Source organism: Papaver somniferum, chromosome 7 (genome assembly GCF_003573695.1).
Source record: "Papaver somniferum cultivar HN1 chromosome 7, ASM357369v1, whole genome shotgun sequence".
Taxonomy (NCBI): Eukaryota; Viridiplantae; Streptophyta; class Magnoliopsida; order Ranunculales; family Papaveraceae; genus Papaver; species Papaver somniferum.
In genome coordinates, this window is record NC_039364.1 from 218430840 (window position 1) to 218502928 (window position 72089).

At 38.5% G+C, this 72089-nt stretch overlaps 2 protein-coding genes and 1 pseudogene across 3 annotated transcripts in view; 2 read left to right on the top strand and 1 right to left on the bottom strand.

Annotated features, from left to right (window-relative positions):
* Positions 1-27301: 27301 nt before the first annotated feature.
* Positions 27302-35481, top strand: LOC113295955 (annotated as a pseudogene).
* On the top strand, positions 29321-31775 carry LOC113293364 (pentatricopeptide repeat-containing protein At4g21065-like). 2 transcript variants are annotated; one of them, XM_026542021.1, is made up of 2 exons: positions 29753-29862; positions 29984-31775. In XM_026542021.1, the coding sequence occupies exon 2, from the start codon at positions 30016-30018 to the stop codon at positions 31204-31206; it is 1191 nt and encodes a 396-aa protein (XP_026397806.1). In that variant the 5' UTR covers positions 29753-29862; positions 29984-30015; the 3' UTR covers positions 31207-31775. The 2 variants fall into 2 exon arrangements, with proteins under 2 accessions (XP_026397805.1, XP_026397806.1); XM_026542020.1 differs by having other exon boundaries at positions 29321-31775.
* A 35698-nt stretch (positions 35482-71179) lies between the features above and the next one.
* Positions 71180-72089, bottom strand: part of LOC113299586 (thioredoxin X, chloroplastic-like) — a 2068-nt gene continuing 1158 nt past the window's right edge. The window contains exon 2 of the mRNA XM_026548635.1: positions 71180-71621. Coding sequence (XP_026404420.1) covers positions 71415-71621 — 207 coding nt within the window. The 3' untranslated portion in view covers positions 71180-71414. The remainder of the gene's footprint in view (positions 71622-72089) is intronic.

The window sequence follows — 72089 nt, forward strand, 5'->3', positions numbered from 1 at the left end:
TGGATCAATGAAGATCAATACCGTGGATAACATACAAGGATATATTCTATTTTCCATCACTATTTGCATAACGACATAATAGACTTTATCCTTGTCAAACAAAATATTTCATCCTATTTTCCATCAAATAAATGACTGCATAGGCATAACTTTTGTAATTGTCAAAAGTCCATTCGTCCTTTCATCAATACGCATATTAGTTTATGAACGACTTTACTTTTGACACAATATGGGACCTTCAAATTCACGAACGCAAACAATACATATCCCATAAAAATATTGCAATACTTCAAAACAGATTAATACTGCAATAATATCATCCTCCAAATATTTTAGAATTTAAAAACCAATAAACCTAAAAAATAACATAAGAAGATGAAAACAAAAATAGCTATGTGTAGTCACAATCGTCGCTATTAAAAACGGTAGTTATTCTTCCAACTAATCCAAAAAGAAGACATACTAGGCAACAATTCCTTTGAGAAATTCTATCATTCCCGAACTCCTTGTTATCGACAACCATCGAGACATAAGGTTCACGGAGATAAGTGTCAATATCCACGAACTGTCTTGGATGAAGAGGTCGAATTAGGGTCCTCTGAATTCCCAAAGATTTAGACACGAATGTCTTTATTTCATAAATCTCCCTTCTTATTTCCTTTAACTCATCAAGAACATCGGAAAACTTCTGAGAGTTAGAAGGAACAACCCTGGGTTTTCTTGTATTCCTTCTTTTTCTTTTCAGGGACTTAGAAACATGAGATTTCTCTTTTTCCTTGATTGAAGAATTAACAATCATGTTGACATCCTTTCCATCTGACGACATAGTACTTTGAGAACAGTTATGAACAACTGGATTTGTGTAATGGAATCACTTAACTCAACAAGCAGTCTTATAAAGGATGTCAAAAGGAAAAAAGGAATGTAGGGTTCGAAACCTATTGACAGGTTCGTATACCCCCAACTCTAAAACCCTATAAAGAGTAGAATTATCGATAATAACCCTTTCTTTTATTTGATAGACAAAAAAATTACGAATCTAAGAAAAGAAGGAAAAACTTTTCTGAAGCTTGGATCAACACTCAATCTTGACTCTTTTCGAACAGGCACATGAGACAAGATTTTCCCAACAACACAATCAAGTTGTATTGCGATGAACAATGATTTTTCCATCTTTTTCCTCATGGGAGGAATCCTCTGATATCTGTCTATCAAAACGATTTGACCATATTTTCTTTTCAAGTGGTCTTATTCTATCCTTGGAAACCAACTTCTTAGACGAAGATAAGATCCTACATACCTCGGCGGTCTTCTAAGCAAGTTTCATCTTCCTTGCTAATCGATCATCTCTTTGTTGAAGTTTGCTGGCGTGCCTTATTTGGTGCTTGTATTTGTAACACCTTGATAGTTCGTGTCCCTTCATCGAACAAAACGAGCACGTCAATCTTGGATAGTATTCAGGCATCTGAGATGTGCAAGTAGCTAGACATACATTTGATCCTGAAACATCACTGATAGGGTTTCCAGTTATCAGATTCAGTGAATCTTCCAGCTTGATTGGGTTTCCCTCTTCTCCAAACCCATTGAGGTTGATATATGTATTGCTACAAGTATCAAAATCAATGTTTTCACAAAGAAGCCCTACACTTGATTTCCTATCTTCATCGGAATCATAAGTTTCAGACATTTCATCAAGTGTTACAGCTAGGCCTTTGTTCCCAGTGTATTTTCTACGATTTGGGCATTCGTTAGCAAAATGGCCAAAAACCTTACAGTTAAAGAACTGAGGCATGTCCTCGTCATCAGCCTCGTCATCATCCCTGTTTTTAGGAAGTACGCGACCGTGAGGTTTGTCTGATGACTTAGGTTTGTCTCTTGAAAACCGTTTACTTCTCTTCAATAGAAGATCCCTAAACTGTCTTGTGATCAAGGAGACTGATTTGTCAAGATCTTCATCCGAAAAATCATCCTCAGACTGATCATCCTCAGAGACATGAACACTCTTACCTTTGACAAGTAATTTAGTGTTCTTTTGTGCTTTGAAGGCAACATCCTTACCGACTTTGGATGTATTCTCATGGTCAAAGATATAAAGATTTCCAACCAAGGTGTTTCTGGAAAGATTATCGAGGTTATTCCCCTCGACGATGTCATGCTTCTTAGACTCGTATCTAGATGGCAGCGATCTGAGAATTTTCATCACAATGTCCTTTTCAGGAATAATCTTACCCAATGCAAAAGATGCATTAACAATTTCAGACACTTTGTGATTAAACTCATCAAATGTTTCTTCATCTGCCATATGAAGGTTCTCCCAATCGGAATTAAGGTTTTGAAGCTTAGCATCCTTTTCACTGGAGTTGCCTTCAAATGCGGTTTCTAAGATATCCCAAGCATCTTTAGATCTAGTGCAGTTTGTCACATGATGATGAAGATTTGGGGTAATGACATGTATGATAACATTCAAACCGTTAGAGTTTTTCTTTGCAACAGTTACCTCAACAACGGTGTATTCACCAATAGGTTTGGGAACGTTTACATCATCAACTGCCACAACGGGAACGTCATAGCCATTAACCACATATACCCATGATTGAAAATCACGCGATTGAAGAAAAGCTTGCATAGAAATTTTCCACCATAAGTAATTGGATCCATCGGAGACTGGTGGTACGTTAATAGAGATAGCACCTCTGTCCATAGAGTCAGATCGCTACAAACACGAACTTGTTAGGTCTTAAACGTGTTTGCCTGCTCTGATACCAATTGAAAAAGTGGGGGTCTAACAACACCACCCAATATTTCGCTTAACAATCTGTATGGACTAACTCCGAAATACTTTGCTAAAGAATCAACTAGACAGTCAGACTCAATCTAGATTAAAGTATCTCAAGGAGTCAATATCTCTCACTTGTTTTGATTTACTCAAGATAAAACAATAGCGAGTCTTTAATCAAACACAAGGAATAACTTGGATGGTACCAAAGACCAATATCCAAGGATCAATCAATATCAATCAACAACCAAAGGTTGGATTTCCAATTGATGATCTTAACGCACAACCTGTATTATTTCAATTATATAAAATATAATGCGGAAAAGAAATAACACAGACACCAGAAGTTTTGTTAACGAGGAAACCGCAAATGCAGAAAAACCCCGGGACCTAGTCCAGATTGAATACACACTGTATTAAGCCGCTACATACACTAGCCTACTCCAAGATAACTTCGGACTGGACTATAGTTGAACCCCAATCAGTCTCCCACCGATTCAAGGTACAGTTGTACTCCTACGACTCTGATCCCAGCAGGATACTGCACACTTGATTCCCTTAGCTGATCTCACCCACAACTAAGAGTTGCTGCATCCCAAAATCGCAGACTTGATAATAAACAAATCTGTCTCACACAAAAAAGTCTATCAAAGGATAAATTTGTCTCCCACAAAAAAACCCTAGGTTTTGTTCCATATTAAGATATAAAATCAATGTGAACAGGAACCAATTGATAATCCGGTCTTATATTCCCGAAGAACAACCTAGATTAATCAATCAATTCTCAACAATCCTTCTTGACTACACAAGCGGTTTATCGAAGAATCACAAACAGTGAGACGAAGATGTTTGTGACTTCTTTATCTTGCCTATCGGAAAATCTCGGCAAAGAGACTTCCGCCAGTTCTCGGACTAGGTTCGCGGACTGATTTCGCAGACTAAACACGCAAACGAATTTTTGGAAAATCCCAGCAGAAATTCTCGGCAAGAGAACTTCCGTCAGTTCGCGGACTTGGCAAAGCCAATTCCTCCGGTTTCTCTCAACCAACAAAGTTAGAAAACTTCGGATTAAGGAATATATGGTTATTTAATCTAAACTCTCATTCCAATCATTGACACATTCTCAGAGGACGTTATATAGCCGTTATTCACAGACCGTTTCACGTCAGAGCAATTCTCAAAGTAATTGAAACTTTTCATGACTTTCGTCACTAGGTGAAGATAAACTTGATCAAAACGAAACGCTTTACCAACACACGATTTCGAGAAAAAGATAAGTAGTGAATACTCAACTCGAAATGTCAAGTGTGTATGATCCAGTCTATATAGCATACGACTTTTTGTCTCATAAGAAGTAGGAAATGGAATAGATATACTTTTTAGTGATAGATAAGTTCAAGTCTCCACATACCTTTTTGTTGATGAAGTTCCACGATTCCTTGAGTAGATCTTCGTCGTTGTATGATGAATCACCATGAAGTCCTTGAGCTCAACTACAATTTTCTATCCTAATACGAGACTTAGCTATGTAGACTAGAAATAAAGACTCATAGTTTTGATCACTAACATTGACAAACATGCTTGATATAGAAACGCATGCGAGGTCGACCGAGCTATGCTCTAACACTAGGTATTAAGAAAATAGTTGTCTAAAGGGTTTTGTGAAATTACTTCTCAATGGCCCTTTTTGTTTTTCAGTGATATCCTCAGATAAAGATTTTTTTTAAAGGGAGAGCAAAAAATGATTTGAGGAGTGCGAGAATTGGATTTTACTCGGTAACTACGCCGATTCAGTGTATCTTTTCTAACTCGGACAAATATATCCCCACAATTGACCACAAATTACACACGCATTACCTAAAAAATTTCACTACTATCATTAGTTTCGTATGTAAATTAGGGTTTAAACTCCATGACCACGATCCTGCTGCACCAGTGGAGCACTATGCATCTTCCTACTTTGTGCGTCATGTAGAAAAAAATCCACGTATTTCCTACTTTGTGCGCCATGTAGAACATAGATTATTATTTAGGAGGAGGCTAGGACTTCACCCTTATCCGAGTATGTTGGAATCAATTCATGGTGGAGAGCCATATATAACAAACCCTCCTCCCCTGGTGAAGGCATTTTCAGTTACCTTATCATTATCAAATTTGATCCAAATCAAAACCTTGTTATGGGAATTATCTCAATTGAAAAGAACCAAGAGAAAAAGCACGGCGTATCATCTTGTTCTCGTTTAAATTTTCTAAGTAATTAAAATCTCACCATAATTTGGAGATGCAAAAAAAAAATCTTATCTCATGCATTTTGCAGCGAGAAGTGCTTAGAGGATCATTAATGGTGGTGGTGAAGTTGGAGATTGAGTGTGAGCTTTTGTGGTTAGTGGGCAACTTTGGTAAGGTAAATTTTTCGAGTTAGAAAAATGTACTGAATCGTTCCTAGTTGACGAGTCAACTACGTTTTTTGCACTTCTCAGATCCATTTTTGCTCTCCCTCTAAAAAAATTCCAAATAAAAGGTATAGGTCTCAAACAAGGGAGCAGGGCAGTAAAGTACCCAATACATATTAAATCAAATAATTAACATAATGTTAAATTAAAAACTGATGTAAGAAAAATCAACGTGTCAAAATTCTAATTTGTTAATTTGTAAGTTTGTTCTAATAGAAACTGAAAAGCCGATAAAAACAGGGTCAATGCAAAGATATTCTGACGATTTTGTCATACTAATATACTCCCTCCGTCCCTAATAAGATGACCTACTTGGTTTTAAACTTTGTCCCATAAATAGATGACATATTTCACTAATCAAGGGATATTTCTAAAACTATCCTTTTAATTGATTATTTTTTCTATAAGAAAGATGTATAATTTGATAGTCATGTTTATATTCGTTGCGTAGGTGTTTTAAAATGCTTTTCAACGGTATAAAGTTTATAAAAAATCGTGGTATAGTTTAAGAGATAAATCGTTTCTAAATTTTACTAATTATTGCCCATAAGAATATAATTGTAAATAATAGTTAAATATACTTGTGTGTACATATTTCATCATCGAACACGTGTATATAGGAAGATACGTGGAGAGCATGCAGGCAAAGTCATCAAAACACGATGACACACGCCCATAGCCAAGAAGCCTATCCCGGCGATGTCGGATCTTTGCCCGAACAAATCTAAGGGCAGAAGTTAAAAGATGCACCAAAAACATGATGTACTGCGGAGCACCAAATAACTCCCGAAGAGTTACTTTATCTCATCCCCAAAAGAAGCTAAGATCAACGGTGAAGAGAAATTTAACTGACATGGACGTGACAGGGGAAGAAGACACTTGTCTGACACGAGCAGGCGCCTCAACTACCCGCATTAAACACTCTGAGCAGTATACGTGTCGATCAACCCGTGGAACGAATGAGGATGGCTCTGCGTGATCAAGTAATGAACGAAGACCTCCGCGTGATGGACACAAAACACAAGAAGATAAGGTTCCAACGGCCCTCAGAAATGGGTCCCACACTCTAACCCTATAAATACCCCCTCTCCACCAAGAGTGAGGGGATCGGAAAAATCAGGGAGAGAATGAGAGAGAAAGATTGTGAGTGTAAGTTAGTCCTTTACAATATACAGACCTATGTAAACTCCAAAGTCACTCGACTATCCCTGTAACCTTCAAGTATATAGTGAAACAACAACCCCGTGGATGTAGGCCTTAGTGCTGAACCACGTAAATCCCAGTCTTATTTACATTTCAGCACTTTATATTCGCCTAACGCTCCTTGAGTTTTACTTTTATACTTCGTTTTCTTTATCTTCCCCTGCGTAAACGCCCCTCGCGATGTTATTAGATGAGGCTATGATAAACCCGAGGGTTTTGAGCCAAGGAATCAATGCAATCGTATTATCAGTGCGAGACGGTACCTAGAGTGCGAACATTGTTTGTGAACATATAGATGCCCTCGTGATTTACGTGTTCACAATTTGGCGCTAGAAACAAGGACTTCGTCCCGGTAAAAGATTTATCTTATCCTGTGATTTCATATTAAATTAGCATATGATTGCTCTACTTCAAGAAAGAAAACGACAGCACGATTGAAAAGATGCAGGAAGCAGGAAAATCCAAAGCCTCGTCAAAGGAAGCACCAAGGACAACCCCGATCATCACCCGGAGCAAGCAGAAAGGAGACAAAGCCAAAATAACTAATCAGAGACAGGACACTGCGGAAATCACTTCACCTATGAACGCTAACTCCGTTGCAGCCGCGGCCCTCAGAGCAGCGGCAGCGAAGTACAGTACGGCAGCGGCAGCCCCAAAAGCTGCGAAAGCCAGCAAAACTCTTGTTACGAATCAATGTCACCAACCAAAAGAAAGGGTGGATGAATCCAGAACACATCAACCCGCGCACCCGCCAACCTTCGGAATGCCATCAACAAACGAACAAAATCAAACTGTGCCGGTGGGCACTCCGCCCGATTTGGAAATGCCAACAATTGAAGCTGAACCTCCACCACCTTTAGTACAAACCATAGAAGAAGGCGGCACCATGGCCGTAGTAGCACGAGCGGGGAATCCCAATCAGGGGTCAAACCAATCACATCGACTGATGGCTGAGCTTGAAGAATTGAAGAAGAGCCAGCAGGTTTACGCAGATGCTGTAGTTCTGCTGGCCAGAAAAAACCAAGATTTAAAAGACCGGATTGCCCTAAGCACGAAGACCAGCCAGCAACTTGATGAGGAAAATTCAAAGGCACCAGAACTAAATCGAGACCGAAGAGTCATCATAGCAGCCAATGAAGACACGGCTAGGGGAAGTAGCGCATCTGACCCATATTACAATGACGGAGAGTCAGACTATCACGAGCAGAAGAGCGTAGGGCATCACCGCGCGATGGAAGAGCTACGTGATGAAATGATGGCCGAGATCAGGAAATTAAAAAGTAGACAATGCGGGGAAGGTTAGAAGAGGTCATGAGAGAGGCTAACTCCACGCCCCTAACTCATCGCCTGGCCAACACCCCTATTCCGCTGAAATGCCCTGTCCCGACGTTCGAATGCTATGACGGATCCAGTGATCCCGCTGCACATATTCGGTATTATAACCGTGTCTTAGATAGATGGAGTCAGAACGACGCCGTACTCTGTAGATACTTCCCGTCAAGCCTGAAGGGATCAGCATTGTCTTGGTTTGATAATCTGCCGCCAGACTCCATCCACTCCTACGAACAACTCGCAGAAAAGTTCTTAAGAACTTATATGTACAACAAGACTGTTAACACCGGAATGGATAAGCTCTTTTCACTGGCAATTGGATACAAGGAAACCATGAGGGAATACACTAACAGATGGCACAAGATCTGCCAAGCCATATGAAGTGTGGACCCAGTGGTGAGTATCAACTGCTACAAGTGGGGATTAGACCGAATGAGTCCACTATTTGTTGAGATTCATGGAAGCGTCCCTAAGACGGAGGGAGATCTTCGAATAATTATTGAAAAGCACGCTCGTCTTGAAGAAATCCAGCATGAAAACCCGAGGGCGTACACGCAGAGGTCTCACCGTACCAATTCTGCAGAACAAACCAATGGGGCCAAAAGGAATTGCTCAGTGGAGCGGCCTCACGAAGACAAGAAGGAACGAAGGGATGAACGACGAACAGGCGACCGAAAATTCGAAGATCAAGTTTACACGAAGCTCAACGCTAGATATGCTCGGATCCTGCGAGAGATCAAAGGAAGGGAAAACCTGGAGTGGCCATGGTCTAAGGGAAAACATCCCCCGAGAACCGAGAAGTCTAAAGATTACTGTGAATATCACTGCTTCAACGGACACCAGACCGAAAAATGTAAAAACCTCAAAATAATGATCCAAAAATTAATTGATGCTGGCGAGCTCAAACATTACGTACGAAAGGATGTCTCCGAGGATAGATCCAAACGAACCAAGCCAGTCCAACTTCCAGAAGGAAACCGCATAATCAACATCATCTCGTGTTCTGAAGCCGCAGGGCCCTTACTTACAGCACAGATAGGAAAGAGGCAGTTCGAAGACCGCTGCGAAATGTATAAGATCGATGGGATAGAGGTGGACGAGCACGAAGAGTGGATGGACTCACCTATTATCTTCGATGATGAATATATCGAAGAAGATATGGAAGACCATAACGACCCCCTGGTCCTCACACTACCAGTGGCTGGATGTAACCTTAAAAAAATCCTCATAGACGGGGGAAGCTCAGTGAACGTTCTATTCTAAGACGCATTCAAACGAATGAAGCTCCATGAAGAACATCTAATGACCTCTTATTACACCATCTACGGATTCAATGGAGCACCCACAAAGCCATTGGGAGACATCGTGTTGCAAGTTGACGCTGGACCCATGAAATTAGAAACACGATTCAGCGTAGTGGACGCCCCATCCCCCTACAACGCCATTATTAGACGAAAATGGTTACATAAACTCAAGGGAGTGGCGGCAAACTACTACCAATATCTCAGATTCCCAACACCTGAGGGAGTAATGGAAATCAAGGGAGATCGGGTCTCTGCAAGAGAGTGCCAATCCACTCAGGATCGTATCAACAACGAACAAGAAGAGCAGCGAAAAACCCGAAGAATTAAAAATAAAGAAGCCGCGAAAGAGAAGGCCATAGACCTGTTCCTCAACGAAACTACAGGAAAGGGCTTGACAAAAGATGATAATGTACTAAGCACAGAGACAAGTACTTCAGCAGCCAACGAAGGACAGAAACATACCAAATAACAATCAAAGAACGTCCCAGTCCTCGGGGACCCGAAGCCAGTGTTCACGCCAGTAGAGCCCGTAAAAGAAATCAACATAGGAACGGAAGAAAATCCGAAGATGATCAAAGTAGGGACCATAATGGACGAAAGAAGAGAAGATTCTCTAACCAAATTACTTAAAGAATACTCGGATGTATTCGCCTGGAAGCTAGGAGATATGCCGGGGATTGACCCGAAAGTAATCCAACACGAGCTACGCATCATACCAGGCACACCCCCGTTCAGGCAGAAAATTAGAAAAGTTGCACCAGAGTATCATAAGGCAGTGGAAAAAGAACTTTGGAAACTACTAGACGCAGGATTTATCAAGGAAGTCAAGTACCCTACATGGATCTCTAACATGGTCGTCGTTCCTAAGAAAAATGGAGGGGTTAGAATATGCATCGATTTTACTAACCTCAACAAGGCATGTCCAAAGGACAGCTATCCCCTGCCAAGCATAGATCAGCTGGTAGAAGCAGTAGAAGGATATGAAGAACTGTCATTCATGGATGGACATTCTGGATACAACCAAGTAGCCCTGGCAGAAGAAGATCAGCCACACACAGCGTTCTACACCCCACATGGCCTTTATTGCTACACTAGAATTCCCTTCGGACTTCGAAACGCAGGGGCAACATACCAAAGAATGATCGATGCTATCTTCAGGCCATGGATTGGTAGTACCTTAGAAGTCTACGTTGACGATATGCTCGTCAAAAGTAAGTTGCGCAAAGATCACCACCAGGATCTGAGAGATATCTTCGAAGCAATGAGAAAACATCACATGAAAGTGAATCCAGAGAAATGTACTTTCGGCGTCACCTCGGGAAATTCCTCGGGTATCTGGTAACAAAAAGGGGCATTGAGGTAGACCCAGTGAAGATTCAGGCCATAGTAGAAATGCCATCCCCGAAGAATTTAAAAGAAGTGCAGAAACTTAATGGGTCCATAGCAGCCTTGGGCAGATTTATTGCCCGATCCTCGGACAAATGCAAACATTTCTTCAATATTCTCAAAAAAGGGAGCAAGTTTGAATGGACCGCAGAATGCGAAGAAGCCTTCCAAAAAATCAAAGAACACATAGCTTCAATTCCGATCCTGCAGAAGCCGGATCCTGATGAGGTTTTGGCATTATACATAACAGCAACAGAAGACGCAGTCAGCGCAGTGTTGGTCAAAACCAATACGAAGATAGAACAGCCTATCTATTACGTCAGTAAGACCCTCAATTCTACGGAAAGGAACTACACAAAGATCGAACAGCTTATCCTAGCATTGGTATGGGCTACTCAAAAGCTGAGAACCTACTTCCTAACTCACTTCGTCCGGGTCCCATGCAAAGCACCACTGGAAGCAGTCCTCAAAAGCGCGGGAAAAGTGGGTAGAATAGCCAAGTGGAACACCCACCTGGACCAATTCAACATCATTCATGAAATTCAACATTCTCGAAAATCCCAAGTTTTGGCGGATTTCTTAGCAGACCTCCCCCTGGACAACGACGAAGAGATTAAGGGAATACCAGTAGCCGAGGAAGAAAGAAAGGATCCAATGGATATCCTCGAACCCGCGAGTCAAAGACAATGAGAAGTCTTCGTCGACGGTTCCAAAAATAAGGAAGGAGCAGGAATAGGCATTGTCATCACCATCCCAACCGGAGAAAGGATTGTACAGGCACTCAGGTTAGAATTCAAAGAGCATACCAACAACATCGTCGAATACGAGGCAGTCGTACATGCCCTCCGTGTAATAATAGAAATGGGGGTAACCGATGTAAGACTGACAAGTGATTCGCAGCTTGTCATACGGCAAATAGGGCCGAGTACAATGTGTACGATGACACCCTCTCAGCTTACATGGCCTTGGTCCAAACATTGGCATCACAAATTCCGAACATCAAGTTCCGGCACTTATGCAGAAGGGATCTCAAGCACGCGGATTCCCTAGCATATATGTCATCCATGCTGAAGGATAAAAGGGTCGAAGCTATTAAAATAACAAGGGTATACGAGCCTTCGATTGCATCTCAATTCTCTTTCGCTACCAATCAAGATACAGTGGAAGAAAATATCGAAGACCGGGTAGGAGAAGACATCCATAACGATTTTGACGAAGAAGATATCCTGTCAAGAGAAAATCAAGACGAAGACTTCAGCAACGAAGATGATTGGAGAATAGTGATCCATGCGTTTCTCGAAAAGGGAAGCTTACCCGCGGATCATAAACAAGCTAGGAAAAACTCTCCAAAGTAGGAAGATATGATCTCCGGGATGGGGTCCTGTACAAGAAATCCTTCCTCGGACCGTTACTACGTTGCTTATCCCGAAAAGAGGGGCATCGAATTCTAAACGACATCCATTATGGTGACGCACGGAATCATAGCGGCATGAGATCACTAGCCGACAAAGCAAAAACGCAAGGATATTACTGGCCCACAATGATACAGGATGCCGCAAGGATGTCCCGACGATGTGAAGAATGTCAGCGCTTCGCCAAAAAGATACACGCGCCGACAACAATGTTAAATTCTGTAGATAGCCCGTGGCCATTTGCAAAATGGGGCATAGATATCGTCGGGCCTTTCATCGAAGGGTCAGGGAAAAGAAGATTTTTGATAGTAGCCACGGACTACTTCAGTAAATGGGTGGAAGCTAAAGCCTTAGCCAGGATCAGAGACGTGGATGTGTTTACTTTCATATTCCAGAACATCATTTGCAGGTTCGGCATACCAGCAGAAATCGTGTCCGATAATGGTAAGAAATTACAGGGGAAAAACATAGACATGCTCTTCGATACTTTCAAAATAAGGAAGAACAAATCCACCCCCATATACCCTCAAATAAATGGACAGGCGGAAGCCACTAACAAGACCCTCGCCCTTATCCTCAAAAAACAATTAGACGAACATAAGGGGCAATGGTGTGATCAGTTGCATAATGTGTTATGGGCATACAGAACAACAAGAAGATCTGCCACTGGGGAATCCCGGTTTCTCCTCACTTATGGAGCTGAAGAAGTCATCCCAACAGAGATCCTCATGCCAACCACAAAGACCGAAGCATGGGAGAAAAATCTCACAACAGACATGATGTTAGAGAGATTGGACGATCTAGAAGGAAGAAGGGAAGCAACATTGCAGAAGATGGAAAATTATCAACGAAGACTAGCAAGGGAGTACAACAAAAAGGTAAAGCTTCAAAATTTTGTAGAGGGGCAGTATGTGTTGAGAACAATCCCACAGTATCAACGAGAAAAGAGATGGGGAAAGTTAGCACCTACGTGGGGAGGACCTTTTATAATACACGACATTGCGGGAAACTGTTCCTACTACCTTCGCAATCTGAAAGGCGAGGTCCTCCGGCATCCTTGGAATGCTAAGTGGCTTAAACCATATTACCCATAGGAGAAACGCAGCTTTGCACCTGCGTGAAGAAGACCAGAAGAAGAAGGCAGCGTGACCGCTCTACATGTTTCTATCTCTGGACGAGGAATTGCAGGCCTCAACCTATCAATCAAACAAGCTTTCTAAAATTCAAGTAAACAAAACCTATCAACAATATTGGGGAAAGTAGTTAATCTACAATCTCTCAGGGCTCCCCCATCAATGTCCATAAGTGTAAGACCAGGGGGGAAGGCACCCAGCAGAAAGAGATACCCAACCAATCTTAAGGCAACGGGTCGATGGAATGGGTGTATGTAAATATTTTAACCCCATATCCTAGAACGTTGCCTCGGCCCCCACCGTCTAGGAATCCTCTGTCCAAAGGTTCGCCAGCGGGGTGACAGGTCTCAAGACGATCACGAAGGTACCTCCCTTCGGTATCGCACCCAAACACTTAAAAAACTCTTCTTTTGTTTTTAGTGTCCTTCCTCACAATGCTTAAAATAAACAACAAACTGATATTGCAGGTATATCAAAAAAATGATCCATTTCATAAAGGTTGGTTACAAAAAGCGGCAAGGCCAATATAAGGAATACACATCAAAAATATTCTTTTTACAAAATACTAGCAAAATCTAACGGAAGGATAATGATGCCGCGGTCTCTACTTAGATGATGCCGCCCCATCAACAGGGTTGTTCCGAAGAGTTGAAGGGACGCTCCCACCAGATGAGGGTCCCGAGGAGCCAGGCAAGGAGGCAGGTACTGGACGACGCGGATAGCTCTTCACGAGGCCATGCTCGGTCTTAAGGACAAGCTCAATCTTCTCCAGCATCTTGTTTGTCTCCTCAGCCAATTGACACCGAGCCTTATGCATAATAACTGTCGTCCGCTGTTGGGCTTGGGATAACAACAAAGATAGACGATTCACTTCTTTAGAAGCAGCACCAACGGCCTCCTCGCGGGATGCCGCCAAACTCTTAAAATGATTAGTCTGTTCTTCCTGCTGCGCTAAGGAAGATTGAGCCTTTTCAAATTTTTCATTTGCAACGCGGAGTTGTCCCTCGAGCTATGAAAAAGACAACACCAGGGAGTTAGCACAGAAAAGACACAATCACACTCGATGAAATAGGGTTATACCTTCGACACAAGCCGAAGCCTCTTCATACTCATTAACAACCGCATCTCGCGCTTCATCAAGATGGTCATATTCCGCGGATAATTTCTTATAATCTAGTTGAAGGTTGGTGAGAGTAAATTGATTGGAATCTAATTCTACCTGCTTCATCGAATCCATGTGACGAAGGTGGTTGACTTCGTTGTTTATCTCTGATACCCCTTTGCTAAGTCTGTACATACATACTTCAAGATTTCTCTCAGACTCATCCTGGCGAGCTATTTCAGCGCGAGACGCAGCAAGGGCTTTGCTTAGAGCCCCAACTTCGGCTCTAGCATCGTCCCTTTCTCTGGTAAGACACAGCATGCTCTCCTTAACTCCCGGAAAAGGAAGGGAGCGAGCCTTTCGTAATTTCTCTTCCATAAGATGTATCCTAAACTCCAACAATGAAGTGCGCTCACGGGATTCCCGCAGATTCTCACGTGTCCACAGCAGCGTACCATTAAACAAAGTACGGTCATGGTTATACAGATTCTGCATATCAACCATTTGAACATGCCTTGCGCGCCATCCCTCAGCCCGAGCGTCCCACTTTTTGGCTTCACTCTTAATTTTCTCGACCAGCTCTTTGATACGATATTTTTGCCGTGCCCTTTCGTTTCGAAGCCATATCAGCTCGGAGACACCACCCACTGGAGATAGGGTGGGGAGACTCAGACAGAACAACTAAGTAGTATAGAGGAATTACGACGAACTGCGAGGGTAAAAGAGGAAAAAGAACCAAACCTGTGAAAGCTGAAACTTGGCCGCGAGTTTTCTCTAACTCAGCGCGAACGGCAGCAAGCTCTGAACGAAGACCAGCCTCCGCTTCACCCAGCCTTTCTTTCTCTTTAAGGCTTTTCTTCAGTTCTTCTATTTCCACCTCAGCCGCAGATAATTCCTTTTCTCTGTGACGAAGCTTAGCCTCCAACTTCAAAGATTTCGCTTTAAAGAATTGATACAACACATGGTTACAATGCTCACTCCTCATCATCTACACATCAAAACGGCAAACATTATTACACCGAAGGATTCAATCTTCACGAAGAGATATGTACGAAGACTTACCTCCAAGACACGCTGCTGAGGAAAACCATATTGGTACCCATCGGCTATGGCCATCATATCCGCGACAGAAGTAGGAGGCTCCGATACGAGGGTAGCTTCGGGAACACTCAAGATTTTCCCCCACATCTCAGATACCCGCGCCTTGGAAGATAGTTCCATCATCCGACGGGTATAAGCATCGGAATCCTTTTCACCAGCAACCATCGGGGCAGGATGAGGGACAAACAGCAGACCCTTTTTCTTGAGCCAATCCATTATGGCGTCCTCACCCTCAAACGTCAGAGAATGAGGGAAATCCTCGGAAGGCGAGTCAACCACGGACTTCCCCTTTGCTGATATTGCCCCATCAGCACAAGTTTCAGCATCAACATGCGCATCATGATCATCCGCGCCCCCATCCTGAACAGCAGCGTCTTCCTTACCAGAACCCCCGAGCACATCCCAATCATCATTGGGGGAAAGCAGAGAGAAGTCTTCAGGAAAATCGAGAGCATCGTCAAAGAGTTCCCCTGCGGAATAAATCCTGTCAAAAGAGAACTCTTGAGAAATGGTGGGGAGAGTTTCCGCAGCATCACCAGCAGGAACAGACATATCAGCGATAACACTGCCGTCAGCTACCGCGGCATTATTTCTCCCCTCATCACCATCACAACCCGCACCAATCTCCTCCTCGACATTGAGAGGGGAAGTATCAGTGCGTTCTTCCCCATCAGAAATCTCCTCATCCTCGGCAAACTCTTCGTTTACCGGACTGGTAACTTCTTCATGAACCTTAGCCTCACCCGTCACAATGCTAGAAGACTGCTTCGGCCCAATCTTTTTCTTTTTCGACACCTGAAAACCAACACGTTCCACAAAAAGAGTTTTTTTTTTCCTCGAACAGTTTGATTTAAAAAAAAAAAAAAAAAAAAAGGAGGAGAGGCGCGGCCAGAATCTGCAATAACCATACCTTGGCAGTAATGACACTCTTCAGTGGAAGTATAGCACCAGAACCTTCCTCCTCGTTGATGAGTGCCAAATATTGTATATATTTATCCCTTTTTGTTGGCATTTTAACTCATCTTTTGTGCATTAATTCTACATTTTATCCCATATTCTGTATTTTCATCGTTTTCAAGAATAAATATTTTTCTTACTTAATTTTGCATTTTTAGGTAATAAATAAAGATTGGATGAGTTGCGGAGCAAAAAGAGCAGAAAAGTGGTGAAAAGCCGGGAGAAATTACGCAAGGAAGCCGCAAAGAATGGAGCGCACGTCCAAAAAGCTGGAAATGGGCTCAAGAAGAAGAAAGTTGTTCTTAAAGAAGAAGTGGGCTCAAGATTTCCCAAACCCATCTTCTATACCCAAAAGCCTAAAACCCAAATCCATACCCGCTTGCGTCTTCAGCCGTCAGATCAGTTCTCAGAAGCATCCGACGGTCGCTCCCTTGCTGTGCATCGAAGTTTGATATCTCCGCCTTACACTACAGCACCTAACTCCATCTTGAGCCGTCAGTTTCGTTGTATTTTGCATCCAACGGTCGCTCACGATCTGTCTCAATTTCTCCGTTAGATCCGTTTCAGAAGTTATCATCCTACGCCTTTCATCACCGAACATCAAGGTTCGATGATCCCGCTCAACACTCAAACACCTAAGTCTATATCCCACAAACCAAACAACCCCTAGCCAGAACCTAATCGAGCTCACCCCGTCTGCAACCACCATACCCTGCCGCACCACCATCACCACCACCTTCTTCCCTGTCGTCACCAACCCTCCTGCAACAGCCACCAAACCACCACCATACCACTCTGTACAACATCACCCCATCTCCCTAGAACCTAATTGTTCCACCTAACCCCCAACTGTATCTCACTGACCTAGATTAGGGTTTGTTGGAACAACTAGGTTTAGGGCATGAGAAGCACGGAGAGGAGCAGGAGGCGAAGTACAAGCATGGGTCGAAGTGAAGGAGCAGTTATCAGAGAAATTAGGTAAAAAAATTGTGTAACCCTAATTTTACTGTTTTGGGGATTTTTTGGGGAAGAACATATGGAACCCTAATTCATATTTTTGGGTATAAATAGAGGGGGTGTTGTATGTGTAGGGGTTGTTCTTGGGTTAGCCAAGTTAACCCCCAATTTGGGTCTGAGTAGGTTTAATTTTAATTTTAATTTCAGTTTCAATTTCTATTTCAATTTCAAATTACTCTTTCTGTTTACTATGTTTTAATTCATCACTACCATGTTTTAGTTCATCACTAGGAAGTAGATGAAGCCTCTATGCCACAGTGAAGTAAATGATCAGTTTTGTTCTTGATGAGCTTGAATTAGAACCATGGAGAATTGATTACTCAGTGATGATAGTAACCTGTGATTGGTGGTGCTGTAAGAAGACCACCAATGCTAGGGGTGAACAGGATTAACTAGGTGAGCAATTTTCTTTAGATATAGGATAGTTAGTCAATTAGTGACCAAGTCCATCTGTGATTGATGGTGCTGTAAGAAGACCATCAATGCTAGGGGTGCATTAGTGAACTAAGTGAATAGCTTATCCTAGATGAAAACCCAGAACACAAGGCAGGCCTGAACCTTCACCTTGTTTACTAAGGCCAAGAGCAAGACTTGCACTGGACATGATATAGCTGAGGATTTAGGTGGATTCAATATCCTAGTTTTCCCCAATTCCCTGTTTAGGTAGATTTTACTTAGAAAACAACCATAGATCCCTCCAAGTCCCTGTGGACAAACCTTTTCTTCCCATCACTAGCTACAACTGACCCTGTGCACTTGCAGGTCAATTTGTAGGTTCTTTCAAAACCTTACCAAGTTTTTGGCGCCGCTGCCGGGGACTCGGTTAGCGGCGCTGTTGTTGTTTCTTTTTTGAATTTTGGTTTTTTCTTTGTTCTACCTTAGTTTGCTTGTTTTCTGCTTGTTTCCTGTTTTCTGTCTTGTTTTTGCTTCACTACCTTGCACTGCTGCAAGTGCTTGTTTGCTGCTGTTGGTGTGCAAGTGCTTGTTTGCTGCTGCTTGTTTTCTGCTGTTGGTGTGCACTACCTTGCACTGCTGCAAGTGCAAGTGCTGCTGCTGTGCTGCTGCAAGTGTTGCTGAAGCTGCTGTGAAGCTGCTGCTGTGAAGCTGCAGTTTCTGCTGGTGCTGTTGCTGTGCAGCTGCTGCCAAAGCCAAAGCCAAAGCCTGCTTTCTCTGCTGCTGGGCTTGTGCCAACTCTCTGCTGCTGGACTTGTGCCAACTCTCTGCTGCTGGGCTCTGAACCAATTAAGCTGGGCTTGAACCAACTGAGCTGGGCTTCGCTGCAGATTCTGCTGGGCTCTGCTCCACCTTTGCTGCTGGGCTTGAACCAACTGAGCTGCTTAGGACGATCCTAAAGCCCAACTGGGCCTGTGCAACTAAAAAGGGATAAAAAGCCCAAATTTGGGCTCCCTCCAAAATCAAGTAAGCCTAACCCATGAGCTAACCCAACTGGGCCTCATTAAATTTATCTGGGCTTGTATTTAAGTGTTTATATTTGGGCCTGTAATAATTTTATTTTTCTTTTTCTTTATTTTCTATTTGGGCTTGTAATAATTTTTATTTTTCTTTTTCTTTTTCTTTTATATGCTTGTAATTATTTGTTTGTTATTTTTCTTTTCTTTTGTGGGCTTGCATTTTATTTTGGACTATAGGTTTATACCCCAATCATTGGGCTCCTAACCTTACAAAAAAAAAAAAAAAATTTACTTGCTCCCAGATTTTAAAACCAAATTTTATTCTGCTCCCACATTAAAAACCAAAATTTTTCTTTTTCCCATTAAAACCAAATGTCTCCCGCCAAAACCAAATTTTTCCCAACAAAACCAAATTTTTCCAAAAAGTCCAATCCCTTAAAAACCAAATTTTGAGCTTTGTAAACTCTTTACTTAGCCTTTGAGCCCAGTCATGTCTAGATCTTGGTCTACAGTTGGGGAATACAACAAATCCCTTAGAGAACTTGCGCGTGGACAAACTTCACGTTATGAACCTCCCACAGACCATGATGTCAATAGTTATAGGAATTATTATGGACATTTTCAAAGTCCCGAGCCTCAATACATGAACCCTAATGACTATTCACACATGCATCATTCGCCACAACGTGAAAATGAACATTTTGCTAGTGCCTCACTCACACAATCATCTCTTGTGGATCAATTAGAAGCTCGAATCGCAGCTTTAGAAATGCAATCACATGAGGAATCTGTCACATCTAATTTTCTTAGGCAACCTAAAATCTATGCATGTCCCGCATGTGGTAGTTTAGACCACCCTGTTGAGAATTGTCATATTTTGCATAATTTTAGGCAATCTAGAGAAAATCCAAGGTATGAAATGCCCATAAATTGTGAGAATGGTAGTCATTGGGAACATAATCAATCCTTTGAGGGTTGCGATCAATCTTTTATAAACCCTAATGACCATGCACACCTGTACCAATCACCACAATTTGAACATGAAGAATTTTGTACTCCCATGAATTTAGACTCCACCACAGAAGCTTTCAGACTCAGTGAGCAAAACTTCGATAGATCTACATCACGAATTCAGGCATATTTAGATCAGATTTTGCTTCACCTACAAAAGGAGGAAATTCATGAGGAAATGTATGTTGTCCCTAATGAAGTGTCTAGTCCCATTCATGAAAATGATGTTGAATATGAACCTAATTTAGTGGAACATGAATCGACTAACGACACCACCACTTTTAATGAGGACCAATATGCATGCTACCATGATGATGATTATGATGATTATGATGATGTGTTAGAAGAACATGAAAATATTGTGGAACCTGTTGGTTCAATAACATATGGCTTCTCGCCTTCGACCTTCATGAATGTTGTTTTTTCTAATACTCATTGTAATTCATATGATTTTGATATTGACATGGGATTCGTACAATTATTCTGTGAAGATGAACATGACATAGGAATAGTTGAATCTTCTGTAGACACTAATATGCATGAAAATATATTTGATGTGTCTGATTCTCTACCTAGGTCACATTGTGATATTTCTCCTGATTTGCCAATGCATGAGAATGAATCTGTTGATGATGTTGATGACTCTGATTGTGATCTTGCCAATTTGTTTGATGATTGTGAGCATGTTGTGACACTTGTAGAAGACTTAGGAGATGTTGATGTGATTAGTAATGATGTGCCTATCCTCCTACATGAGTCACAATCTGTTGGCCTTCCACCCAACCTAGATTTGGTTTGTACCAATATTGTAAAACCAATTTTTCTGAAAATTCCCAACCTAGGTTTGGAACTGTGTGCTTCCCAAGTCCTCTTGGACTATTTTGCTTCTAAGTATAATACATCTGAGGAACCACAGTTGGAATTAGCATGTTTGCCCGTCCCTAGCACAGTTCATTTCGAGCTAGACCTTTTGCATGATGAACCCCCGAAACTGCGCGATTTTGTTTTCAAAATTATATCTTCTGTAAAATCCAGGTTTGGGGGTAGCTCATTTGGTTTCACAGTTTCACTTGCGTTTCTTTCCTATTATTATTTGAAGCTGTTGAAACCTCTACACTTTGTCTTTTGGGTTGATCCTCAACTCTTTAGACTTTTGGTGTATGGTGAATTTTTTGTATATAATCCAGTAGATAAAATTTCTTAAAAACCCTTTTGTTCATTTTGTATATATTTTGCTAATCCAATATGATCTCGGCTGAAATATGTTGGATTTTTGCCTTGAATAACGGAGTTTTAATCGAGCTACCGCCGAAATCGGGTATTCTCTCTCCTTTTACTCTACTCAGCATGTCCCTTTCCATATGTTGCATTTTAATTCTTTCCATATTTTGAAACATTGAGGACAATGTTTAGTTTAGGTTTGGGGGTATAGAGTAGATGCCACGATAATATGCTATAATTAAAAACGAACTCCTTCTTCTTTTTGAAAAAATTGAAAAATTCCAAAAAAAAATTAAAAAAATCAAAATTCAAAAAAACAATTAAAAAATGAAAAAATCATAAAAATGGAGCTCATTTACCGTGAAATGTTGACTCTTGTGCAAATATGTATTTTTATTAGGAGTCTTAGTCTAGATATTTAGGCACCCTGATTCTAGCACAATTCACATAGTGATAAGAAATTTGCACGCGCACGATCTACCAATACATGTATGGCCTCGATCTTCAAGGTGTTTGATAGGAAGTTACGATTGCCAATCACTTTAGAATACTGAACGAAACTTGACTAGCTTGTTCTTTGGTTGGTTGGGATAGAAGGTGGAGGTTACATTAAGAAAGACAACCATCGAATTTAACTGGGTGCATCAAAAAGGGCTACCTCTTGCAAAGTGTCATGTAATTTTGTTTCTTTTTGTTATGTATCAAAAGTGTTTCCTTATCAGTTAAAAAAAAAAAAAAAAAAAAAAGTCGATGTATATTCAGAAAATAAAAATATCAGAAAAAAAAAAAAAAATACAAAAAAAAATCAAGTATTTATCAATTCCATCATCTCTTGTTCAAAAATAAAAAGAGAATAGTCAATGTAAATAAGAGTCATGTAAATAGGCATCTTTTGTTGTTTCGTTGTAATAAGCAAGGAGGGTGTATGCCATTGATGTACAACGCGAGAAATTGTGAAATACCTCCAACTCATTCACAATTCTCGTAAAGTCCGGACAGCTAGCTAGATTTCGACCTCAGTTCTTAGCCTGAGAAACTATCTCTTGGTGATTAGTAGTCATAACTTCAGATCTTTCTTTACACATGTGTAGATACACTTTACACTCTTATCACATGTCTTTTTTTTGTTATCAGTGCTAGGATTGTGCCTTCGATAGCTAGATTGACATCTCCATTTTGCTGTGAGCTTAACTGTTTTGCACATGTCACGTTTGATGGAATCTGAGCTTATATTTTGACCTAGAACTTTGTAGGTACGTTCTAAGCAAACCTTCACGAGACTTCAACTCGTCCACTAGGGACGCTTAGTGGTTTAAAAGGCTTAGTGCATACGCTAAATGCATTCGAGAGACCAGCGACAGTGGTATAGTTAGGATTTCCTTAGTTTTGTTTTACTTGAGGACAAGTAAAATTCAGGTTTGGGGGTATTTGATGAGTGCCAAAATTGTATATATTTATCCCTTTTTGTTGGCATTTTAACTCATCTTTTGTGCATTAATTCTACATTTTATCCCATATTCTGTATTTTCATCGTTTTCAAGAATAAATATTTTTCTTACTTAATTTTGCATTTTTAGGTAATAAATAAAGATTGGATGAGTTGCGGAGCAAAAAGAGCAGAAAAGTGGTGAAAAGCCGGGAGAAATTACGCAAGGAAGCCGCAAAGAATGGAGCGCACGTCCAAAAAGCTGGAAATGGGCTCAAGAAGAAGAAAGTTGTTCTTAAAGAAGAAGTGGGCTCAAGATTTCCCAAACCCATCTTCTATACCCAAAAGCCTAAAACCCAAATCCATACCCGCTTGCGTCTTCAGCCGTCAGATCAGTTCTCAGAAGCATCCGACGGTCGCTCCCTTGCTGTGCATCGAAGTTTGATATCTCCGCCTTACACTACAGCACCTAACTCCATCTTGAGCCGTCAGTTTCGTTGTATTTTTGCATCCAACGGTCGCTCACGATCTGTCTCAATTTCTCCGTTAGATCCGTTTCAGAAGTTATCATCCTACGCCTTTCATCACCGAACATCAAGGTTCGATGATCCCGCTCAACACTCAAACACCTAAGTCTATATCCCACAAACCAAACAACCCCTAGCCAGAACCTAATCGAGCTCACCCCGTCTGCAACCACCATACCCTGCCGCACCACCATCACCACCACCTTCTTCCCTGTCGTCACCAACCCTCCTGCAACAGCCACCAAACCACCACCATACCACTCTGTACAACATCACCCCATCTCCCTAGAACCTAATTGTTCCACCTAACCCCCAACTGTATCTCACTGACCTAGATTAGGGTTTGTTGGAACAACTAGGTTTAGGGCATGAGAAGCACGGAGAGGAGCAGGAGGCGAAGTACAAGCATGGGTCGAAGTGAAGGAGCAGTTATCAGAGAAATTAGGTAAAAAAATTGTGTAACCCTAATTTTACTGTTTTGGGGATTTTTTGGGGAAGAACATATGGAACCCTAATTCATATTTTTGGGTATAAATAGAGGGGGTGTTGTATGTGTAGGGGTTGTTCTTGGGTTAGCCAAGTTAACCCCCAATTTGGGTCTGAGTAGGTTTAATTTTAATTTTAATTTCAGTTTCAATTTCTATTTCAATTTCAAATTACTCTTTCTGTTTACTATGTTTTAATTCATCACTACCATGTTTTAGTTCATCACTACCATGTTTTAGTTCATCACTAGGAAGTAGATGAAGCCTCTATGCCACAGTGAAGTAAATGATCAGTTTTGTTCTTGATGAGCTTGAATTAGAACCATGGAGAATTGATTACTCAGTGATGATAGTAACCTGTGATTGGTGGTGCTGTAAGAAGACCACCAATGCTAGGGGTGAACAGGATTAACTAGGTGAGCAATTTTCTTTAGATATATGATAGTTAGTCAATTAGTGACCAAGTCCATCTGTGATTGATGGTGCTGTAAGAAGACCATCAATGCTAGGGGTGCATTAGTGAACTAAGTGAATAGCTTATCCTAGATGAAAACCCAGAACACAAGGCAGGCCTGAACCTTCACCTTGTTTACTAAGGCCAAGAGCAAGACTTGCACTGGACATGATATAGCTGAGGATTTAGGTGGATTCAATATCCTAGTTTTCCCCAATTCCCTGTTTAGGTAGATTTTACTTAGAAAACAACCATAGCTCCCTCCAAGTCCCTGTGGACAAACCTTTTCTTCCCATCACTAGCTACAACTGACCCTGTGCACTTGCAGGTCAATTTGTAGGTTCTTTCAAAACCTTACCACTCGTCTCCTTCAACGACGTCGAGGGCATAAGGAAAGTTCATGCCTTCGAAATTTAAACGCCAGGGACAGAAATCTCCATAACGAGCAGGAGGAGATTCACGTGGCCTGCTACTCTCAGAAGGACGCCAACCGCGCGGACTGGGAATCCAACCGTACGCCCAAGGACCAACAATTTCAATAACAGTAGCGTGTCACTCATAATCATGGTCACGCTTGATCCTCTCACGTGCCGGAAAAAGTTTCCGCTGACTAGACCCCTCGGTGCCTGGAACATACTTCAGTTTGGCATCGCTCACCTCACTTAACAGACGAATTTCGCCCCGAGGAGCAGCGAGATTCCGAAGGATAACACTCCACGGTTTACGGTTCCTACTATTGACGTAATCACCAAAGGAGTTGTTGAAGTTTTCAAGAGTATACCATTCCCTCTCCGCGGGATTTGGAACGTAACACGTCATCGTCGTCTCCCCCTTACTCCGCAGATAACACTCCCTCAGTGCACGGAGATAATTCCTCGATAATTGTGACACAGGACGACTGTGAGTATTGGTGGAAGAGCCTTCACGACCAGCAAGCACATCGTAATAAAAGGAGTCACCATACTTGTACAACGGCAGCATAAGACCCGCCTCGAAGGCTCCAACCGTAGTCAACAGGTGAAACTCATCAAACTGATACTTCGAGATGAGCTCATAAGTAATATCATCCTCAGGGGCATAGAAACGAACCTCGAAGGCTTGAAGCTCATGCTTTTCCTTGAAAACTTCAAGGTCAATATGCTTGAACGTAACTTTCTTCTTGCTGACCGAAACGCTGCGTATCATCGGGGAAGCCTCATCCTCTTCCGCGGGATCGGACGAACCAACAAAAGCCTCGGAAGCTCTTCTTTTCAAAGAAGGATTCTTAGAAGATTCAGCTCTCGGGACACCACCTTTGGTGTTCTTCCCTTTGAAAGAAAGTACTGGAGGTGGCGGCAGAGGGTGTTGCACGGGCACTACAGAACGCAGAGGAGGAACATCAAAGGCGACACCACGAGGAGGTGTCTGCGTACACCTAACGTCATCACGAGGACGAGAAACCGCACGATCGGCAGCGTTTCGAGACCCGGAAGGATTTTTTGAGGGACCCTATTTCCTAGGAGGAGAGGCCTTCGCCCCAGAAGAAGAAACTCTAATGCCACGGGGATCCATTTGAGACTCTCTGCGCGGAGGGGATCTCGGTAGACTAGAACCTGGAGTTTGATAAGGAAGCCGCGGACGGTCAGACATGGCTGCGAAGAGGTACAACATAAACAAGTTAGAAACAAACACAGGACATCACCAAAGATCAAAAAACCACAAAATTAGCAGTCCATCTCAACATAGCACAGAAACCCTAAAACTAGCATACATGCTTGAAATTCCCCAAAACCCTAAAACCCTAAACTCAAAAGTCCAATCAATACAAGTAAAACAATGGCCTCCTCGATTTGAGACGAAGAACAGGGGCAAACTAGCATACAAGCATTAAAAGAGGTTCTTCATCACAAACAAGGGACGACAACAGCAGAAATGGGAGGCTACGATACGATGAACAGCAGAAAATTTACAATCAACACAGCTTAAAACAACAGGAACAAAGAAAAGAAACCTTACCACCACAAACAACAGCAGGAAGAGGACAACAAACCAGAAACAAAGAAGAAGCAAGCGTAATTAATGCTAAGGCAGAGAGAATTTAATGGTTGAAGAACAAAGAATGAAGACTGACAGGGAGAATAAAATTAATTTTCAAGGAGAATAAATTAATTCTTCTTCTCTCCTTAATATACTCGAAAGAAAGAGAAGGAAGTTAATGGAGGAATGGGAAATGTGCCCATTAAATGAGCAGTTAATGCACGAATAAGAAACATGCCCAAGTATCCAGGAAAAGTTATTAGGAGAGAGGAAGAATATGTAACGTCTGTTTTCTTCAATGCTCCCACTAAACACTCAAGCCCGAAGAAAAAGGGAAAATTGTGTGTACATATTTCATCATCGAACACGTGTATATAGGAAGATACGTGGAGAGCATGCAAGCAAAGTCATCAAAACACGATGACACACGCCCATAGCCAAGAAGCCTATCCCGGCGACGTCGGATCTTTGCCCGAACAAATCTAAGGGCAGATGTTAAATGATGCACCGAAAACACGATGTACTGCGGAGCACCAAATAACTCCCGAAGAGTTACTTTATCTCATCCCCAAAAGAAGCTAAGATCAACGGTGAAGAGAAATTTAACTGACATGGACGTGACAGGGGCAGAAGACACTTGTCTGACACGAGCAGGCGCCTCAACTACCCGCATTAAACACTCTGAGCAGTATACGTGTCGATCAACCCGTGGAACGAACGAGGATGGCTCTGCGTGATCAAGTAATGAACGAAGACCTCCGCGTGATGGACACAAAACACAAGAAGATAAGGTTCCAACGGCCCTCAGAAATGGGTCCCACACTCTAACCCTATAAATACCCCCTCTCCACCAAGAGTGAGGGGATCGGAAAAATCAGGGAGAGAAGGAGAGAGAAAGATTGTGAGTGTAAGTTAGTCATTTACAATATACAGACCTATGTAAACTCCAAAGTCACTCGACTATCCCTGTAACCTTCAAGTATATAGTGAAACAACAACCCCGTGGATGTAGGCCTTAGTGTTGAACCACGTAAATCTCAGTCTTATTTACATTTCAGCACTTTATATTCGCCTAAAGCTCCTTGAGTTTTACTTTTATACTTCGTTTTCTTTATCTTCCCCTACGTAAACACCCCTCGCGATGTTATTAGATGAGGCTATGATAAACCCGAGGGTTTTGAGCCAAGGAATCAATGCAATCGTATTATCAGTGCGAGACGGTACCTAAAGTGCGAACATTGTTTGTGAACATATAGATGCCCTCGTGATTTACGTGTTCACAATACTCCACTTTCCTCATTGCCTTAAAATTTGTGCAAATTACAACTAAGTCATCTTATTAGGGACGGAGGAGTATGTATTTTTGTAAGGTCCTCTACCTCGGTTAAGCTGTGTCCATGTTATTGCCAGCAGAGCTTCCACTTAATTATTATTATTCGCACGACTCAACCGAAGTGTCCAGTCAACTGTGACCACTATATGCAACCTCATCAAGTCTGGTTCAACATTTCATCTGTTTCTTTCATTCTAACTCAACAGATAAGTAGTAATGGCCGTGGGATTCATTGCAGAGATGAGTAGTGAGAGATACAGTCAATACAGTGGAAGAATGACTAAGATTGTTATACTCTCGTTTATGATGGCTGCCATGGGTGGACTTCTCTTTGGTTATGATATTGGAATTTCAGGTAAAATTTTCATTTCTTTTACTATAACATGCCTTTTCTTTATTTCATTTTTGGTGCATATTCATGGTAGATTTTGATTGGAGAACTCATTGTAGTTTGCACTAAAATCATTCCAAATAAAAGGTCTGGGTGTTTTATTTGTCCAATGAAGCATCCAGATATGAGTTTGACAATTTTTAAAATTATTTACAGGTGGAGTGTCATCAATGGAACCATTTTTAAGGAAATTCTTCCCGAAGGTTTATAGAAGAATGAAAGAAGATAGAAACATCAGCAACTACTGCAAATTTGACAGTCATCTCTTGACTGCATTCACTTCATCTCTCTACATTGCTGGTCTTGTGGCTTCTTTCTTTGCATCAACGACTACCAGGTCCTATGGTCGGAAGCCCTCCATACTCATAGGTGGCTTCGCTTTCCTTGCTGGTGCCGCTCTTGGTGCAGCTGCTGCCAACATTTACATGCTTATATTTGGACGTGTATTGCTTGGTGTAGGCATTGGGTTCGCAAACCAGGTAATTACAATGACATATCATATCATATCCACCCTTACCTCTTTATGCACCTACATGGATATGATTTCTATCTTTTAAATTGTCGCCAAATCTAACGAATATATAGATTCTGCAATGCGCTTCATTTGTTAAAGTTCGTGTTGTCCTTCTATATTGATTTGCAGGCAGTCCCATTATATCTGTCAGAAATGGCGCCGGCAAAATACCGAGGAGCAATGAACAACGGTTTCCAATTATGTGTCTGTATCGGAGTTTTATATGCTAATCTCATCAACTTTGGTACAGAAAAGATCAAAGGTGGCTTTGGATGGAGAGTCTCTCTTGCCGCTGCTGCCATTCCAGCTTCAATTCTATCTATAGGATCCATCTTTCTACCAGAAACCCCAAATAGTTTAATTCAACGTGGGAGTGACCATCAAAAAGTGAAGCTAACGCTGCAAAAAGTAAGAGGCCCTGTCAATGTGCAAGCAGAGCTCGACGATTTGATAAACGCTAGTTCCACTGCATCCAATGGACCATAACATAATCCACTCCAACTAATCCTGCAAAAAAGATATCGGCCTCAGCTGGTAATGGCAATAGCTATACCATTCTTCCAACAGGTAACAGGAATCAACGTGATTGGACTTTACGCACCGTTAATATTCCGAACAATTGGATTAGGCGAAAGTGCATCACTCTTGTCAGCTGTATTAACAAGCCTCTTCTCAATAGGTTCAACCTTAATGTCAATGTTCATAGTAGATAAAGTAGGACGCCGGTTTTTGTTCATGGCAGGGGGAATTATAATGTTCGCATCGCAGTTGTTGGTTGGAGGAATAATGGCATACAAACTTGGAGATCACACTGATCTAATGACAAAAGGATATGCATATTCAGTTTTAGTTTTGATTTGTGTTTTTGTCAGTGGTTTCGGGATATCTTGGGGTCCATTAGCTTGGTTAGTTCCTAGTGAAATTTTCCCGTTAGAAATTAGATCAACTGGACAAAGTATAACTGTGGCTGTAACTTTTGTGTTCATGTTTATAATTGCTCAAACGTTTTTGACAATGCTGTGTCATTTTAAAGCTGGGATTTTCTTCTTCTCCGGTGGTTGGGTATTTGTAATGACAGTGTTTGTGTATTTTTTCTTACCGGAAACTAAGAATATTCCGATCGAACAAATGGATAGGATTTGGATGGAACACTGGTTTTGGAAGAGAATTGTTGGGGAAGAAATTGAAATGTAAAATTAATAAATTATCTGAGATATGAAATGATTTTGTTTATTTATTTTGATCAGTAGAGAATTTGGTGACGGTGAGTTTCGAACTTGGGTCACCGGTGTCTATCACCGACGGACTTGAAATGATTCATGTTTAAGTGTCTACCAAATGAGTTGGCCTTGCGTTTTCTGGTCGCGTACATGATGTGCTAAAGTTGCGCATGCGTCAAATGCAGCTGCAAGTTCTAACCAGCTTAACTGTCATCCAGAAGGCAGGAGAGTTCTTATGACCTCTGCAATGAAAATCTCCATTCCAATCTCTTTCAGAAATACAAATTACCTTTTAAGTTTAAGAACGTTAAAAACAGTTAGAGGATTACCGACAAATTTTGCCAGTAAATTGGCTGTGGAAGAACAAAAATATCCAGATTTATTGAAAAGATGTGGTGTAGCTTTGGATTTCAATAATGGAAAAGCACTTCATGCAAAACTAATGAAAGAATCATTACTTTCATCACTTTTTCTTCATAACCATCTTTTGAATATGTATGTGAAATGGGGTGATGCGGACCAAGCTTGTAAGTTGTTTGATGAAATGACTCAAAGGAACGTTGTTTCTTGGTCATCCATTATTACTGGTTTAGTTCAGCAGGGGTTTTATGAGAAAGGCTTAAGTTATTTTTGTTTGATGCATCGGGCTGGGTGTAAGCCTAATGAGTTCACCTTTGTAAGTTCACTAAATGCTTGCTCGTTTATAGAGGATTCAACACAAATGTACCAACTATATTGTTTGATTATTCAATTAGGATTTGAATCCAATGTGTTCTTGACAAATGCATTTCTTTCAGCTTTGTTTCGGCATAAGAAATTAAATGAAGCAATGGAGTTGTTTGAGAAATGCCCTGGAAGAGATATCGTTTCCTGGAATTCAATGATTGGTGGGTTCTTACAGATGTCACATTCAGAAATCCCTAGTTTCTGGTGTAGGATGAATCACGAAAGGGTGGAACCTGATAACTTCACGTTTTCGAGTATTCTTACGGGTTTGGCTGCTTTATCGAATTTGCAAATGGGTTTGCAGGTTCATGCACAGCTTGTTAAGTATGGGCATTTGGATGAAATTTGTGTTGGGAATTCTTTAGTTGATATGTATTTGAAGTGTCAGAAATTTGTTGAGGCTTTGAGGGTGTTTAACGACATGCCTCATAAAGATGTACTCACATGGACAGAAATGGCTTCCGGATGCTTACAGTGTGGCGAACCAAGTGAAGCTCTCGAGATTATTGCACGGATGAGAAAATTTGGTGTGAAACCTAATAGGTTCACATTAGCAGCTGCATTTAACGCATGTGCAACTTTACCTTCGGTGGAAGAAGGTAAAAAAGTTCATGGGTTAAGGATTAAACTGGGGGATGAAGCTGATGTTGCCGCCGATAATGCCTTACTTGATATGTATGCAAAGTGTGGATCAATGGAGGATGCATGGGGGGTATTCTGGTCAATGGATGATAAATCAGTGGTTTCTTGGACTACTATGATAATGGGTTTAGCACAAAATGGTTTCGCTAGAGCAGCACTGGAGCTCTTCGAAAGAATGATCTTAGAAGAAGCTGTTCCAAATTATATAACCCTTGTTTGTGTTTTGCATGCATGTGGGCAAGGAGGGTTTATTGATGAAGGATGGCAGTATTTATCATCCATGACTCACAAATATGGGATTGTTCCCGGGGAAGATCACTATGCGTGTATGGTGCTTCTTCTTGGACGGTTGGGTCAGGTTAAAGAAGCGGAAGATTTTATTCGAAGAATGCCAATTCAACCGGGTTTACTAGTTTGGCAAACTTTGCTTGGTGCTTGTTCTGTTCATGGAGATATTGAAACTGCAAAGATAGCAGCGAAGGAAGCTCTTTCCCTAGACAAAGGAGATCCTTCAACTTATGTGTTGTTATCGAACACTTATGCTGACTCAAGCAATTGGGATGACGCTTCAAAGTTGAGGAAATTAATGAAGAATACAGATGTAAAGAAGAAACCTGGATACAGTTGGATTGAACTAGCTGGGAGTGGTTAATTGATATCAGAATTTGCTTCTACTCCATTTTTCAGAGCTTTCTGGACTTAAAAGCATTATGCAGTCGGCTTCTTCGGCATGGTCATACTTCCACAACTGAAGGTGTCAGGCACACCGAGAGAGATTCAAAACAACTACTGTTATCCCGGTTCTTGCTTGCAGAATCCCTCCAAGGAACCTGAAATAGTTGCTACTTGAACAATATATTCCTGGAAACTACAATTTCCTATGAGATTGTTTTTAGGCTGTTGAAGTTCTTAGTCTGTGCTCTGAATTTTTCGAAAAGCAGGAACAGATTCTTGATGGAAACCGTAGACCCCTTAGTCCAGGGTATTTGCTGGGTTTTTGAAGATATACTAGTTCACACAGGCTTAAGGAACCAATGCACGCACCTAGAAACACTTAGTGCCGTGGAGTATGGTATGGATGAAGAACTCGAAGCCATCTTATGGACTAGGCCAGCTAGGCTGTTGCCTAGAGCCTCAATATGTTGAGGACATAGTGTCTATCATTATTCTTTTTGATAGTCATATTTTTTAGCTATAGTGAAAGTCGTTTGTTTTGTAATTAGTGCGTACTACTTTCCAATTTCATTTAGTCATTATTTTTATTTTTATACACTTTTATATAAGAACATTAGAACTCACCACATTTAGCAATTCTTTTTAAACTAACCAGTGAGATCACTGGGTGTGCTATTTAGCTCCCTCTTTTCCCCCTCCCTACTCACTCCCTACAATCTAAACCATACATCTGAGAAATGGTGAACCCCACCTGTACATGAATGTGAATCGAAATCTGGATGTGTGGTTTAGATTGTAGGGAAGTGAGTAGGGAGGTGGAAAAGAACGAGTTGAATAGCATTTCCATTTAACCCACTAAATTTGATAATAATGATATTTTTTTTCGTAAAATAAAATTTAATATTCTTGTTTGTAATCATTACGTAGGTACTTCAAAGAGCTTTCCAAATATGTTAATTTTACAAAAATTCGGTGTGTATTTTCAAAGATATCAAGTTTTTAAATTTTTTGATGGATTTTTAAACAATGGCATTTCTATGAATATGAAATATATAAGGTTTAATATGTAAATATTGATTTAATGTACGTTTTTACCCTTAAATACATAAGTATATTAGTGGTTGATATCTAAGGTCATATTAGTAATATCAGGGTTACATTAAGCTAATTTGTCTTTTTTGTGACCAACCAAAATACTTCTTCTCTTTATATTAGTAAGATTTAAGTATCTCCTTCTCGATAAGTCCATTTAAAATATGATGAATACCATTGGCAGAAGATCATATTTTAACAAAGTCCTACTATTTTCTAAAGCATATTATATTAGTTTAAACTAAAAAGAAATAATGCTTGAGTATGTTACCCTCACACCCATGGAGTCGTCAAATCTAAAGACTGATCTTAGTTGATCTTTCGATGATTTTTCTTGAGAGGTGGTTAAGAATCTAAGATTCTCTTCGGGAGTCTTAAGTTCCGGATTTGTGAGGTTTGCTAACTTGTCTATTGCAAACAAATTTCCGCACCTTGATCTTTGATCTAAACGGAAATCAAATAGGCTTATATGTTAAAGGCATATTGGTATCAAAAGTCTTCACTTCGGCTGAAGCAACTCTTAGGATGTAAAGGACGTCAGCCAAGGAATTAAGTGCTTTGAACCTTGCGAGGTTCAAGAGACATAAGGAGCGCGTATGTAACTGAATTGCTTGGAGGGTGAATTCAGTCTCAACTACACTTCAGTCCGACGTCTGATAGTAGGCTAGTGTCTGTAGAGTCTTAATATACAGTGTGGTATAATCGATTCCAAGATTGTAAATATGAAAGAGGATTTACAAAGAAAGATGTCAACATACTTTGAACACTAACATTAACTCTTATCTTTTATTGTTCAAAGTTATTCCTTAACTACTCAAGGAGATCCCGGTCCGAAATAAATTAAGAATCTTTTAATTAAGGTTGTTAGTTTTATATGCTTTAATTACCAGCAATTAAATGCATATCTATAGAAAATAAAAATTACTAATGTGCATTTACTGATTTGAGATTTTCTATTGAGAGATTTTGGAAAATATTGGACAGAGCATTTCCAGGAATTATGAAAAACCGATTTGGGCATTTATTGCATATCTTAAGAATAATTCGGTTTTGGAAATTCCTTGGTGTCCAAACATCCTTGGTCTATAAATACCTAAGTTTTCATTTCTAACAAACTATCCTAAGAGCCAGGCAAACTTCATCTTTTTGTTGTTTCTAGTGGAGTCGTCTATCCGGAGAGGAAAGTACCCTAATTAGGTGAAATCTCTTACGACCGCTCGCTTAAAGACTTCTGTGGGATCAAGAAGCTATACGAGTACCATTGGTGGTAAACTAGATAATTTAGTTTTCGATTGATTTGATTGACTAACGGTTGTTGAACTTTGATTGCACTTGGTTTGTTTATTCTTGAGAATCTTCTCTTTTGATATAAGATTCACTCAAACTAGATCGAAGTATCGACGGAATCTTTAGAACTGTTTGTAGATCTAAAGATATCTTGTGATAATCCATTTGCGTGATTGATCACAAGAGATTCAAATGGTGTTGTGCAGGTTTAATTGAAGATTAAATAAGATTTGAAGACGAAGAAGATTTCTGATTGGTTTCTCATATCTTTGTGTAGCACAAACCTTGATCGGCTGGGATCCAACTATAATCGGATTTATTCGATTGATTAGTTGCGTGAGATCGGCATCACTTTATAGTTCATTGTTGGATTATATATTGATTGATTGCAAACTCTGCTACTTCGCTAGTTGTTGGATAGATTGATCTGACCAACCAAAGGAGTTTATTAGTTTAAACGGAAGAGCCTTTGCATATGACTTGAGATATATTCATCTGAAAGAATCAAGAGAGTTGTTACCAAACATATTTGTTGTTCCTTTACTGATTGGAATACGATCCAAAAAAATTATTCTGGTGTGTGCACTTATTGAATGTCGGAAGTGCAGGGATACTGAAGAAACTAAGTGAACTAGTTTAGTTGCTTGGTCTCAACTGTACGAAGTTGATTTAGATTTTGTATAACGGCTTAATTCTGAGAGTATTCAATTCTGGACTTGGTCCCGAGGTTTTTCTGCATTTGCGGTTTCCTCGTTAACAAAATCTTGTTGTGTCTTTTAACTTTCTATTTCCTCAATTATAATTGTTATTATAATTAAAAGTAAAATACACAAACGTTAACTCTGTATTACTTGATAGTGATCCTATAGAGTTTGGTTAAGTCCGAACCTATTATCAAAGTAATCACACTTTGATTGTTATATTGTCTCGATCTCGTATACATAGACGATCACACAAAGTGTGAATACCGATTTGTCGTATTGTCTCGACTTTGTCCATAGACAATCACTTTCGGTAAGAGGACTTATAGGTGGATATTTTAAAATATTATGGTGTATTTGGGTACCCTCGTTTTTTCAATTGGTATCCGAGCAGGCAAACACGAAAAGATCTAACAATATGTGTTTGGTGTGATCCAACCTGTAAGAATTGAATCTATGACTGATTCACTTAACGTTATACAAGAGTATGAATATTCAAAAGTTGAAGATGTTACTACTTCGTTGACTCATGATCCAGGAGTTACAAAAACATCTGAGTCTATCTCTGATGAAAAAGAAGATACTGATAAAGAGTTGGTAAAACTCCTAAGGCCAATAAGATCTCTGTCTACACGGATGTTAATATTAAAGACATAATCTAATCTTCTTAAGCATGAGATCAGATAAAAGGACATTCAACTAAATATTCTAGGCAAAGAGAATATGGATCTCACTGTCAAATTAGAAGCTCTTGGTAAATCTCTTACTCAAGATCAAGAGACTCATCCTATGACTCTGACTAATGATTCTGTTATAAGTTCTTCTGATGAAGAAACCAAAAGTCCTTGTTCGACTTTTAGAGATTGTGATAACAAAACCTGTTTGATCACATCTGAAATAGATCATGATGATGGTAGTCTGCCCAACTACATCAAGTCAGAAGAGAATGATAAACCATCTTCTACAACTATTGATGATCAAAAAAATATTGTCCAAAGGAAACTTTGAACCGATTTCCATGAAAAATATCTTAAGGAATACAACCTTCAGTCACATGACATGAAACTTATACTTCTTCAAAATACTGTGGTAAAAGTATTGAAAGGTGTTTCTTGTCTTAAAAAAACGAAAGATCATTCCTCAGTAGAAAGATGGAATATATCCTAAATTGATAAGATCAACTCAAAACTAAGAGTTGATAATCACTTCTGGAAAAAGGTTCCTCCTCGCTCATGTCGAAACAATCCTTGTTTACATGAAGAACGATTCCGGAAGAAAGGGAAAGAGAGAATCTCTGACAAAGGAAACAATCAGGAATCTCTGATAATTGTTTCAAATGATCATACTGATGTTCATAATAAGGAAATCCTTAAAATGAGAAAATCTTATGAAAATCTCATTGACAGAATTAAGAGAGATTTATCTATCTCTGAAAATTCTCACATCAGTACACTTTCTCCTAATGATCATTCCTTTAGATCAAAGATGGATCATCTTCTTGGGATAAAATACCTTGGGCAGAAATTCCCAAAGAGAAACATGAACTATGTTTCCGATACTCGTTCTAAGCAAGAAAAGGCTTACTCCGATACAACCTAGTTGTATGAAGACTGTGCACTCTCATCCTAGTTCGTGCTCATAACTTTTGGGATGAGTAGCACATAAAATGAGAGCATAATTTTTAGTTTGTGTTTTTATCAAAAAATAAAAAACCGGTGACAATCTCTGGATAGCTGCAAATCCATTTTTGTCTAAAAATTGTTCATGTTTATCATGATATTCCAAAAATAGGTTTTATTTGAAATTTTCGAATTTTAATAAACCTTCCAACATGAGAAGTTCGGACATAGGAAATAAAATATACTCTGTATATATTTCGGAATTTCCTGAGTATTTTCGGTCCGAAAGTTGTCTCTTCTTAAGAGAAACTATCTCTTGCTTGTACTGAGAAATCCTGATTAATTATTTTTAAATACCTGAGCATGTCTCCAATAACTCACAGTTTCACAAAGGTCAATAAGGAGGATGCTCAAAAGGTTAAGGATTGTCGAGGAATCAATACATAAAGGAAGAAGAAAATTATATCGAAAATCATGTCTGAGTATGATTCTGATAATTCTGCTGGATCTCAAGATGAGTCATGTCTTTTGGCTTACAACCTTCAAGATCCAACAAAAACCAATTGGATACCTTCAGATAGTATGATTGACTATATCCATGGTTTTGAAGAACTAAGAACCAATCTCATAATGACGGTTCGAAATCAAGATTGGCTCAAGGATAGGATTGAGGAAACAAAAGTTGATCTTGCAGACATGAAGGTTCAATTTGAAAAGCTTGAAAAACAGGAAGTGGTTGCAGACAAGTCTCTCGAGACATGCTTCAAAAGTTTGAACACTGAAGAAACCTCAGTGAACAATAAGAGCACCGCTAGGGATTAAGTTATATGCTGTAATACTTAATCCAAGAAAAATAGACATCAGTTTTTGATTTATTTCGATCATTGTATAAGTTCTATTTTTGAATAAAACTACAAATTATTTACGAATAAAATTATTATTTTATAATTTTTCTTGTGATAGTTTCCAATTACATAGCCTGTGCTTGAATGTCCATATTATTGTTATGTGTTTATGGGATGTCTGATTTCGGTTTTCATAACCTTAATATTCGATCTCATATGATGTGAACCCTTATGGTTTGTGTGACTTTTTGATTTAGCGGGAATAAATTCGATCCCATGTTGGTAGGTTTTATCAAAGGATCATAAGGTGTTCCAATTGAAACTCATATGTAAAAGTCACAATGTGTTGAATCAAATTGTGTTTGCATGAGTTATTTTTAGCATAAAACATATGTTTTTCGGGTTTTCAACTTTTTCTATTGGCACACATTAGTTAAAACCGATTCAACCTTTCTTTGGCAAATGTTGCTCTTGTTGTTGTTCTTTTGTTCTTGAGAGAGGATGATAACATACTGGGGGAGAGTTCTAACTTGAACTTTCCCTTAATGATATATCTTTCTGGGGAGAAGAGGATGCGGAATCTGAGGTAAGGAATTTGTTAGTTAATCGTTTTCCTGTTTAAAAAAAGCCTGTTTATATTGCATATATTTTGCTTTTGCTTAACAAAATTTTGGTACGATTGATATGTATTCCATTATGTGTGTATGGATGTGTGTGTGTGTGATTCAATTGTTTCAGGTTAAGAAAAACTGTGTCAATTTATTTGGCTTATGTTTGGTATCTTCTTTATTGTTTGATATCAAGTGTTTTTGCTTAAAGAAATTTCGGTGCAATTGCGGTGTTATAATGTCTATGTTTATCCGGTTAAGAAAATAATTTTGCAAGTCAATTTATTTTGGTTTGTATGTATTGTTTATGGCTTAACAAAATACGGGATCATTTGTTTAGTCCAATTCGATTCCGGATAAGAGAGACTAAGTTAATTCTGATCTTAGTTAGACTTATCAAATTGAAGGATTCGGTTATTCAAGTATAATCGAATTCCTTGACAAGAAATACTAGTTAACTAACCTAGTACTTGTCTTGTCTAAAGTGAAAGGTCTAAGTTATTGTCTGAATAATTAGAACCTGATGAGAGAAATAGAGTTCATTCTGATCTTTATTTTGGTCTTATCGAAATAAGCGATTGTATGTTTACAATCGGTTTAAGAAGGGAACTAAGTTTCTTAGTCAATTTTTTAGACTATTAGGGAAAATTGCTTCGGGAAATTGTTTCCTTGATAACATATTAAAACCAAATTACTTGTATTTTCGGTTTTGATATTGGTTGTCTAAAGTGGTATGTGAAACCTTCGTGCTTAACTCTTATAGGTTGTACAAGTCTTTTAGATTTGTAATATTCTTTCGGGTTGACCTTTATTTGCTCGAACCTTTGTCATTTTGTGACAAAAAAGGGGAGAAATATATGGAGTAAACAAGTGATTTGTAATAACTAGCGAAAGAGTAAAGCATTGACTAAGGGGCAGCAACATATCATATTGTTGTTGTAGTTATATTGACTAGAAAAAGGGAATAACAAAGATGTGCGGATTGAAAATCTACCTATCTTACCTTTAAGGGGAGTATTAGCTTTGTTATTAAAATGTCAACAACGACATTTATTAATTGAATATATGCTGGTTAATGTGTTGTTGAAACTTGGAATCAAGCGTATGTATAATGAATTCTCGTAATTTGTTTATCCATATGTATTAAGAGTTTTGTCACTAAAATTGACAAAGGGGGAGATTGTTAGAGCATAGCTCGGTTGAATCCACCAAGCGTTGGTATGTCAAGTTTGGTTGTCATATTTTAGTGAATCAAAACTCATCTAAGAGTCGCTTGATTATGTACTAGAGACAACTTCGTGTAGGTTAGATTAGAAAGTCTAGGATTATGAGACATACAAGTATTATTCGAAGACCTGAATAATGTGAAGAAGTAACGAGCTACAACGACATCATTATTCGTCTTAAGGTAAGTAATATTAACTTGAACTGTTTCATTCCTAACGTATCTTTCAAGTCGTCCTATATTGAAAACATAACTGCGAAGCTGTGAATGATTATTATAATCTAGTAGTGAGACATGATCACATGATCATAGTGTTAAGGAATTAGAATACGAAGTATAACGCTTATCTTTTGAACTTCGTATATATGACATCGACATAATCGTATGAATGTTATTGTGATTATGTGTATGGGTAAAGGTGAAGATTTCATCCTAGGAAACAATGTTTACATTTGTTTAAAGGAAGTACATTCATGAACTTGTTTTATGAATCGAAAGGTAAATCGCTAGGCTTATTGATATTGTTATTCATTGAATATCTTTGGATTACCAATATGTGTGAGTTAATAGAACCGATCATAACTTGTTGTGTATCTTGGTATAACTAATCACTGTGACTGACTCATGATTTGGTATGACTGGTTTTTATTAATTAGTGTAACTGATCCTAAGTAATCACCTGAGATGGTATGATCAATATTTTTAATTGGTGTGACCGATCCTAGTAATTGGTGTAACCGATCACAAAATAATTGTGTAATCGATCCTTGTAATTGGTGTAACCGGTCCTAGTAATTGGTGTAACCAATCCTGGTAACTGCTGTAAACGATCCTTTTGACTTGTGTAACCAATAACAAGCAATACCATGAGTATATGGTAACCGGTCTTGGTAATTGACGTAACCAATCCTGGTAACTGACGTAACCGGTCCTGGTAACTTGTGTGTTCGATCACAAGTAATCCATATGAAGGTAGAACCCATCCTTGTGATTGGTAGAACCGATTGAACCCATGATTGTGAGTTAATACTTGATCAATCACATAGTTGTCTTGGAATACCGATGAACCAATTCTAAACTTGTTTGGAAGTGTGGTATAATCAATTCCAAGATTGTAAATATGAAAGAGGATTTACAAAGAAAAGATGTCAACATACTTTGAACACTAACATTAACTCTTATCTTTTATTTTTCAAAGTTAATCCTTAATTACTCAAGGAGATATCAGTCCGAAATAAATTAAGAATCTTTTAATTAAGGTTGTTAGTTATATATGCTTTAATTACCAGCAATTAAATGCATATATCTAGAAAATAAAAATTAGTAATGTGCATTTACTGATTGGAGATTTTCTATTGACAGATTTCGGAAAATATTGGACAGAGCATTTCCAGGAATTATGAAAACCGATTTGGGCATTTATTGCATATCTTAAGAATAATTCGGTTTTGGAAATTCCTTGGTGTCCAAACATCCTTGGTCTATAAATTCCTAAGTTTGCATTTCTAGCAAACTATCCTAAGAGCCAAGCAAACTTCATATTTTTGTTGTTTCTGGTGGAGCCGTCTATCCGGAGAGGAAAGTCCCCTAATTAGGCGAAATCTCTTACGACGGCTCGTTTAAAGACTTCTGTGGGATGAAGAAGTTATACGAGTATCGTTGGTGGGAAACTAGATAATTGCAGTTTATTAGTTTTCGATTGATTTGATTGACTAACGGTTGTTGAACTTTAATTGCACTTAGTTTGTTTATTCTTGAGAATCTTCTCTGCTTATATAAGATTCACGCAAACTAGATCGAAGTGTCGACGGGATCTTTAGAACTGTTTGTAGATCTAAAGACATCTTGTGATAATCCATTGTTAACAGACTCCGTTCTATGCGTGATTGATCACAAGAGATTCAAGTGGTGTTGTGCAGGTTTAATTGAAGATTAAAGAAGATTTGGAGACAAAAAATATTTCTGATTGGTTTCTCATATCTTTATGTAGCACAAACCTTGATCGGCTGGGATCCAACTAGAATCGGATTTATTCGGTTGGTTATTTGCGTGAGATCGGCATCGCTTTATAGTTCCTTGTTGGATTCTACATTGATTGATTCCAAATCTAAACTCTGCTACTTCTGTAGTTGTTGGATAGATTGATCTAACCAGGCAAAGGATTTTATTAGTTTAAACGGAAGAGCCTTTGCATATGACTTGAGACTTCATCTGAAAGAATCAAGAGAGTTGTTACCAAACATATTTGTTGTTCCTTTGTTGTTTGGAATACGATTCAAAGGAATTGTTACAGTGCGTGCAATTATTGAATGTCGGAAGCGCAGGGATACTGCAGAAACTAAGTGAACTAGGTTTAGTTGCTTGGTATCAACTATACGAAGTTGGTTTAGATTTTGTATAACGGCTTAATTCTGAGAGTATTCAATTCAGGACTTGGTCCCGGGGTTTTTCTGCATTTGCGGTTTCCTCGTTAACAAAATCTTGTTGTGTCTTTTACTTTTCTGTTTCCGCAATTATAATTGTTATTATAATTAAAAGTAAAATACAAAAACGTCAACTCCGTATTACTTGATAGTGATCCTATATATTTTGGTTAAGTCTGAACCTATATCCAAGTAATCACACTTTGATTGTTGTATTGTCTCGATCTTGTATCCATAGACGATTACACAAAGTGTGAATACCGATTTGTCGTATTGTCTCGACTTTGTCTATAGACATTCACTTTAGGTGGACATTTTAAAAGATTGTGGTGTATTTGATTGCACAATAACTTCTTCTTCAACCATATAATTAAGTTATTGTGAGGTGACTGATATTTCTAGGTTGATCTTCGGGAATATAAGACTGGATTATCAATTGGTTCCTGTACACCTTGATTTATCATAAGACGGAACAAAACTTCATAGGTATTTCTGTGGGAGACAGATTTATCTATCTAAATAGACTTTTCTGTGGGAGACAGATTGGTTTATAAGTCTTCGATTTTGGGTCGTAGCAACTCTTGGTTGTAGGTGAGGTCAGCTAAGGGAATCAAGTGCATAGAGTCCTGCTAGGATTCAGAGGCGTAAGGAACGCGACTGCACCTTGATCAGTGTGAGATTGGTTAGGACTAAACTACATTCCAGTCCGAAGTTAATCTTGTAGTAGGCTAGTGTCTCTAGCGGCTTAATACAGTATGGTGTTCAATCTGGACTAGGTCCCGGGGTATTTCTGCATTTGCGGTTTCCTCGTTAACAAAATTTATGGTGTATGTGTTATTTCTTTTCCGCATTATATTTTTTTATATAATTGAAATATCACAGGTTATGCGTAGTTCAATCAATTGGTAAATCCAACCTTTGGTTGTTGATTGAAATTGATTGACACTTGAACATTGGTCTTTGGTACCGTTCAAGTTGTTTCTCATAATAATCAGGCTCGCGGATTCTATCTGTTTGATTTCTTGATTACATTGAGAAATTGAGATATAACTCTTGGATACTTTTCCGTGATTGAGTCTGACTGTCTAGTTGATTTTCTTGAAATTGTATTTGAGTTGTCCATATAGATTGTCGAACGAAATATTGGGTGTGGTTGTTAGACCCCTGCTTTTTCACCTATAGAGCCAGCAATAGGGGTGTGCAATGAACTGACTGATGCGGATTAGAGGTCACTCGCGTCCAATCCGTCAAATTTGCGGATTTGAAAAAATCTAACCATGTCCGGCCCAATCACCCGTGGATGGATCAATAGGTGATACAGACCGGATGCGGATTAACCGCGAATATAGTAAAAAAGAAAAATGTAAACATACGTAATATCATGTGGGGAAGAAATGTATAATCACGTCTTTGAAGAAGACCACGCCCAGAAAGCTTTGTACAAGCTACGTGAAGAGCAAAGAGGAGCAACTAATACTTCTTCTATTGATCACTCAACTTCTGTTCGCTCCACTGGTTTTTATTTAGTTGTTATTATCAAGTTTTAACAATTGCAAAGATATTAGGGAATCAGAATGTTGGTCGTCGTTATCGGTGATTGTACACGTTTGAGTACGGACTTGTTTAACATCCAGTGACAGGTTCTGTAGCTTGCAAGTGTTCCACCACCTTAGTGTTCACTCTGGGCTCAAATCTTTCTTCAGTTGCTGAACACCCAAAGCCATCGTTGGCACCACATTATTATGTCTCACTTTAATCATCTTAATCATTTGCGTGAAGACCAACTCATCATTTTTATCCTTAATCTTCGGAAATGCTTGAAGGTCTCTGAAGGAGTCTACATACCAATCTCGTACCTAATCACAAAACGTACCAAATGAAGAGCTAATTCAAAACCACAAGAGTCTTTCACCATAACAACACCTTATCACATACGGTAAAACTTCGATAAATTAATAACTTCGCTAAAATAATATTTTTTGCCAGTCCTGATTTGGACCAGTGTATTAAATTAATAACCTCGCTAAATTTATAAGATAATAAAAAATTTAAGTATCCAATATGACCTAACTGAAATATAAATTAATAATCATTATAATAGCATTACTGGTGCGTTACTAAAATAAAATTCCAAAGTTGTTTGTTTAAATCACAAAAAATTCATTAGTGACTAGACATTATTTCGTCTCTAAATAAGGTCACTAAAAACTTATGAGTGACGAAACCCGAGTCACGTTGCTGAAAACCGAACAACGGTGACAAAAATTATTTTGGTCACAATAACTAAGCTTCAGCGATGAAATATTCTTCGTCTCCAAAACTATCGTCACCAAAGCCATGTTTTCTTGTAGAATTTCTTGTTCACATTATGCAACACCGGACTTCATCTCTGATTTTTCTGTAGTCTCTTGAGGAGTTCAGGACTGCCTTTTTCAAATTGTAGGAGGAAATCATTTAGCTTTATTATTGATAAGATTGCTTATTTACGAGAAACTAAGTTCACTTGAGATGTATTCCGATGCACGCTTAATTGTATTTGATATCGTCCCTTGACACACTTGTATGTTAAATTTTTCAAGGAGCCACCTTTTGTATTTCTCTTTGAGTCGAATTTGGATTGGATTGACTATACTCACACAATTGTTTTCGAATATTTTGTCATCGTGGATTTTTTGACACCTTTGAGATGACAAGTATGAGCTATTGTTACACTCTTCTTTTGTATTGTTGTTTTTTGTTTCTTTTAACATCAAAAGATATATAAATTTATGTGCATAATATGCCAAAAATTTATTACACATCAATTTGAATTGAAAATAGTATCTCAAGATATTTGTTATTATGGGAAACTATTAATTTTAACTTAAATATTTTATTTTATTTTATTTTTGAAACTTAAATTTAGAGTGTTTCGATAATTTAATAACTTATTAATTTATCGATAAATTAATACTTCGCTAAATTGATAGAATTTGTCAGTCCCAACATTATTAATTTATTGAAGTTTCATTGTATACACACTATGGCAATCATGGTCAGTGCATCTACCCACGACACAATAAAACACAAAGTTCCCTATGTTGCGGGTGAATCCGTGGATTTCAAAGTCTAACCGCAACCAAACAGCTAAAAGTGCAGATTTGAGAATCTCATCCGTGTCCGGCCCGTAGAGCTTGCTGATTGGGTTTCACCCACAATTTTTGCGGACGGGTACGGGTGAAATCCGCGGTTCCGGACTTTTTGCTCACCCCTAGCCAGCAATGACAACTATGTACCCAACTAGGCACAACCGACCATCGTGCATAAGGTTACCTGCCACTACGGAAAATTATGAGTTGAAACCTGGTATTATTCAAATGATCCCTGTATTCTTTACCCTGGCTTTACATACGGTTGGGTTTCCTAACCATAAATTCGATTCTAAAAAAAAAAAAAAAAAAACCAAATTTTGTGATTTTGATTTTCAAATATTAACTATAAATCAAATAATTAGTCTAATCTTATCACTAATTTTGCTTAATTTAGTTAATCTAATCATTAATTGTTAATTAATCATTGGGATAAGGGGTTTCGAAATTACTATTTGATAACCCGATTTTATGTCATTTTGTGAGCCATCAAAACCAAAATTTTGGAACCCCTATAATAGGTTTTTTATTTTTTTTGTTTATTTCTTCCTTGTTTTTTCTGTGTTAGTTGTTGGACGATCTTCAACGTTATGAATACGATTTATTTTTTCAAAAGATAACTTGAACATGTAATATTGGGTAAGGCGGATTTACTTTCATATAACGTCAAATTTAATTCTAAAATCTTCAAAGCCATGGGATTTTTGAGTGTCATAGAGGATGAACACACAAATCTATGAACTATATCTTTGGTTCCTTCTACCAATAATTTTTTTATGGATTCTTATGATCATATGGTCCAAACATGCATGTTAACTTATATTGAATGAGTTCTATATTAAGTTGAATAAAACTTTAGAGGATAGTTTATAGGGTTATTTTGTTTTTGGTACTCAAGTTTTGTCCAACTTTTGAGTTTGGTCTAACATTTTTCCAGCTTGGTGTTTGGTACTTGGAAAAGACGTTGACCCGCGCTGACTCAGTTATATACTGAATTTTGTTAAAGAAATTAAAAAATAATTTAGTAAAAATGTAATTCTCATAGCAGTTTACTATCACACCCTTCACTTTCCTAATATTTACATTAGATCCGACGGCTTCAATAAACCCATTTACCCTACGGTCGAGATCTAATAAATCTTTCACCCATTTCTCAATAGAAGAATATCAATCATCTTCTCAGACATCAACACCGGCGAAACCATATATTACTTCATATCTTTCCTCCACCGATCGGAACCAACTCAACCACAAAAACACAATTTCAACCACATGTAATAATCCTCAATTCCTCGGAATACGGTTAACATTTCATGGCAGAATCACCAGATTTCGTTGGTTATCTTGGCTGAACTTCACACACAAACTATCACTTTTTGGAGAGTCATTAGTTCCCTCTCTATGTTTTCTCGATCCTGCACCTTCTCTATTAACCCTCACTCTTTTTTCATTTTTGTTACTGCATATTGCCAGCATCATTCATCTCAATTTATTTCAGTCACAACAGGGCCCTGCTAATTAACATCATCAACAACTCACAGCTAGAAATTCAGTTTAATCATAAAACACCTGAATTTCTGAAATTCAATTTACAATCAGAACCTCCCCTTACCAGAATCTTTTCTTCTGCCTCTAACTTATCCAAAATCCTCAAAAGCAAACCCTAGTTTCATCGCATGAGACTTAACTTCATCTGAAATTTCAACCTAATATGTTCGATTAACTCAATACCAATCTTTAATCTCATCCCCAAGAACCCTAATTTCTGATTGTAAATTCACCCCCAAGAACAGTAATTTTTATTTGGATAAGAACATATAGATACATTCTATGAACCCTATAGTTTCTTCTTGGGTTTACAATTAACATACCAATTCAAAATCGAATCAAAGAAACCCTAATTTTATTCTCTCTGATTTACCTTTTTCCCCAATTACCTGAGTTCAATCGATTTCATCACCATCATCAGCTGTTCCATGTTCATCAACATGAATATCTTCTCTCTCGGTTTAACTAATCTCTTTCATCCTTCCACGGAAAAATCTCAACATACTTCAACTCTCTGAATCGCCAGAGAGAAAGAAAGAATAGTAAGGAAAGAAAATCAGGAAATAAGATGAGTCGTACTCTCTTTTGGTTTAAGTTGAAGGGTATAATAGTAGATTCAGTGAATTATTAGATTTTTTATTAATTTTTAATAAACGGTAAACAGAAGTCAAGAGTCAACGTGGGTCAACGTTATTTTCAAGTACCAAACACCAAGCTGGACAAATGTTAGACCAAACTCAAAAGCTAGACAAAAATTGAGTACCAAAAACAAAATAACCTAGTTTATATATGGACTCAGATATTGTTGAAACGTAGAAGTAAACTTATGCATTATCCAATGTTAGATTAAAAAGTCTGATTCGAGATCATATTAATCCAGCCACATTGAATGGTAAAAGTGTGATATAATAACTTCGAAAAGTTGATAAAGAACACTGCCAAAGAACATGTTGAATACTTTGAACAATCCAAATGAGGTATCAACATGTAATATTATGCAACTTACCAATAGAATATATATTTTCAAACAAAAACACTTCCAAACCGTCTTGATGACAAACCAGTAGAAGATATATTTATCCACCTTCCTGCAAGTCTCTTATGCGACGTAAGGTAAGTTTAATTAGGTAACAATTCGGGAGAAACCCGGTCTATTTAGTAGATTATGTACGCTTCATGTATGAATTTATTGGTTTTTATCATTTTCTCATTGGTCTACTTAAGTAGATTATGTACACCGAAGAGTAAAAGGAGAGGTTGAGCCGGTGACGTAAGGCCCCGATGATACCTAGTCTATCGTTAAAAATCTGATTGTTCACTTCTATATCAGCAACATATTAGATTCTCATGTATCTTCAATTTATGCATTCAGATCATCTTCCTATGTCTGTTTGAAATGGATTATCATATACAGTAAACTTCAGACCAAGTCTTTAGAACACAGTCAAGATCCTAGCAGTTTCACATACACAATCACTTCTTGCTTCGATTTCACAATCCATCTTCATTCCACCATATCCATATCATATACTCACTCAAAATATTGTCACCATTCCCAGCTCTACCAACAATTTCACTTGCAGTATCATTTCATCCCCCCATACTTCATATCCCCCATCAAATAATATTACTACGTAGCCATAGTACCAATTACAAACAATACTAAACTCATATCAATTCTTGTGATTCAATCAACACCACTACCACCTGAAATATCATATATTTCGTCCTCAACTGCAATCTTCTGCATCTATAATCTCCAATTTAGGAACCTTAATTTCTAATTTGGGGAAGTATAAGAAATCCTAATATGTGATTAAACCAAAATTGTGAAGAGCGAATACAATAAGAACACTGCCGAACCATGAAAATCATGTGCCTACAACCAACCAAAAGCATAATCACTTAGAGCACATATATGAAAACCAGCACTGGTTACTAAACTACTGGCCTAGAATCACTTCTACAATAACACCCAACCGTGGCTAAAACCAAAAGGACCCTCAACAACATATAAGAGCATAATCACTTGAGACATTTATATGACCACCAACACTTGTTACCGAACTAATACTAGTCTACAACATCGCTAGTGATCTAAAAAAAACCAACAATAAGTCCAAATTAGAATTTCTGGACTAACACGAGAACAATAAACTTAAAATCACTGTTATCAGCGCCAAAATAAAAACAACTCGGATTCATCATGCTGATTTAACATCACAATATTTATAAAAGATTGGCAATAAGTCCAAGGTACAATTTCTGGACTAACACGAGAACAGTAAACTTAAAATCACTATTATCAGCGCCAAAATAACAACAACCCGGATTTATCATGCTGATTTAACATCAAAATATTTATAAAAGCATAACTGGTTCTAATTCATATCTTAGACCTATTCCCATGCACATGCCAAAAACTGATATTTGGCATATATGCACCCACTATGGGTATGCCAAACTGCCAAACTCATATGCCTATATGTCAGGAATAACATATAGGCACACACGATAGAGTTTCCAACGAGCGATAGAGTGTCCATCCCTCGATGGTCAATCTAGCGCTCGTTGGCCATTAAAGCGCCAGCGCTGGTCAAGCTATCGCTCGCTGGTCTGATCAACGCTTATCAGATCCTCATCCAACAACTACTATTTTCTCCCTCTATAAATACGTAATTTCAAACTCATTTTAACTCACACCAGAATTTCTAAACCTCTTTAGAATTTCTCAATCTCCAATTCTTTTCAACACTCTTCCAATACCTCAGAGAGCGTGGCTGATAATATGAACATTGTTGAGTTCGCTGAGTTCGGAGCAAACAAACGTGTTGCCGCAAATCTAAGAGTTGTTTATCGTGCCAATGTGGAAAGTGAAATTAAGAGACGTCAATTTATGAGGCGAAAACCAAAATTCACTATTGCGAAAGATAAATGTATTTGCAAGAATTATATTTATTTTACTGAGGATTCATTTCATCCCCAAACATTGTGGCAACGGATATTTTGGAAATTTCAAGAACAAACAATGAACCTCAACAATCGTGATGTTTCAGAGTTGATTCAGCGCTTCACTACAATTAAGCAGGAAGTTACTAGGTATGTTGCTTTACTTCAGCAAGAAGGTCCAAACTTGAGAAGTGGTGAAACCATGATGGAACTTCAACAAAGGTGTGGTGTGGAATATCGTCGCACCTATGGAAAAATAATTCATTTTGAAAGTTGTTTCGAGAATTTAAAATATTTGCCCAGATATTGTCCAACATTTATGTTGTAATTTCTCAATTGTCCACTTAAGTTCTTATGTTTTAATTTCTTAATTGTCTAAGTATTAAGTTTTAATATTTGTTTAAATCCTTAACTGTAAGATTGGATTAAGAATAGAATTAATATTTCAAATTTTCAAACTCATTAAACTTCGATATAATCATTAATAGTCATTTTTACAAGATATAAAACTAGACAATAATTGAAAAGACTTCAAAAATAAAAATTTGGGACAATGTTCTTCATCTTGTTAATCTTCTTCATTTCACAAAACTTCCAATCAATACGCTCATCAATGGAATTTTCTTTGTTTATCTTCTTCTTTGGCTTAAAATTTGTTTTATTTTTATTTTCTTTTCCTTGAACTTTTCTTTGCCTTTTCTTAGTTGCGGTTTCGACTTGGTTAATATCCAAAACTTGAATACTTCTTTGCTTCTTACCTATTTCTTTATACTTATCACATATCTTCTTAACGGCACCTTCAAGCACTACTCGAGAAAAATCAAGTTGTGTTGCCGAATCACGTTGGGTTTGAAATTGTGCCATTTGGAAAATTTCAAAAAAATAAATTAGATTGAGAAATAGAGAAATTTAGATTAAGAAAGAGAGAATTAGAGAAAATCTTTGTGTAAAAAATTTTGGGATAACTTCTGAGTTTGAAAATTACCTATTTATAGCGATAAAGAACTAGTCGTTGGCGATAGAGTTAACATCGAGCGATATATCGCTGGCGATAAAGACTTTATCGCTGGCGTTATTGAAAATATCGACCGCTAGAAACTCTGTTGCTCAGTGGTTTTCCCATAGTGGCACAACTCGTTTGCCATGCCATCTGGTATGCCAAACAACATTTTTTAGCCATACCCATAGGAATGGGCCTTAGCAAGTTCAAAATAAAACTCAAGTAGTAAATAAACCGTTATCAAGGAAATTGCTTTCCTCACAATCATCAACCTTAGTAATAGAAACTCCCCTTGACCTTTCTCTTTTGTAGCTTTTCAATTTCGTCTGTGGCGGCTCCCACCCCCTCTTCTCTCTCTATCCCCTCTTCTCTTTCTCTTACTACTTCTAGAGTTACCCAATTCCTCAAGTCGCGTACGAAAAAGATCGACTAAACATTCGGCCTGAACAGACATCAGATGAACTTTGCGCTTATTCTGTCGACATATCTTCATTTTGTCCCGAGCAAACATGGTTGTGAAAATCGTCCGATTCGCTTCAAAAGTTATGAATTCGCTTCAAATCACCACTTCAACTCGTTTTTCTCACGAAGCGTACATTGACTATTTGACTTACGATTCTTGACCATTGACCAACACAGAACAAGACACGTCTGCTGAGAATATTAAGAAAAATTAAAGCGTGCCAGAATGGATCCGAACCTGGGACGTCTGGAAAACAGTCAAGAGCCCTCTACCACTATGCCATCTTGGTTGTTGCTGTTAATTTTCAACGTATTTTGTATATAATCATATATCAAAGATAAAATATTAGCAACATTTTATTTGTTTAAGCGATATTTATATTTATATGCATATGCTGAAAGGTAAAAGACTCGACCTGACACCTGCGGTTCATATACTTATGCCTATTACACATCAAAAATCAAACATTAGGAATATTTTGTGTGGTTCAACGATATTTATAGGCATACATTTACGATTTAATAATCAACTATGAATTTACGATTCACGATTTAACATACGATTCGATTCACAAATTTCAAAAACGATTCACGATTCGATTCACGATTTAAAAACCTTGCGAGCAAATTATAGTTTTTCTCGCAAATCCTTCAATGTGAAAACAAACCAGATTCAGTAAAAATCAATGAACAGACATCATGGTTTTTCCATAGTGGCGCAACTCGTTTGCCATGCCATCTAGTATGCCAAACAACATTTTTTTGCCATACCCATAGGAATGGGCCTTAGCAAGTTCAAAATAAAACCCAAGTAGTAAACAAACCGTTATCAAGGAAATTGCTTTCCGCATAATCATCAACCTTAGCAATAGAAACTCCCCTTGACCTTTCTCTTTTGTAGCTTTTCAATTTCGTCTGTGGCGGCTCCCACCCCCTCTTCTCTCTCTATCCCCTCTTCTCTTTCTCTTTCTACTTCTAGAGCTACCCAATTCCTCAAGTCGCGTGCGGAAAAAATCGACTAAACATTCGGCCTTAACAGACATCAGATGAACATTGCGCTTATTCTGTCGACATATCTTCATTTTGTCCCGAGCAAATTGTAGTTTTTCTCGCAAATCCTTCAATGTGAAAAAAAACAAGATTCAGTAAAAATCAATGAACAGACATCATGGTTTTTCCATAGTGGCGCAACTCGTTTTCCATGCCATCTGGTATGCTAAACAACATTTTTTTGCCATACCCATAGGAATGGGCCTTTGCAAGTTCAAAATAAAACCCAAGTAGTAAACAAACCGTTATCAAGGAAATTGTTTTCCGCACAATCATCAACCTTAGCAATAGAAACTCCCCTTGACCTTTCTCTTTTGTAACTTTTCAATTTCGTTTGTGGCCGCTCCCACCCCCTCTTCCCTCTCTATCCCCTCTTCCCTTTCTCTTGCTACTTCTAGAGCTACCCAATTCCTCAAGTCGCGTACGGAAAATATCGACTAAACATTCGGCCTGAACAGACATCAGATGAACTTTGAGCTTATTTTGTCGACATATCTTCATTTTGTCCCGAGCAAATTGTAGTTTTTCTCGCAAATCCTTCAATGTGAAAACAAACCAGATTCAGTAAAAATCAATATGCTCTCAATGTAAATAAAATTTAATATCAAGTGGAATCAAATACTACATACTTTGACAAGAGCGTGATCGCTAGCAGGAACGATGTTATCAACTGGTTGTTCTGAGATCTCATCGACATCAACAGTTGACATCCTTCCATTTTTTATTAGGTCATTCCATACCATGTCCTTGGCAAGTTGTAGTTTTATTTTCATATCCTTCCATGTGAAATAAACCAGATTTAGTATAGAGTGAGGCACTAAATGAAAATCAAATTGCATATCAAGTGGATTCATATACAAACTTATACTTCGAAAGCAGCTGGTTTGCTTGAGATACCGTTAGCAACTGCAGTTGAGTCCTCATCCACGAACTCACTTTTCAACAAAAATTCAATGTGTGTCGACTTTAAATATGAAAATACATCTTCAACTATCTGCAAGTCATGGAATTTCAGAACCTATTTACACAAATCATAGACAAACCAAGACGTAAATATCACAATCAACTGAAAGCACTATAATAACCATATAAAGTAAATTCAAGAGACTTGAAAATATTAAACCTGATCTAATGACTTAAAAAGTGCCTCGTTATATGAGTGTCCAAGTTTGGCAGCTGTTGTTGTCTGTTCTGCATCCACGGGTCTAAGATCATTGGAAAAAACCTAATGGAAAACAAACATCAAAGCAAATAAGTAGTGCAGAAAATTCAAATGCCATTCAAAAATAAAATAAAAAAGTAAGGAAAGAAATAGCGTGTCTTAAGTTCATCCAAATTTTGTTCAAGATCAAGCTTTTGTCTTAATAGATGATATGGTCCGCTGAGAATCTCAGAGAGTGCACAATCCAATTCCTTTACAGATTTATATTTAGGAGACACTGACTGAGAGTCCATAATAATAATTGGTACCTAGCACAACAATGAAACATAAGTGAAAACTCTGATGAATACCTCCAATTACTGGAATAAGAGCTATGATGACCTTCAATTCAATAACCCCAACTCCCAAAAACAAAAAAAACATACCACATACGTGGGCTTGGTGGAGTACATGAACAAGAACCAAATATATTTCTAGTTAGTGGAACAAGAAAACCCTCACGATTCCAATTCAATAACCCCAAAAACAAACAACAAATAAACTACGTGTAGATACCTGAAAAATGCCAAAGTAGAATGTCAGCCTCCCCATATCAAAGAAGAGATGCTAGAGAGTATTCCCTCCAAGACTGAGGAAGTCTCCCCATATCCTAGAGAAAGCGCTACATAGCACCCCTTTCCTGTTGACAGGCACGTGCACAGTCCAAGTCACGTGGGTTCATAAAGAAGAATCTAAGGTATACTTGTACTGTTGTAGGGACAGATGTAAGATAAGAAAATATAGGAAATGATACATGTTTGACATTCTCATTTCAAGAAATGTCTATAAATAGGATCCTCTCTCAACTAAGAGACTCAGAGTTAACTTCTTGTGACTAACCATGTACTACTTTCTAGAATAGGCTTCCGACTGTACTATGATATTTATACCTAATACATTTTGGCGATCATAGTGGAAGTCTACTCATAGGATTAGGACAGCGGTTCAGCCGCCGAAAGCTCTCCAAAATACAAGGCGCTTCCTTTTCTGACCACAAAATCATTTTTGTATTTTATTGGGCGCCTCCATCCACGCTTTATCTTTTACCTTTGTAATTCATCTTTTGAAATGGCGGTGTACCAACTTAACTAAGCAGCGCCCAACTTAAAATCTAAGTAGCGTCTAGTTCACTCTCTTTTCTACACCTAGCAACAACAAAAACAAAAACTAACCAGCGCCCAACTTTTCTACACCCAACTCGCTTATTTCCAACACACGCCTGAACCTGTCGTCCAAAGTGGCTCTTCACCCACCACCACTTAACAACAGCTGTTCCATCCAACAATTCAGCGTCAACGTATAATCTAGCGCCTTCATCCCCTCCAACTTCTCTGAAAACACGTAAAAGCATCCCAACAATGGCGGAGTTTTCTGCACAACCGCCACCACCTATCCAGCGCCATCATCTATGAGTGGCAGTTATCACTTCATGCCATCGAGGTCCCCATTTCCTCTCAAACAATAGTTAACAAGTTCTCAAGAGCAATCAGCAGATTTCTCGGTTCTCTCACTACTTCTCTTCATCCAGCGCCTCCGCCATGAAGACTTGTTCTATTACCCATTACAAGACAATTTCCTTACATCATCGGCGTCTCACACCATTAGCGGCGTCTCACATCATTAGCGTGTCTCACGTTGGCGTCTCACACCATTGGCGTATCACATCATCGGCGTCTCTCCTGGCTGAAACATCACTTCCTTCATTCCTTCTTAGCGTCTTTCCCGCTACCAACACCACCAAGCGGCGCCGCAGCGAATTGTATAGATATCTGGCGGATCCAGACTAATAAGTTCTTTCTCGATCAGTAGGGAACTTCAAAGGAAAATTAATCTAAGATCAAAGGGAAAATGTTGACAACAATTGCTGCTAACAATCGCTTCTTTCTCGACCGAAAGTTTCATCAATAACAACGACGCTGATAAAGATAAGTATCATCTCTTAATTAATTAATTCTTCTTATTAATTCTTCAATCAGATTACAATTACTGATGTTTCAAGCTCAAATTTCAAAAAAAAAATATTGCTAAGTTTTTCCAAAACCACATTTTAGACTGATTAGATATATTTTAATTGTAAGTATCAAACCAAAGTGCTAATATGCTTTGAATAATGATTGACTAGTGTTTATTCTCGGCGCAAGAATGAAGACTTAAATATATGAGCGATTAATGCTACCTGCACACGGGTCGTTTGTGAAAAGTTCATATAGAAGAGCTGTCCACAGTGAGTTTCCAAGAACAACCAGCGGCTTCACTTCACTTTTCAAATAAGCGCCTACAATCCTCTCTACCCTCTAATCAGCGCCTACGTCACCCATTGGCACTGTGGTGCGGCTGGCATGATTGGCATGCCTTTGGCGCGGAGACGTGGTTGGCATGGCATGCCATTGGTACGGTGGTGCGGCTGGTATGGTTGGCATGCCTTTGGCGCGGTGGTGCGGCTGGCATGGCATGTCATTGGCACGGTGGTGCGGCTGGCATGGTTGGCATGCCTTTGTCGCGGAGACGTGGCTGGCATGGCATGTCATTGGCACGATGGTGCGGCTGGCATGGTTGGCATGCCTTTGGCGCGGAGACGTGGCTGGCATGGCATGCCATTGACACGGTGGTGCGGCTGGCATGGTTGGCATGCCTTTGGCTCGGAGACGTGACTATTAGGGTTTAGCGTGTCGAGGCCCTAGTTTAAAATATGTGGCACGCGTGATTGGCACGTTTGGCTAGCATGCGCGGCTGGCATGTGCAGAGATGATGCCAGTCAGTACCGATGGCTCTGTCATGGAGCATGGCATATAAAAAAGGTACCCAGGTAATTTTACGCGGACATGTTGAATGGTTCAATAAATGTGCTAGTGGCGACATTATTACTCAAGTGTGACATCACTGTCTGATTAAGGTTTTACGATTTTAACCCTAAGCTAAAAACCATCATCAACACCTGCATACAAACCACTCGTGAAAATTTCATAACTGACGTCACCACCGGCTCCATTCTATGCCACAAGTTTACAACAGAAAGCGCTACCATGAGTAGCTAACTCTGACATCCATCGGTTTAGTTCACATCAGCTCTAGCACATTTCCGCCTCTAGTTATCGATCCAGGATCTAAGAGGCCGCCGGAGATGGAAACAAATTGGGAAAGTAGTTAAGGACGAGAGCATTAGTTCCAGCCGCTGTCAGTTCAATTTTGACAACAAAGGAAATGCGCCAACAGGGACAAGCCTCCAGTTCCAACAATGCCACTAAAGCTCCTCACCTCCACGAGACCACCTTGAAGGAAATAAGTCAGCACCAACGCCGACCCATTTCAAAGCACGCCAATGTGCAATACGACGTGTTCTAAAAAAAATGGTAAACAAAACTCTCTCCCTACGCTTCGTGAATAAGTAAAAACCTACTTTTTGATATGACTATCATGCTTAATTAGAAATACAACATCTCGGAATTGATAAATTTACGTGCTTATTTATTCATGACCTTACTACATATCATATCATACTAGCAATTTGGGTGATGCTGAATGTCCATTCCCTATTTCTTAAAGAATAACAATTTGAAAATGAAATGGCGTAGCACGCCTGCAGGTGTCTTCAATAACGAGCATCTACATTTTAATGTTTTAAGCATGTTTTAAGTATACATTTCTGATCTATATTCACATTGCGCATGTATAGAAACTCATTGCTGATATAGCCGAGTAGGCGATAATTAAGCTATCCCTTTTTACCAATACATCCTATTAGTAGTTGGTGTATAAGTTATCCAGGCGCTGAGAGATATATGTTGCATGTTTATCGCTTTTAAAATATGCCCACTTGTTGCTCTTGATAAGCATTTACCTTACTATCGTCATTACTGTATGAATCTAAGAACGGAAAAGAAATCCAAACGCCTTTTGGGAAAAATATATGAGAAAAATGAAAGTCTCCCTCAACCGGAGGTGCAAGCAACTCAAAAATAAATCCTCTTGCCCTCGACAACCAAGAGGCTTGAGTGTCTAAGAATTCTTCGTACCCTCGACAACTAAGAGGCTCGAGTGTCTAAATCCTCCCATCCTTGATAGAATAGGAGTGTCTAAAATCCTCTTGTTCTCACTCTTTGAGACTCGAATATATAAATCCTTCAACTCTCGATAAGAAGCGGGAGTGCCTGAGAAATCCTCTTGATCCCACTCTTTGAGACTCGAGTGTCTAAATCCTCTTGTTCTCACTCTTTGAGACTCGAGTGTCTAAATTCTTCCACTCTCGATAAGAGGCGGCAGTGTCTGAGAAATCCTCTTGCTCTCACTCTTTGAGACTCGAGTATCTATATCCTCCCACACTCGATAAAGAGGCGGGAGTTTCAAAGAAACCTTTTTGTTCTCACTCTTTGAGACTCGAAATACCTACGAATTTCCTCACCTCTGATAGAGGTCGGAAATTCTTGAAAAGCAAAGAACGGGACTTACGCCCTTGAGAAAAAGATAAAGAAAGGGTAGAAACCCTTTCGTCTCTAAAAGCGGCTCTTAAACCCTCAGAAGTGGCTCTTAATCCCTTAAAAGCATCTCTTGCGCCTTTGGGGGGAAAAAAAAAACCTTACACTCACTTCTCAAGCCTTGTATGGTTAAATCCTCTCATCCTTGACAAAGGGGAGGGCCTAAAAACCCTCTAGCGCCTACTGCATCAGGCCTGACTGACTAAAGAGGGAACATCCCACTTCCATAGACGTGGCCCTAGCGCCATTGTTCTGGCCTCTAAAGGCAAAACCTTTAAAAAAAAAAGGGAAGGAACACTTTTGCTCCCATAGACGCGCCTCTAGAGCGATCTTCTTAGCCTCCGAATGCAAGTCAAAAAGGGGAAGGAGCACTTTGGTTCCCATAGACGCGCCTCTAGAGCCATCTTCGTAGCCTCGTGAAGGTAATTAAAAAAAATGGGAAGGAACACCTTGGTTCCCATTATCGCGCCTCTAGCGCCATCTTCTTAGCCTCTGAAGACAAGTTAAAAATAAATAGGGTAGAAACCCTCCATCTCCAAATGTGGCTCTTAAGCCTTTGGCAAAAAAGGGGGGAGAAAATGTGGCGTTTAAATCCTTTGAAAACGGCTCTTAAGCCTTTGATAAAAGAAAAAAGAAAGATGAAGAAGAAGCGGGTCTCAAGCCCTTGGTAAAAATGAATAGGCCAGAAACCCTTCAATCCAAAAGCGGTTCTCAAACCTTCGACAAAAAAGAAAGGAAAGAAAAGGCGACATCTCTTCAAAGCGGATCTTAAACATCCGTCTCCAAAGCGGCTCTCAAACCTTTGATATATTAAAAGAAAAAAGCCTTTGACGAAAAAGAGATGGTAGAAAACTTCCGTCTCCAATGCGTCTCTCAAGCCTTTGATAAAAAATAATAATAATAGGAAAGCGCCTTTGGCAAAAAAGAGAAAGGATAGAAAACTTTCGTCTCCAAGGCGTTTCTCAAGCCTTTGATAAAAAAATAATAAAAAAATAATAATAATAAATAAAAATAAAGAAAGAAGCAGAAAGCGCCTTTGACGAAAAAGAAAAAATGTAGAAGCATTGTCTCCCCTTTGACAAAAAATAGAGAAATAACAAATAAGAAGAAGCGGTTCTTACGCCTTTGACAAAAAGAAAAGAAAGGGAGAAAACCTTTCATCCCTAAAAAGATGCCCTTAAGCCTTAAAGAGAGAAGACGAACAAAACGACTCTCCAACCTAAGAAGCGGCTCCTATGCCATGACTTTCGCCTCTAAGGCGAGGAGGGGACAAACATTGTCCTTTATAAGAAACGACCCCTACGCCATGACATCGGATCAAAGGCCAAGTCTAAAAGAAAGATAAAGGATAAAAACCCTTTCGCCTCTAAGAAGAGGCTCTCAATCCTTGACAAAAAAACGAGAAAGAAAGAAGATGACAACTTTCAAGCCTATAAAAAAACAATAAAAAAAAACAATAAAATAATAATAATAAAGAAGAAGAAGAAGCGGCTCTTAAGCCTTTCAAAGGGGCTCTTAAGCCCCAAAAGCGGCTTTTACGCTCTCGATAATAAATAAATAAAGAAGAAGCGGCTCTTAAACACTTTGACAAAAACTAAAGAACAAGAAAGCGACTATGAAAGAAATGAAAAAATGAATGAGCAAGGCTATTCGACCTCTGAACAAATAATGCATTCGCATGTACAAGTCATATTCGACATTGTAATATGCTTGGGATAATAAGCAGGGATGTCTGCAGTAAGACACATTTAAAAAACAATGAAGCTGGCAATCCCACATGAACAATAAATTACTAGAAAAATCACATTTGGTAGAATAAGTCCGCTCTTATCCTTCGACCGCCGACTAGGAAATTTGCAAGAAAAATGCAAATTCAAAAGAGATTAAACCAGGGGACTTGTAGGAAGAGAGAAAGTCCAAGAGACGTCGAGAAGAGGGCGAGTCGAAGATACACCACACAAGGGGACTCACAAGAAGAAATCAAGAACAAGAGAATCCGAGAAGAGGGCGATAGAGTCGAAGATACATCGCACAAGGGGACTTGCAGGGAGAGAGCAAGTCTAAGAGACGCCGAGAAGAGGGCGAGTCAAAGAGACACCATACTAGAGGACTTGCAAGAATTTAGAAACTCCCAGCGGTTCTAAATCAAGACTACGAGACTTGTATCGAGCGCACAAGTCAAAAATCACTAATAGGCAAGGGGACTTGCAGCAAGCGTACAAGTCGGAAACCATCAAATAGACAAGGGGACTTGCAAGAAAACGCACAAACCCCTGGCAAGAGGCGAATGTGACTGACAAGGGGACTTGCAGCAAGCATGCAAGTCGAAACCATCCAATCTTGAAGAGAATGAGACTTGCGGGAATATTCAAGTCTCAAGATGAAGGCGCCAGAAGAAGCGCGCAGTGACAAAAAAGCCGAGGAAGCGGATGATAGACTGTTGAGAATACTAACGCCTTGCCCAAACAGCCAGGGGACTTAATGTAGATACCTGGAAAATGCCAAAGTAGAATGTCAGTCTCCCCATATCCAAGAAGAGATGTTAGAGAGTATTCCCTCCAAGACTGAGGAAGTCTCCCCATATCCTAGAGAAAGCGCTACATATCACCCCTTCCCTGTTGACAGGCACGTGCACAGTCCAAGTCACGTGGGTTCATAAAGAAGAATCTAAGGTACACTTGTACTGCTGTAGGGACAGATGTAAGATAAGAAAATATAGGAAAGGATACGTGTTTGACATTCTCATTTCAAGAAATGTCTATAAATAATATCCTCTCTCAACTAAGAGACTCAGAGTTAACTTCTTGTGGCTAACCATGTACTGCTTTCTAGAGTAAGCTTCTGACTCTACTATGATATTTGTACCTAATACACTACGTATTTATGAAGAGTAAATTCATCTTCACAAATACGATTGTATTAGCTTTGTCCACAAGATAAGAAACAAGAAATCAAATATATATATATATACACACGAAGAAAAAAGAAAAAACTAGGTTTACATAAGATTAGTATAAAATCGGTCAAAAAAGAAATCTTCAAAACCGTAAATTACATAACGATGCAAACAAGAATCACTAACTATCCACAAAATACATGCTTAACCCACACCATCAGTATAACGGATGGAAATTATGATGACGGACAATCAGAAATTTCATGCCCAAAAATTTATACGAAAATTTATAACAATATAATTTGAAATCGCTCAATGCAAAAATATATCCAGATGATCAAATCAATTAAACACTGAAATTCCCCGTTAATAAAGTACCTAGTGATGGTTTGTGGTTGCGACCCGAGTCTGAAAATGGCGGCCTATGAAGATTTCTGGAGAGAGCGGTGTTATATAGTGATGAATGAGGGTCCGGATTTCTTCGATTAGAGTACCGTCCAGCTTTTAACCACTCGTTTTAGGGTAGTCCTATAAAGTAAGAGTTATTCAATGTTGACCCTTCCCTCACTCACACGAATGGAGCCACGGTCAATCTAGGGAGGAGCTGCTATGCTCACCGCAGTTTTTCCCGAGTAATGACCCGAAAGGGGATCCAACGTCATTTGGGGTGCTATTATAGCATTGGGATGGGCGCAAGCAAAATTGGGTCCCACTGTTTCTATCTGTCGGGATAAACAGTCGGGATAAATGATCGGTGGTTTAGCATTTTCGGTCAATCTACCATTTTTATTAAAACTTTTGTATGGATGGAAACCAGCACACTCTATACTTCCCAATAGTACGAGAGTTGCTGCTAAAATCCCAAGTATAAACACTACTCGTACCTTGTGTAATGAAGGTGAAAATCTCTCACTCATCTGTTTCTTCAATGCAATTTCGCAACTCAGGTATGGATGTATGTAAATTTTGATATGGACTATATAACTAAATAACTAATGATACTAACACTTTCCATGAATGGTTGAATTCTTGGTTTGATAATCCTGATAGAGGAGGTTATGACATGGACTGGCAGGTGTTCTGTAGCATAATAACTTGACATATATGGAAAGTTAGATGCAATATGGTTTTTAGGAAAGAAAAACAAAATAGTTCTGAAACAACAAGGAATGTAGTAAAGTACATAAATAGTTTTATAAATCTGAGTAAATCTGATTATGACTTAATGCAAACCTTGTATTACAATCCTATGAATGATGAAGCTTTGGTAATTACTATTCATCCACCTGAAGAGGGTATATGATCATGGTTGTCAGGATCAATGTGGTTACATAAATGCTTGATTTGGATCCAGTTCCGGAGTTGGACTAACTTTATGTGATTTTACAGGAAATACTATTGAAGATAGGGGAATGTTTGCAAATTGTACTACCATGGAACAATTAGAAGTGGTATTTGAAAACGCGATCACCCAATTTTTTGTTCGATAATTTGTATGGACTACACTCCAATACAATTCTGAGAGCACCAACTGAGCTCAATCAAAATACATACTATTAAAGAGCTTTATCTATTTCTCAATGCAATCAGTAAATCTAACAGATAGAAATTCGTGAATCTGATTGTTATGAGAATAACTCGCATGGTACCAAAGACCAATATCCGAGAGTCAATCAAGTCACTATCCAACAAACAAAGGTTGGATTATTAACTATGATTGAACTAATGCACAACCTGTGATATTTCAATTATATAAGAAAAATATATTGTGGAAAATAAATAACACAGACACCGGAAATTTTGTTAACGAGGAAACCGTAAATGCAGAAAAACCTCGGGACCTAGTCCATACTTGAACACCATATTGTATTAAGCCGCTACAGATACTAGCCTACTACAAGTTAACTTCGGACTGGAATGTAGTTGAGCCCTACCAAGTCTCACACTGATTAAGGTACAGTCACATTCTTTACGCCTCTTGAATCTCGCAAGACCCTGAGAACTTGATTCCCTTAACTGATCTCACTCACAACTAAGAGTTGCTACGACCCAAAGTCGACGACTTATAAACAAATCCGTCTCCCACATATATATATATATATATGTATATATTTTGTTTGTTCCGTCTTTTGATTCAAGATCAAGGTGAACAGGAACCAACTAATAATCTGGTCTTACAATACCGAGTGCAACCTAGAATATTAGTCACCTCACAATAACTTAACAAAATAGATAAAACAGGTTATTACGGAACCACAAAGTCTGAGACGAAGAACTTTGTGATTTCTTGTATCTTACCTATCGGAAATAAATCTCGAGAAAACCTTAGAGAAGATAAAACTCAACACAATAGTAAACGTAAGATCAAGATACACAACTACAGAGTAAAATAGTTGGACCTGGATTCACGAATATCAAATGAAGTCTTCAAGTTGTTAACCCTAAAATGATTTATCATAGAAGCTGAAAACCTAGGTTAATGGAGAATCGACTCTAGTATACAATTCGGACACACATAAGTGTCGGGATTAGGTTTACCAGTTGTTAGAGGCTCTCCTTATATAGTATTCAAATCAGGGACAATCAAAGCTAAGATATTTTTTTAACAAAGCAATTAATATTCACCGTTAGATGAACTACTAATTTAAGATTCAAGCTAAGTTTGCTTAGAAAACAAGCAATCAATCTCCACCGTTAGATGGTATTATCTTGATATACACACAAATGAAATATACATGTATTTAGATGTGGGTAACCGTACCTAAACGTGTATAACAAATTGGCTCAATAACAGTTAACCGAAGTTAACCATATGAACACTTTCAACTTAGCCATATTCATCAAACACTTCTAGATCAAATATGATGATCAATCAAATATGATAGATAATCAAATGAATCTAAATTAAATTTAAAAGAGTTGTTCAAATGTTCACTACCACATAGAAATATCTCGGTCTGTCAAAGTAAATTGGTCGGGCAAATCTTTCTTAACAACACTGAAGTATAAAGTTGTTGGAGCTTTCATGGAGTGGGGGGCAGCGTCATCAATGTTGAAAGTGGATGTTGAAAGACGACATACCTGCATAAAACTCTATAAGGCCTGTTGGTACGTCCGACTGGGTGTAGACGTAACAATACTATCTAGAATGACGTCTTGCAAAGGCTTTGTCTGGAGGAAGGACACAAGATAGCAATAATTATTTGTATCGGCCATTGTATATACACCTAAACCTCCGTCCTTGATAGGTAGAGATGTCACACGCTATTGCAGACGGTCGTAACCGCAACCATCTCATGTTTTTATTTGGCGTAGGTGTTGGAAGAGATGGAGATCAAAGTGCGTCTTTGCCTGATGTAGAGCTGAAGGGGTGGTGGTGCGCATGGTGAAGTAGAGCCGCGAAATTCCCACACAATTACGGAGCAGTAACAACTCGCTCTATGGGTCTTCTAATTTTTGAATGGCTTGCATCAGGTGGATAGTTTTGTTAACCCGATGCATGACTATATCACTGCAGATCAGTACTCACCGGACCCCCTAATAATTTTACCCCTGTAGATGGCTTACCAATGCTGCTAGGAAATACACCAACCATCATAGTGCGAGGATCGGGTGAAGGCCACAAGATTTCAGTTTTGTTGATGTTCAAGAACAGCCCTCGGTCTTTCCCTTCATCTTGGATAATTCGCAGTGCCTTCAAACCTTTTAATGTATCACCGATGAGGGTACCATCATCCAAGTACCAAGCATTCAGGTTGAGAGAACAACTAGATGTTATTTTGAGAATCACAGGGTGTAAGGTCAATGCAAAGAGCAGGGGGCCATGCGGATCTCCCTGTTGCACCCCTTAGGAGGAAGAAAGCACATGATCTCTGTAATAAAGCCTCGCTGGTTTGGCATAACATAGTTCGACCCATCTAGAGATGGTCGGGCACCTAAGCCAAACTTTTCTGATTAAGACAGACCTATCAACTAGATTGAAAGCGTTTGTAAAATCTATCAACATCATTGTCAGGTCATTATGTGTACCTTTAAGTTCCACAAACCTGTTGACAGAGTGTAATACACCTTCTGCACCACCCGGTATACCTACGCCAAACTTATAATCACCTTGATAAGCAGTCATTTCCTTGCAAACTGAAGTAGCTGCGATTTTAGAGACCAAACATCGCCAAATTGTGCCCACGGTGATGGGTCGGAGACCTCTACATGTCTTTAGGAGAGGATTTAACGGCGCACTGGCGAGAAATTCTCCTAAAGTTGTAGGGAATTTTCCAGCCAATAAAAGATTGACCATCCCGGTAATGGATGTCAGCAGGTCTTCTGAAATGGCCGCGACAGAACCATTGATAGAGTTTAGCAAGCGCTGATCTCTATGCCCATCTCTACCGCATGAGGTTCCCTTTGGGAAGCTCTTTATTGCGTCTAACACAAAATTTGTGTTGACAGATATAACAGCAACTTCGACGTTGTCTAATGGGATAATAGGGTGCGGTTTTGGTGGGTGTTTCAGCGTCAACTCAGATAAGGTAGCAGCAGTTGCCAGAGCAATACCGTTAGAGGAGAGGACCCTGATGGCAGCAATATATTGTTTGTAGCTAAGTTTCTTGCGACAAACTGAAATGTTGGTGTTGTCAGACTTTTGTTCCTGGGTTGTTTAGAGGATTGTGTTTGGCTGGACATTTCTAGAAGCTTGTTGACCAGTGAATACATCTTGAAGGATCTTTCCACTTTAATAACGCCTGGTTTACGCATGCTATTTTAAAGTCTCTTCCTTGTACCGGATTTTTCCTCTAAAGTGCACTTGGGTGTATATAAATTTAGGGTACGTACCGGAAAGAGGAGTAATTATATCTAGGCTGTTAAGTCCATTGGATGTGATAGAACATTATCTAGTGAAGATTTTAAAGTTTGGGAGAAGTTGAGTCTACTTGGAGCAGGTATGCTTACAATTGTGGTGATCTGAATCTGGAATACCCTGTTGAGCAAATCAAGAGATAAGCATACAGTAGGGTCTTCAACTTCTGGAACTTCAGGCACAATGTTGTCGCCAACTGGTTTTTCAATCCCGTGTATTAGAAAGTCAGCAGATCTTCCATTCAGGGGTCCTGCGAGAATGTCTCCTTCATGGCCTCTTCATGGTTTTTTACAGGCTTGCAAATGCATGCACTTGCTGCATAACCACATCTTTAATATTTTTTTTTATTACTGACAAATTAAATGAAATGGTATATAAAATAGTTTGAAATTAATAAATAATAATATTTAAAGAATAAAATATAAGAAACAAAAAATTGATTATATATAAATTTAAGGGTAATTTTTGTCATTTATAAAATAAAATAGGGTCAAAAAAGATAAATCAAGAATTAGATTTAGATGAGACCAAAGCTTATGCTTTTGTACCTTTTAAAAGCTCCTCTTCCCCAGCTTTTAAAAGTTGAGGAATTCAGGAAGTGCTTTGGATAAAGAGCACCTTGATTTTTTTTTACCGAACACTAATTCAAAAATTATTGACATATATATGTTTTGAAAGTGCTTTTGGAAAGAAAAAAAGAAGGTTTTTGAGTTTTTCTCCCGTTCAAATTAGTGATTGAGTTTTCCCCTAACTTATTAATAGTAGTAGTTTTACCCCTAAACAAACATTTCGGACAAAAAAAACCCTTTTATCTTCGTTAGTTTCATACGGAAAATGATAGCTTCCCAAACCAAAATAAAAGAGAGAAATATTAATCCGTGATCTTGGTTATCTTAATTATTTTTTAAGCATTCCTTATTTATATTCTAATCAACCCAGTTCCCAATACGATTAGTAGTATTTCCGCGTTTAATTGAGGCATTTCCATTTTACAGCGTCAAATAACGCTTATCTCTTTATTAGGATCCATAATGACTACTACGATGAGGTATATATGATATATATACTCAGTTTGGAGAACTTTTGTTTTTACTTTTATGCTAAACTTTTGATATAATCAACTATTATCTTCATATATACTTGTATATCGATCTCTGATCTTTATAGTGTGTATACAACTATGAATTACAGAAATTATAACTTGGACGAAGTTTTCATATGGTTATGTTTTCGTGGATAACAATAGGTTTAAAATAAAAGAAGGAAAAATGAACATATTTTGGGCAGGACCTAAGTTAATCTATGCAATAGAATTCCCAAATGAAAAAGGAAGTGTTTTTTTTTGTCCAAAATATCAACTTAGGAAGCAAGGTTACTACTATAAATAAGTTAGGGGTAAAGCAAAATCACTATTTTGTTTAGGTAGTAAACTCAAAAACCCAAAAAAGGGGGTAAAGCACAATCAATATTTCCCCCTATTCAAATTAGTGATTGGTCTTTCTCGCTAACTTATTAATAATAGTAGCTTTATCCCCTAAACAAACATTTCGGGAAAAAAAACCCGATAGCTTCCCCAACCACAATAAAACAGAGAAAAGTTAATTCGTGATCTTGATTATCTTAATTATTTTTTTAAGCATTCCTTATTTATATTCTAATCATCCCAATTCCCAATACGATTAGTAGTATTATCGCGTTTAATTGAGGCATTTCCATTTTACAACATCAAATGATGCTTATCTCTTTATTAGGATCTGTGATGACTACTACGATGAACTATACACTACATATATGCTAAGTTTGGAGAACTTTTATTTCACTTTATGCTAAACTTTTGATATAATCAACTATCATCTTCATATATACTTATATATCGATCTCTGATCTTTATAGTGTGTATACAACTATGAATTACAAAAACTATAACTAGAAAGAAGTTTTCATATGGTTATGTTTCCGTGCCTAGAAATAGGTAAAAAATAAAGGAAGGAAATATGGATATATTTTGGGCAGAACCTATGCAATAAACTGAATTTCCAAATGAAATAAGAAGGTTTGTTTTCTCTCCAAAATATCAACGTAGGGGGCAAGGTTACTACTATTAATAAGTTAGGGGGACCCACCCCCACCCTTAAAAAAAAAAAAAAAAAAAAAAAAAAACACAGCCTTAGTTTTTCCAGGTCCCTCGCCAAACTTGTTGTTACTTATAGTTTTTTCATGTCCTTCGCCAAACTTGGGGGTAATGCTAGTAATCTTGAGTTCTGAAGATGTTGAACCTTCTAAAGAATGAGAAGAATCAGAATAATCGCACATACCAAAATCATCAGATTTTCTATCCCATTCAGCATAATTTTCAATGTTATCAGCATCACTCAATTCCAATTCAGAAAAAGTAACGGAATAGGTGGAAGGATATTGGTTCGGTCGATAAATAAATTCTTCACCTTCGCTTTCTTCATAATCACCTTCAACTTCTTTAGAAATATTCATCTCTAGAAAGGCAATGCTTCGAAAATTTGGAACCCTAGTTTGTTTGAAGAGGGCGGAAAAGGAAAGAACCTGTCGCAGTATGCCATACTTACCATATTAATCCCATAACAATGGATGCTATATGATAGAATAAAAAAAGGCACTCAGAATCAGCACACTATTGTTTTCAGGAAACAAAAATTAATAAATTCTGAAAAGTAGGAATATTAAAGTTATTATCTATCACTGCCAAATATTCAATTACTTGTACCCAACGAACACATGAAGAACCGTAGAAGGCATATGTATTTCAAAAGTTTTGTCATTAAAATTGATAAAAGGAAGATATTGTTAGAGAGAATGCTCGGTTGAACCCCCACTCATTGATATGGAAAGTATGTTATCAAATTTAGATGCCAAAACTATTTCTCGATTTATAACCTACTTAAGTTAGCTTCGGTATAAATTAAATTAGGTAGTAAACTCTTAGGTTCATCCAAGTTAACTTCATCAAAGGTTAGTAAAAAGGATTGATTTATTTTTTCCAGACTGTTTTCCATTCTATCTATCTATCATAGCAAAATCAAATACTTTAGTAAATAATCGAATAGCAAAAACATGGTTCTTATCATAGACTAGATGTTTGGCTAAATTTTAGTGAAGTTTCGATTTCAAGTTCATGTTTGTCGCTTTTTTGAAACTAACATCAAGTAAATATTCTCTCATGAGTTTCGAATGTATAGGTTCACAAGTCTATTTAAGAAGCTTATTTGAAATTTGAAATTTATACATATTAGATTGCGAAACTATGTTTTAAGTTCGCAAACCTTGAAGAGAAAGAAATTTTCCTGCACTCGGCTTGGTTTGAGTTCGCGAATCTAGTAGAGAGAGAAAGATTCCCGAACCCAAACTTACTTAAGTTCGCGAACCTAGTTTTTGAGTTTGCGAACCTTGATTAGAAAAGATTCTCCTGACACTTTTCTAATTGAGTTCATTAACCTAAAATCTTAGGTTCGTAAATCTAGAGGTACAAATGTCCAAAAACTTGTTTCGACAATCGTTGTACTTTCTGTAACACTTGCAATTTTAGTATGCCGCATGCTCAAAGATGCGTCATTTGAATGAGATGAAGCGTTATCTCAAGATAATGTTGCGTGCTAAGAGGAATATTGGCCAAGGGACAATATCGCACCATCATGGTGCATTATGCAGATTACATTGGCCAAGAGTTAATGTCGCATTATCATGTGCATCACGTCAGTGGTGGGTGCCCGATGAAAATGTTGTACCATCATGGTGCATCACTCATAGTGGGAGACTGGTCGAGAGCAATGTTGCACCATGATGGCGCATCATTCAAGTTAGTGATCAGGCCAAAACTGGATTTTGCACCACCATGGCGCATTACTCAGGATGCATAGCAAAATGACCATGAATAGTGAAGCAAGCATGTCCATTGGTCCCCAAATTTTAGTTGTAAAAATATCTGTAAGATATATATAGGGAGGGGTAGTTGGTTTAAGGTGCATATAGCGTAGATGCATTAGTAAGATTCAAAGCTTAAACGGTAAATCCTATATGATGTGAAAGCATCATTATGGCGCGTTACCTACTCGAGAGAGCTTTCTGATGCTTAGACATCATTGTTGTGGCGTTGAGAAACTAAGGATGCACCACCATGGTGCAAAATGAAGAAAAGGCCAATTATGCATATTCTTGCTTATCATTTGCAAAAGGCCATTTAAGCGGACTAGGTTATGCTTGTACTTTGGCCTTGCAATACAAGATGGATTTATGTGCTTGTCCCGAAGACTTATGAGTTCAACCTGTGCTTCATCCCTTCTTCGTAGGGTACGTTGACAGCCGCAATTAGTTGCAACATTAGTGGTCCAGCATTTTGTCGATCATATCATCTAATTGGAGATATGGTTGCGATATTTTGGTAACTCGTATCATCTGGCTCGGTATTGCGATGAAAGATATGATTGTTTCCATGCTTGATGGGAGTAGTAACATTCCTTGGATGCTCATGAACCTGACTGATATACCCTTGGCTCGAGCAAGACCAGTGCTGCTTTTTGCTCAATGCTAAAACGAAGTAAGGAAGCGAAAATAAGCTTGCAATGGTCTATGCGCAAGTCCAGGCATACATTTTGCCTGGACGGTACTCGGAAGTCGGTGATGCATACCAAGATGATCAACACCAGTCTTTAACGCATTACACCCTTCGTAGAACAATGGTAAGTTGGAAAGATGAGAAGCTAAGTATGGAAAAACACTTAAGGTAACATGCTTGCGAAGCATGCTTGCAAAGGCAAATGGACGTGCATTTTCTTGGTGTAACCCCTGAGTTCTTCCTATGGTGGTACCCTATTAAAAAACAAGCCCTACATCTCAATCTCAATTAAAATAACCGATTCATCCAATTCTTGATGGATTGATCTCTTATTTACTAAAAACTCGCTAAGAGCATAAAGTTTATCTCTGCCCATGAAAATACGTCAAATAAACACAAAAACTACATTTTTCTTGTTCCTCTTAATTGCTTTGATACGCATCACAAAGTACTTTTGATCTAAATGGATGACCTCGGTAAACTTTGTTCAGTTACGAGAAAGAGATCTTGATTTCAAATAATTGATACTAGATGTGTTGGTCTTTTCTAGTTTTGATAACTTTTGTTTATATACTTTTTTTCTATTAATTGTAACATCAAACTAATAATGAGAATTTTCTCCATGAATTGCTCAACTACCACGATCGTAACGATGTCACAACTTCTGGGAATCCCCACTGTTTCGATGGCGATACATGGAGCATGTTTATGGTGGTTAGAACAACAACATACAATAGACAAAAATCTGACTCACAAAACCTAGTCAATTTCATCACCAAAAAGAATCAAGACACAATGGTGTTTGTGGCATATGATCAGAATAAAAGACCTATTGCAATTCATTCGGCATCATACAATGCACTACATCTATAGAGAGGCCAACTAGAGGGCGGATGCACTAGCAAATCATGCAAAGTCACCGAGAATTTTTTGAAACCACCTTTAGGGAATATATATAAATATGTACGCGCTTTTTAAGACAGTATGTAATTGATGACTCCATGGATGTGAGGGTAACGTACTCACGCGTTATTTCTTTTTAGTTTAAATTAATATAATATGTTTATTAAAATAGTGGGACTTTGTTAAAATATGATCATCTGCCAATGGTATTCATCATATTTTAAATGGACTTACTGAGAAGGAGATACTTAAATTAGTTTAAAGAGAATTGCTAAATATGGTGCATTCTAATATCCTTATATAAAAATGTACAAAAATAAAAATAATGACTAAATGAAATTGAAAAGTAGTACGCACTGGTTACAAAATAAATAGCTTTCGATGACAGCTAAAAAGTATGACTATCAACAAGTATAATGGCAGACAGTATATCCCACCACTGCTTGCATGAAGGAAAAAAAATATTAAAATTTATGGGCGTCAACAAATTAAGGCTCTAGGCAACAGCCTAGCTGGCCTAGTCCATAAGACGGCTCTGAATCGTCACAGAATGGCAACCCGTGTTAGTAAAAAGTTGAACAGACCGGCTGAGTTGAAGGTACTTGTGGAAGAGGCTAGGGACTTTCTTTCTTATCCTCGGTAAGGAGATCACTGATGGGGAGCAGATGAACACCCCTCAAACCTCTATTCTCTCCTCTTTCTTACTCCCTCCGTCCCTAATTAGATGACCTATACCATAAATAAGTGGAGTGATAGATTAGTATTATTATAAGAAATATGTAAAATTTGATAGCCATATTTATATTCATTGGATAGGTGTTTTAATATGCTTTCCGATGATATAAAGTTTACGAAAATCCTTTGTATAGTTTGAGAAATAAATCATTTCTAAATTTACTAGTAAATTTTAACTAGATCATCTAATTAGGGACAGAGATAGTATTTTCTTAGTTTTTTTTATGGTTGAGAGAACATTGGCTTACAAACACCTGTAGTTATTTATGTTTAGGTCGGATCCGTAAGTTGTTCATTCTGTTCTTTTTTTTTTTTTGCAATTTTGAGCTCACATCATATCTGAAATTAAACATTAGCAACAAATACTTAATACTTAATACTTAAAGCAGCCTCAAAAATGCTTATTGCATAGGGTTTACCTCTGGTTCGAGTGCAATACAACACTATTACAATATGAACAGCTCAAGACAAAGATATTTAATATACAAGTACAGATTTCGTCGCCCACATGGCTTGAAGATTAGATTTTGCAAGAAGAGAAGACAGTAAAAACAACTTGGGCCATATTTCAAGTCCTGTTTAAACATTTTACAGAAACTTAAATGACCGCTGAAGACTCTAAGTATGCATCTATGTAATCTTTAAGCTTTGGTTTTGACATTGCACCTTCTCTTCGGCTTTCTGGAACTTCCTTCCCATTTTTGAAGATGATTAAACCCGGCAATCCATAAACTTTGTACTCTTCAATCAGCTGAGGGTTCGAATCATGGTTAATCTTCACGACCTTTAATCTGTCTTCATATTCCTGCGAAGTCGAAACACATCCCATTGCAGGAATATGAAAATTAGAAAAGCTACCAAAGAAGTTATGCATCTAATCTATGGCTAATATCATCCATCAGTAATACGTTCCATGACATGCTACTAACTAGATCAGGATTCAAATGAAACTAGTATCTGGTAGTTAAAGCAAAAAGGATGGGTCAAGAAAACATAGCAAAACGAAGTATAGCTAAGCAAAAACTTAGTAACAGAGCATTACGTCGTTTTAAGGAACCAACAACTGCCTGAAAACTCATCCTCTCTATTTCCTGGACAAACTTTTCCACTCTCCTATTGTGTGTCTAAATGTGTAAACCTATAGGGATCTGGTATTTATTACGAGTCTTTCTTGAGTGATCAATTACTTAAGCATGGCAGGCTTGTTCTCGATCTCCTTATAAAATTAAAGGCTCACTTGGTATACCAAAAGAATTTGCACTATACAACATGC

Bases quoted from the DNA above. Each gene is read 5' to 3' on its own strand.
- LOC113293364 (XM_026542020.1), top strand. From the start codon at position 29,422: ATGACCTCTGCAATGAAAATCTCCATTCCAATCTCTTTCAGAAATACA.